Source organism: Haliotis cracherodii, unplaced genomic scaffold, assembly GCF_022045235.1.
Source record: "Haliotis cracherodii isolate W230 unplaced genomic scaffold, xgHalCrac1.p SCAF_18, whole genome shotgun sequence".
NCBI classification, from domain to species: Eukaryota; Metazoa; Mollusca; class Gastropoda; order Lepetellida; family Haliotidae; genus Haliotis; species Haliotis cracherodii.
In genome coordinates, this window is record NW_027266273.1 from 8,404,645 (window position 1) to 8,466,114 (window position 61,470).

At 40.2% G+C, this 61,470-nt stretch overlaps 2 protein-coding genes across 2 annotated transcripts in view; both read left to right on the forward strand.

Moving 5' to 3' along the window:
* The first annotated feature begins 479 nt into the window (after nucleotides 1-479).
* On the forward strand, nucleotides 480-41,227 carry LOC139465743 (ADAM 17-like protease). The gene is made up of 22 exons (XM_071247581.1): nucleotides 480-589; nucleotides 2,210-2,336; nucleotides 5,451-5,584; nucleotides 7,005-7,090; nucleotides 10,303-10,415; nucleotides 10,712-10,797; nucleotides 11,398-11,525; nucleotides 12,698-12,790; nucleotides 15,472-15,567; nucleotides 16,799-16,937; nucleotides 17,823-17,933; nucleotides 22,122-22,240; nucleotides 22,919-22,988; nucleotides 24,874-25,000; nucleotides 25,608-25,709; nucleotides 27,428-27,490; nucleotides 28,667-28,740; nucleotides 31,163-31,278; nucleotides 33,973-34,054; nucleotides 34,881-34,969; nucleotides 36,182-36,229; nucleotides 36,955-41,227. Exons 1-22 carry the CDS (start codon nucleotides 538-540, stop codon nucleotides 37,102-37,104), a joined length of 2,205 nt encoding a protein of 734 aa, XP_071103682.1. The 5' UTR covers nucleotides 480-537; the 3' UTR covers nucleotides 37,105-41,227.
* Nucleotides 41,228-60,551: 19,324 nt separating this feature from the next.
* LOC139466026 (innexin unc-9-like) overlaps nucleotides 60,552-61,470 on the forward strand; it is a 2,147-nt gene continuing 1,228 nt past the window's right edge. Inside the window, exon 1 of the mRNA XM_071248041.1 lies at nucleotides 60,552-60,556. Coding sequence (XP_071104142.1) covers nucleotides 60,552-60,556 — 5 coding nt within the window. The remainder of the gene's footprint in view (nucleotides 60,557-61,470) is intronic.

The following is a 61,470-nucleotide window of genomic DNA, read 5'->3' on the forward strand; positions in this document are numbered from 1 at the left end:
CTTTGGTGGTAATTTATACAAATATAAAGTTTTTATAGAAAAAAAGGGGGGGGGGGGGGGGGGGCGCACCGCACCCCCCTCTGTATCCGCCCATGACATACATCAGCAATGTCGGCGAGCCTTACCACACCATCCCGTTAGTCGTCACGGAAGCTGTGCCTAACTGTGAAGTAATTAAATCAGATGGAAATAATGGACAGTCATTAATAATCTGCATTTGCATTACACTTTTGAAATCGACAATCATGCAAGGATCACCAAAATCCGAGAGTTCAACAAATATATATCATCGATGGGACGTCTCCGCGGGACTGAGGTTTCCCCGCTAGAGGACACTGCAATGCGGTGATTTCCAAAGCTAAAGCTCCTCGCAGCGACTTTCCCCTCCCGTCAACTTGATACCTCCAATGCAGAATTTGATAGCACGCGCTGATAGCGAGCTTATTATAACCCTAATCACTTCCGCATTTAGTAACACGGCCAAACGAAATGTGATTTCAAGTTTCAAGAAGGTTTTTACGATCTCATTCCAGCATTATGAAGTGCATACCCATGGTCGTAGTGTATTTGTGTATAAAATTAGTGCAAGGTAAGATAATTAATGCTTTTTATCTTTGGAATTAGCAACGAATATGTATATTTGTGTTTAACATAAGATTCTCAGAAATTTGACAGGCGTCTTTTATTTAGTATCTAAAAATAACCATGACACTCACAAAAGTAATACAAAAATGATTTTCTGTCTAAACAGCTAGGATATTAAATTCATTCAGAACACAATTTGACAGTAATGTCACGCCTTTTCAGCTATCCAACACTGCTCAATGGCAACAAAAATGGAAAATATATGAAGGATCATGTTATTCCTTACAAGAGACACCGGTAGTCTACACCATCATAAGTTAAATGTTTAATGTGACATCCCATCAAAGACATAGCAACTTAAATACCAAATCTTATGTATGAGTTCAGGTTAGAAAATGACAGGCATTACATCTATGTAATTGCTGTACTTGGACACCCCTGTTATGCCAGCTCTATGTATAGCCTAATCAATAACAGCTCCCTTAGGTGGGAAGTTGAAAGTAACGCATCAGCAGGGCAGTATTGACATTCAAATATTCAGGAGTCATGTTAAAAGATTTTCTCTTTCAACACAGTGAGTGCATTATTTGCACCATCTAGGATATACCAGTGTTTCCGAAACGATACTGCAGACTTCAGGCTATTATTTCCAATTGACAAGGCTGCACTGTTGCAGGTTCAAATCAGCTTCGGCTGATTCAGTTTATAAACTGACTGCACTGAGTGCAGTTGGTATCATGCTCCACAAACAGGTGATTAAATATCACTTGCTTCAAATTTATGCCATGTATACAAGATCTGAACAAATAGAAATAAAATTGCTTTGTAATTAATGTTGACAAATGTCAAAGCATGATAGAATCAGCTGATCATGCTGATAAGGGTAGCAAACAGATAATCATTATAACCCAGAAAATCTGCTGCATACTGGGACAGCAGACATCTTTGGATTTTAAACATACAAGCAACAAGAAATACATTTTTTTATCTGCATGGAGTGAGGGGCGCATTGGCTAAATTATAACAAGGAAAGAATGTTGATTTATTACTCTTTCTTCCCAACAAATGTTCAAATGTAACATGATAATTCTTATGAGGTGATTATGATCATGTATGATGTTATATACTGTTAATAAAGAAGTTGACATCCATAAAATGGCGACTAACAGGATCGTTTGGTCAGGCTCGCTGACTTGGTTGAAGCATGTCATCAATCCCAATTGCGTGGATCAATGCTCATGATATCAATCACTTGATTGTCTGGTCTAGACTCAATTATTTACAGATCGCTGTCATATAGCTGGAATATTACTGAGTGCGGCGTAAAACAACAAACAAACAAACCAAATCAAAGACTTGTAACTATACTTGTACCAGCGCACAGTCGCTTAAAAATTAAACAAGTGTGTCGTAACATGAGTAAACTAACATTGTCTGAGTGCAGGTCTTTATGTTTTAATTTTCCATCAGTGTATCTGTTGTGCAATCAGTTGTTAGCTGCAGCCTATACCAGAAAACAAAATTGCACTCTGAATATTGATTAATCGTTAACTTATTATTTTGCGAAGAATGTGTAGCCAACATGTAAGCTGGTGTTATTTATAGTGACTGTTTTTGTTTACAGGTAATATAGACAGTAAATTACGTTATTTTGAAACCTTGAAATCAGTGGAGGTGCGGAGTCGTGTCAAGAGAAGTGCCGATGGACAGGGTGCAGCTTATAAGGAAGTCTGGTTCAGTGCCTTAGGAAGGTAGGACTTTTATATACAATTGCCTCATATTTCATACAGGGATCCAGTCATTTTTTAAGCCATTGAGTATTTACTTGCTTGTTACAGGTGAGGTGAAATTGGGTTTAACGTCTCGTCCAAGATTATTGCACTTATATAGTAATGTGTGTGTGTGTGTGTTTGTGTGGCTGCTTTTACTAGTCCAGACTTATGCCGATGTATAGCGCTAGCTCACTGAGATACCATGCCGCAGTTTTACATGAATACCCCACTGAGACACAGTATACTGACTCCGAGCAGACCAGGCCTTGTTTTAACCCCTTAATGCCGAGCGCCAGACAGGGTAACAACAAGTACCATCTTTTAATGTCTTTAGGTATGAGGCGGCTGGGGATCAAACCCCAGACCTTCCGCTCTCCACGGAGGTGGTCTGCTTGTTACAATTCACTTTGGTTTTCTTTTGGGTATTCAATGTGTTTTTACTCCCTTGGTCCCATCTATTGGTATTTGTGAACCAATGAGTGAAAGGTTTTAAAACTTAAGTCCGCTAAAAGTAAAAGTCTGCTCCCTTTCAGTTGACTTCTAATGTGCATTTGTTCAAGAGTGTCTAATATCGCATTAGCTCATAGCAGTGATAAATATCTAAGTGAGTGAGTATGGTTTTACACCGCTTTTAGCAATATTCCAGCAATATAACAGCAGGGGACACCAAAAATGGGCTTCACACATTTTACCCATGTCAGGAAACAAACCCAGGTCTTCGGCATGACGAGCGAATGCTTTAACCACTAGGCTACCCTACCGCCCTTATGTAATAGTAATAGTAAACCAAATGTAGGTTTTCTTTTCGCTTTTATCACTGCAGTAGAGTTCACATGGTTCATGCATAGTGATGTCTTAGTTCAGTCAGTAAATAGAGATCTGTAAAGACATACAGGTATGTAAGTTAAAAAGGCTACATGGGGTAATCACACACAGTGTTGTTATACTATTATTTATTAATAACATTCATGCATATTTTGATGCAAGTAATTCAGTATTAATTGGGCTGTGGACATTTATTGTTTATATTTTACACTAATATGCAGTCTATCTAGTAGATCTGGGATGAGTCCAAATCTATGATCCGGGTATCCGACCCCCCATTACCCGGGTATCCGACCCCCCATTACCCGACCCTACCCGGGTACCTGACCCCCCATCACCCGACCCTACCCGGGTATCCGACCCCCCATTACCCGACCCTACCCGGGTATCTGACCCCCCATTACCCGACCCTACCCGGGTACCTGACCCCCTATTACCCGACCCTACCCGGGTATCCGACCCCCCATTACCCGACCCTACCCGGGTATCCGACCCCCCATTACCCGACCCTACCCGGGTACCTGACCCCCTATTACCCGACCCTACCCGGGTATCCGACCCCCTATTACCCGACCCTACCCGGGTACCCACTGTAGGTCTCAAGAATTGGGAACAAGATGTCTGATTGGGAATTGTTTCACCGCAGCCCAGGCAGTAATTATTTAGATACATGTATCAAATGATCTGATCATGCAAACACTGAAGTTGACTGAAGCGTTATCTTTACTCAAACATATGCAGGTCAAAAGGAATGGATGTATCGACATGTACTGTATCCACTGAGCTATAGTGAATTTTTGTCATTAAACAATATATCACGTTACTAACAACTGGTCTGGATAGTCCTGCGGGTACCCGGGTCCTACTCATGACCCACCCGACCCAAGTACCCGAGTTACCCGTCCCAGCCCTACTATCTAGAGCTATGTGTGTAGTACGGCATGAGTCCGCGTGAACCTTCCAGTGTGTCGCTGAGTCCTCCATCCCTCATTATCAAGTGTATTTTATCACCGTACCACTACAATACAGACATACTTTCTTGTACATTGACTGATTGTCATTTAAAATGTCCTAAAGATTTGTTATATCTGGTTATGTTATAGAAGAATGTCCAATCAAACGTTGCTAGTATCATAAAAATGTTCTAATACCATTTTTCTCTAGAAAAATCAATTGCTATAGATATAGAGCTGTCCAGTCAAAGTACTCTCCCGAAAGAGAGGAATTCTGTATGAATTCTGCGCCAGAGTGAGTGAGTTGTGTTTAACGCCGCTTTTAACAGTATTACAGTTACATCGTGGCGTGTCAGCTTAATGTGGGAGGAAAGCCCGAAGTGATGCAGGTCTCAAACGTTTACCACTTCAGTGAAACCCACGAGCACGGGTATGGTGCTGACAAACCTAGAAACATAATCGGGGCGAACCAGGATTCGAACCCACAATCATAGGTTTCTTGCATGCCCAAGGGACGCAACTCTGCACAGCGAATCGTGGCGACTTAGACGACTGGGCCACCTGTGCCCCCTAGTGATAAGAGAAGTCAGGCCAAATGGGGTTGAACATCATGTTCAAAATTATTATAAAGCTAGGTGTGTGTGAAGTGTGGCTGCATGTACTTGTCTGGATTAAAGCCGTTGTTGTAGTGCTAGCCCACTCACATACCATGACACCCATGAAGATCCGGAGTAGAATAGGTCTTCAGCAACCCATGCTTGTCGTAAGAGGCGACTATGCTTGTCGTAAGAGGCGACTAACGGGATTGGGTGGTCAGGCTCGCTGTCTTGGTTAATGGTCATCGATCCCAATAGCGGATTGATGCTCATGATGTCAATCACTGGATTGTCTGGTCCAGACTCGATTATTTACAGACCGCCATCATATAGCTGGAATATTGGTGATTTCGGCGTTAAACAACAAACGAGCAATGCCGCAGTTTAACATGATACCCCACTCAGACATAGCATACTGACTCAGATCTGACCAGTCCGTGTTTTATCCCTTAATGCCATGCACCAGGCAGGGTAACAACAAGTACCATCCTTTGGTATGACGCAGCCAAGAATCAAATCCCCTGACCTTCCGCTTTCTATGGGCGGATGCTTTACCACTAGACCACGGAGGCAGTTTTGAATCCAGAGACCACCTAAATATTTAACCTTTAACATTAGGCTTATTAGACCTCTAGCCGTTCATGCCTTATGTTTGACACTGTTTGGTATATATTCATTGGGAAAGATTTCTATCGTATTTATTTTGCCATGTGTTTCAGAAACTTCTATATGGTGATGAAACCTGACACCAGAGTTTTGTCCAACTCTTTCAAATCTTTCACTGTCAACGAAGATGGACATACAGAGCCATTTCATATCAACAGGAATGAATTCTATACTGGACATTTAACAGGTTTGTTTGCAGTTTGTTAACATTGAACTGTGAATGAGTGAGTGAGTATGGTTATATGCCACTTTTAGCAATATTCCAGCAATATCACACATTGTACCCATGTTAGGAATCGAATCTGGGTCTTCGGCGTGACTAGCGAACACTTTATCCACTAGGCTACCCGACCGCCCTAACATTGAACAGGACCAGGGCGCCAGATAACTGAGCCATGGCATGTTTACTCGCATGTTATCATTCACACTGGATATTGATAGCTGTCTTTGGGTATTCAGTATACTTCTACTCCCAGACCCTAATTGATGCAGGTGACTTCCAATTTGTATAAAGTTACAATAAACGAGATGTTGCACTGTTTCTTGTGTTATTCACTGCAGTAGAGTTCCAGTATGCGTAATACCTGCAGTCAGTCAGTAAATATAGATCTGTAAGACATACTAGTACACACTCTGAAAAGGCTACATTGCGTAATTACACACAGTGTCATCATACTATTGTTTTTTTATCCCTCGCTACACAGTGTCTGGGGATAAAGGAATGGGTTCCGTCCGTCCGTCCGTCTGTTCGTTTCCGGAGCAGAACTCAAAAACCATGAGAAATAGCTTAACCAAACTTGGCACATAGATAGGTCTTGTGGTGAACTGGTGCCTTTTGACAGTTTGGGAATTTTTTTAAATTTCATTTTTCCTGTTTCCATGGCAACAACTTTGACTTAGACAGAAAATGATGGTAGTGCTCATTATTGGAGCAGATCTTGAAAACCGTACAATATTTCTTTCCTTGCACACAACTGGACATGTCATATTGCTGTTGGATATGAGTATTTCATGCTTGTTTTAAATGAATTGGGTTATGGTGTCTTACTGTTTGCATTTTACACAAATATACCGCTTTTCTGGAGCTCTGCATTACTGAGTTTTGCCAGAGCAAGCACCTGAACCACTCTCTTCCGCTTCGAATTCCTGAATCCAAGATGCATCTCTGCTGTCTTTTGGGTTCAGATCTTTAGTCCTGTTGACAAAGTGCTCATCTCATTACACAATGGTTCATGGTTTGAATCTGTGTGTTCGGTGTGATACTAATATCATTCCAAATAATATTTTCCTTAAGTATCATGTCCACCTTAAATATGATAGTCAACATTTGATAGGGATATTCTGAGTTTGGGACCTGAATGTGTGTAATTGGCTGCTTGAAGATCTTGTAATACAAATTATATCCAATACTTCCATGCAACTGAAGCGTTATTTAAAGTTAAAAAAAAGTAAGTACACAATTCAAGTACACCAGTCCAGTCCTCTAATTACATATCAGTATTATAGTCCTGTATCCTTCTCAAATGTTGAGTAGTATCCTGTATCCTTCTCAAATGTTGAGTAGTATACATATGTTTTATTGAAATCTTTAACTTTGTTATTTTCAGATGGAGAGGGTGTCGTTGATGCTCATTTAGAAGACTCACAGTGGAATATTCAAGTGGCAATGAAAGATGATGTTTACTCTGTTGAGGTAATCAGATCCCCTGTAGAACAAGTTTTATGTTCCTGTACCCCAACAGTGGCAATTCCTAGGTGAAATGGGTCACCAGCTACCCATGCTGTAAGAGGTGACTTTGCTTGTCGTAAGAGACGACTAACAGGATCAGGTGGTCAGGCTTGATAACTAGGTTGTTGCATGTCATTGTATCCCAATTGCATAGATCGATGCTCATGAGGTCCATCACTGGATTGTATGATCCAGACTCGATTATTAACAGACCGCCGTCATATCATATAGCTGGAATATTGCTGAGTGTGGCGTCAAATAAACAAACAAACAAACAAACAAACAAACAGTGTCAAGAGAGATGACCAAAATAAGAAAGTGACCTCGCAGATTGTGTGTCATTGAACCCTGAGGATGAGGATTGTTGCTCATGTGATCGACCACTGGTTTGCTTTGCCCAGTGTGTTATTGTCATCCCTCTAGGGCTGAAACATGGCTAACTGCACCCTAAAACAACATACTTTCACTCTTTCATTCTTTTAAACTCACGTGTGTCTAGAATGTTTATGATGTAATTCTTATGCTGTTTGGGTTTTGAAATATGTCATGAATATTTGTATGCAATTAAAGCATAATGAGATAGTTTCTCTAATCATGTTAATTCTGATTTATTTTGTGCACCTGGACTGTTACACAAATACAAAGCTTATCTGGAGGCCTGTAACCCAAGGTTATCACTTGTCCATTATCAATAACAATTTTGATTTTCACATGGAACCAGTTTGACCAGTCACCGTCGAGGCTCCCGCGCACATGATCGCGAGAACTACGTGTTGACATAGAATCGTCAAACTATAACAAACATGACTTTTAACGAGTCAAAATATGGCATTTGTGACATATGTATTCATTCTCTGTCAACTGAAGTTCGTTTCAAGGCGTCAATCGCGGTAATCTGACCGCGGTTGCTGTTAATAACAGTGAGTTGTGCAATCTTCCAATCACTTCATACATGATTTCGCTGAAATTAATTAAAACATATTAAAAGGAATTTTAAATATAATTTATGAAATATGTTACAAACTTAAGTCCAGATATACAAAGAACACTTTTTATGGCCAGACAGTGTAATTCAATGATTAATTTGCGTACTTGTTGACATGGTATTTCTGGTGTTACATGCTCACGGTAATATCTTTCCGTTGGGGAAAAAAACATCAAAACTCATTATGGCGTGTATAATGCGCACCTGCTTCTACACAGCTCTGTTTTTTTGGAAAAAAAGTGTGCACTATACTCAAGAAAATATGGTAGGTGCATTATCTGTCATTTCCAGCTCTGTCTATATATTAAGCTTAAGACAAATTCTTAATTTTAAAAGTTATTACCACTAGACGTGGTACGAAAAAGCCAGTGTGTTACGTAAGGTGAAAAAATACATAAATTGAAATGAAATATGCAGACAAATTAAATCCCTAGTGTATCAAATACATAACAAAAACTATAAAAATGCTTTTGAAATAAAACTAATGTGTATATCATTTTTTTATATTACTACTGTTAGATACAACAATTGTGTATCAGCCGATCACAAAATTCATTTACTGACAGTTACATTCGGAAAACGTACTATTCATTGGATTTATGGGGATTGTTATGGAATGGGTTTTCAAGTTAAAATATCCAAATGAAAAGAAACGTGGGTGAAAAAATGTTTACACACTAAAAATTGTGGATGCCCTATAAAAATCCAATCCATGGGTAATATACCAAAAAAAACAAAGGCTTATCTAGAGCTCTGCTAGCTGATATTTACAGCATTAAGCATTAGAAAAATAGGACAAAATGTGACGATTCATACCCCGATAATTGTTTTGTTACTCAGAATGGCTGATATTAATAAGGTAAAACACAATCATAATCACATATTCTTTCTTGCGGAACTGGTCCAGACATTGTCAATCAGAGGCTTTCACTTTGTCCTGAAGTCTGTGAACACACCAGAGTAAACAGCAGGTTAGCCTGTGTGTAAACATTTACTTATTACTATTCAGGGTATCTATTCAAAACGATGTTGACGACATTTTACGCATGGCTAAGCTTGAAGAATGAAGTTAATACAACAGAGGGTTCATGGTTCGAGAGGATATGTTTGTGTCGTGTTAGGCCAGTTGATCGTAGCGAACAAGTACTATGGGGCTTTGTCCTCTAATATACCGTGGTACAAATAGGCTTGAACTTGTTTAAGATCCAAAGCAGGAGCTTAGGTATGTGGAGAAGTCCATTCTTAGATTTAACAGAGATTGTATGAGGGTGGTGGTGGTTTGTTGTTTAACACCGCACTAAGCAATATTCCAGCTATATGACGGCGGTCTGTAAATAATCGAGTCTGGACCAGACAATCCAGTGATTGATATCATGAGCATCGATCCACGCAATTGGGATCGATGACATGCATCAACCATGTCAGCGAGCCTGACCATCCGATCCCGTTAGTCGCCTTTTACGGCAAGCATGGGTTGCTGAAGACCTATTCTACCCCGAAATCTTCACGGGTCTTGGCTTCACATGTGTTTGCGCAGTGCACAGGTCACAAATCAGGTTTAGCAATGTTGGTGAGGGAGAGAAGTTGCTTCGGTCCTACCTCACACTGAAGCACATGTTATGTCACCTAAGGCAGGAAACTCTGTTCAATGTTGTTTGTTCAATATGCCTCTGTTCGTCCAGCAGTGGGTGGGTACCAGGTAGGATGAGATGGTAATGTGACTGTTCCTTCGCCTGAAGTAATAATTCTCTGTTCTTTTTTAACATGATAACCAGCATGAAAATGAGCCATGCAAATTGATGATGATGATGATGATGATGATGATGATGATATGAGATGGTAATGTGACTGTTAACCTTCTAGCACCTCACAGGCAATCTTGGTTGTATTCTCCCAAGGGAGCTGAGAATGACAATGGAATGAACACACTGATCCTTCACCTGAAGTAATAATTCTCTGTTCTTTTTGAACATGCGAACCAGCATGGAAAAGAGCCATGCAAATTGATGATGATGATGATGATTGTTATTGTTTGTTGTTTTAAAAAAAAAATTTTTTATTATTATTATTATTATCATCATCATCATCATCATCATCATCATCATCATCATCATCATCATTATTATTATTATTATTATTATTATTTCATAAACCAGAATCAATTCCCCTAAATTATTTGATGATCCTTCAGCCATCATGGAGACACCTGCCTCCCTCAGACAACCACACCCTGATTGCATACCGCCACTCTGACATCAAGTGGGACCACGCCTACCCTCACCTGTCCAACCACAGCAACAAGAGGTGGGTGTCGGATGATGTACAAGACTGTGACATTATAGCTATGAGGAACTACAGATTATCTGTCTTGAGTGAATTAGGAAATAAAACAACTGCATTTTCAATTGAGAGGTTTCAAATGTAGATTTGGTACCTGTAACTTCATCCAAAACCGAACATCTTTGCATGAGGTTATAAATTGTAAAGATACAGGTTTCACATCAGAGTTTGTAACCTGAATTGAAAACACAGAAGGTTTATCTTGGAAATATTTAGTAAGGAAACTACTGTAACCATGGTAACATATTTCTTTTTTTCAGACAAAGTATGTGTGAGAGTATTCATCCTGATATTGGAGATGGAGAAATTGATGAGGAATCAGAAGAAAACCAGACAGATTCAGAAGGTGTGCGCTTTCATTTAGTCTAAGTTTAAAATACAGCAAAGCATTGAAAATTGAATTCCATAAACACAATATATTACATGAGACAATTTAGCATTATGGGTGAAGTGAGGTGAAATTCAGTTTAACGTTCTCTTCAAGATTATTCAAATTACAAGCCATGTGTGTGTGTGTGGCTGCTTGTTCTATTCTAAACTAATGCCAGTGTTATAGTGCTAGCCCACTGAGATACCACTCAACAGTTTTCACATGAATACCCACTCAGACACAGTGTGCTGACTTTGCACTGACCTGCACCAGGCAGGGCAACAACATGTAACTTCTTTTAAAGTCTTTGGGTATTACGTGCTTGATAATCGATCTTCCACTGCCCGGGCAGACACTCTATGTCTATGAGGTGTCTAACGTAATGTCCCCTGCGAGAACTCCTTTATGTGCATCAAATGACTATAGTAGCTGGAAAAAATAGAAGACTCTTGGGAACATACCCACTGGGCCTCTGATATGATTGTCACAGATGCATCACTGTGTTCTCTGTTGACTTCCTCAACAACAAGCAAACAAACAAACAATTAATAAGCAATATATTTGTTTGTCTTACAGATCATGGACGTCAGAAGAGGCAAGCATGGCTGCTAAATAAAAACACTTGCAACCTTATCTTGGTCGCAGACTACTTGTTTTATGATGGTGTTGGCGGAGGTTTCAAACATCGAACTGCAAACTATCTGGTAAGAAATCCACTCAAAACAGTCGTACCAAATGAGGTCATATTATCTCAAAGATCGTGACATTTGTCATTGATGTGGGATAACTGATGATCGGACACAAAAAATGTGAATTCAAACCCATGGGTTCCCGTTTTTTCAAACAAATAGAACTGGCCTCTCAAACTGGAACATTGTTTGAAGATTGCCAGAGAATCAGTTAATCAATTTTTCCTCGTCTGTTATGCTGATATCTGTTAGGTTTGTTCAAAAGAATCCTACTGTATTTGAATGCTATAAAATACTAAATGATCTGCTAATGTATTGCTTCAAGATCTGCATGAGCTGAGACTATGCAGGACAACTGAGCAAGGCAGTTCTTAGGCAGTGTTTGAAATTAAGCATAAGAGTCAAGTGGTCCTTGGCATAAGTCTAATGTTGCATGTTATTATTTGGTTTGGTTTGGTTTGTTTGTTGTTTTACGCCGCACTCAGCAATATTCCAGCTATATGATGGTGGTCTGTAAATAATCAAGTCTGGACCAGACAATCCAGTGATTGATATCATGAGCATCGATCCACGCAATTGGGATCGATGACATGCATCAACCAAGTCAGCGAGCCTGACCACCCGATCCCGTTAGTCGCCTTTTACGACAAACATAGTCGCCTTTTACGGCATGCATGGGTTGCTGAAGACCTATTCTACCCCGTATCTTCACGGGTCGTTTTAAATTGAGTAGGTTCCTTGACTCAAATACAATAACAGCAAACATGAAAGATCACAGGACAATAGTTGTTCGAAAAGGACCTTCTGATCTGAGGTCGTACACCTTGTCCACATGACCAAAGATGTTAACCCCGTCAGCAAGCTGACAAGGTAAGGATGTCACCTGTGGGATGACTCCACGCCCTGCTACATACTCCTCCGTCAACAGAAGGCACGTCCCAGGTCGCATTGTAGGGTATTAAGACTTACTTTGGCAACTATGAAATGAACTTGCTCATTCCCACATTGGGAGGCAATGTAGCGACCATTGAATGCCCAAGTACCGTGATGGGTTTCGAACAATGGACCTTCTTATGCAAGGTTGGACGCCTTGTCAACATGACCAAAAAGCTTAAGCCGTTAGCAAGCTGACAAGGTAATGATGTCATCTGTGGGATGACTCACGCCCTGATACATTGTGTTTTCAGATTGGGTTGATCCAGAGGATAGACAACATTTACCGGGAGACGCTATGGAATAAGGAAAAAGGACAGATAGGATTTGGATTTCAGATCAAAGAGGTGAGATTGTGTATAACCATGACTACGAGCAATTTTCCTATCACACTTTAGTTGCTGTGGGGTACAGGCTTGAAGTGTTCACTTGTCTGTCCGAAGATGTGTGTCAGATTCCAACACAGGCAGAGTCAACTTTTTCTGGGTTTGGCTATCAGACAATGCTATCAGAGTATGCACTCTCTCTGCTGCAGCTGAAATATGCTGGTATTATACTGACTAGTTATGGAAACCCACATCAGGTTAGGACTGGAATTGCCAACACTTAGATGAGGAACTCAGGGATGTATCTGATCTTGCTCAGGGGCCGATATTTGGCCACAAGCCTGCAGCAAATAACAGTAAAAATTCACATTTTTAATTACGAATTTCCCAATTCCTTTGATTTTTTTAGAAAAATGAAAATAAATAAAACAATTTTCAACAAAGTTTCACTGTTTGCCTGCCAAACGTCCTTATTTAGGAATCCTATCAAAACCCTGGAAACTAGATGCCTTTCCTTAACACAACAGGATGACTCGGTTAATGGCAGGATGACTCGGTTAATGGCAGGATGACTCGGTTAATAGCAGGATGACTCGGTTAATGGCAGGATGACTCGGTTAATGGCAGGATGACTCGGTTAATGGCAGGATGACTCGGTTGATGGCAGTATGACTCGATTAATGGCAGGATGACTCGGTTAATGGCAGGATGACTCGGTTAATGGCAGGATGACTCGGTTAATGGCAGGGTGACTCGGTTAATGGCAGGATGACTCGGTTAATGGCAGGATGACTCGGTTAATGGCAGGGTGACTCGGTTAATGGCAGGATGACTCGGTTAATGGCAGGATGACTCGGTTAATGGCAGGATGACTCGGTTAATGGCAGGATGACTCGGTTAATTGCAGGATGACTCGGTTAATTGCAGGATGACTCGGTTAATGGCAGGATGACTCGGTTAATGGCAGGATGACTCGGTTAATGGCAGGGTGACTCGGTTAATTGCAGGATGACTCGGTTAATGGCAGGATGACTCTGTTAATGGCAGGATGACTCGGTTAATAATAGCAATTTTATTAATTGTATCCAGTATTTTGTTCTAATGAAACACATTTGTTTTGGTTAAAAAAGATACATAGTCATATTAATATACAGAAACCAAAATTGATTGTGTACAGCTAAAGAAATAATAGTCTTGGTTCTCAGGCACCGTCTGCATCATGATTAAGTCTGCCACATGTTTCGTTTTTATTTCCATTTTCAAAAAAAATATATAAAATCATAATACTTAAAAACAATTTAGCACACAGTTACCTCCCTTTACATGCGCACTGCTTCACTGCGCATCTTGTATTGTCATGGTGGCAATAGGAGTTTGTATGCTTGCTTATGCAGTGAGGCCCTTTCCCAGATTCATGGTACACAAGTTTTATTTGGTTGCATACCAGTTTGAACAAGCAAAAGAAAAAACAACAACCGCCAATCCGTACTATGTTTTCAAAAGTCATTTCCTGAGAACCAATTTTTATTTTTTTAAGCCTAATGACATGTTTGGTAACTATTCCATGATAGCTAAATTACTCTCCAGTCAATTCTTAGCTGCTTCATTGCATCTTAAGTACGACCCAGTCCATGCGACTAGGCAGATGCAGGGTTCTTATACCAAAACTTTCATTAGGTATCGGCGGCACGGGTGGCCCAGTCGTCTAAGGCGCCGCGATTCGCTGTGCAGAGTTGCCTCCCTTGGGCACGCCAGAAACCTATGATTGTGGGTTCGAATCCCGGTTCGCCCCAATTATGTTTCTAGGTTTGTCAGCACCATACCCATGCTCGTGGGTTTCACCGAAGTGGTAAACGTCAGAGACCTGCATCACTTCCGGCTTTCCTCCCACATTAAGCTGACACGCCATGATATAACTGGAATACTGTTAAAAGCGGCGTTAAACACAACTCACTCACTCACTCACTCACTCATTAGGTATCAGTGGTATCTGAGACATTTGTCAAATTGAGGTCAATATCACATGATGATATTTGCAATTATTTTTCCTCTGTTAAGAATCTCGCAATTCCATTGGTTAATCTGTACCATGTGACGAAACAATACATTTCAGGGTAGCCCCTGAAATCATGTGACTGACACTGACCTTGAACATTGATCACATGATCAGTATTGACCCGTCTCGTGATGAATATTGACTCGTCTGCTAGAAAACAAGATGGCGTCTTGTACGAATATTTCATGGTTCGCAGCTAAGTTACTTTAATGAAACAGAGGATAGTTTTGAAGACTTCATAAACGTTAAAGTGAATTGTGGTTTAACAGAACGAATGATTACTCTTGATGAGGTAAATATGAAAAAACGAGGACCTTCAGACCTGACCCCTATGGCGGTCTCACCGGACTTTGGCTGCAGCCTTGGTCCAGTCACTTAACCTCAGGGATCGGGTCATGGGTCCTCGTTTTCGCGTATTGACCTCTTCAAGAGTAATTATTTATAAAGAATGAGGATAAATGGATGTCTGGAATATAGTCTGGTCCATGTGTTTTTTCCAGGTGTGTGCATGTAGTACACAGAAGTAGATGTTATCACTGGGTTGTGGCCAGTAAGATTTTCAAATGTACAGTGAGACTTCTAGTTTTATGTAACAGATATCTTCAATGTGACAAGTTTCTCGACTGATTCCACGTTTTGATTACAGATGCGTATCCACAACAAGCCTACAACTGTAGCTAAGGGAGAAAAACACTACAACATGAAGAACCCCAACCAGTGGGACACACGCCAGCTGCTGAATGTAAGGCGGCCATGTTGGCAGTATTGACGTTCATCCAGTTTAATATGTTAACATTATTCATACTCTAAATGTCGACATTAGGCAAAGGCATGCAACTGTGATTTAGGATCTCAGATCAACAAAGACTGGTTGCAGTTTTGTTGAGTTTGGTTGTTTGTTTTCCCAACCGGTACCGTATTTGCTGTATTGAGCACCCTACTCATGGACAACTTCTGAACAATTCTGTAGGTAATCTTTATAAGTGCCAACAAGTAAGAATGAAAATTTACATGACAGTCCATTTTTTACAGGAAACAGCAGTGCAGAAGGGATGTTTAATTGCCTTGCAACTGTTACTGTAAAGGTTTCACTGACATTGTTTGAACCAAGTTTGTTCACTACGACACGATCTATGAAAATAATTTTAATTCATTGTGAAGCGTTCCCGTTTACCAGTAATTACCAGTTTTTTCCTGGTTAAATTAGGCTAGGACCGGTAATTCATGTGACTGCCAGTCCCTGTTGACCGGCAAATAAAGTACCTTATAAATCCTTCTTTGTTGAAGAAAACATAGGTGATATTCATATAAGTACATTTTTCGAACAAAGTCAGCTTGTCTGTTACCATCAGGGTTTCCCCTGGTCTATTTCTAGGTTGAATATCTATTTGTTGCGACCTCGCCTCAAAATATTTAAAATGAAAGAGAGAAAATTATGACTGAAGTTTGTGTGAATGACATAAAGATATAACTAAGTTCCTTCAGAGATGAAATCTTTGCGCTGAACATTAAGATGAAAAAATTAAAACCAAATAACTTTCATACATTTTTCGATTTGTTAAAAGTTGGGACTGGCAAATTTAGGGGGGACTGGTAATTTTTAGAGTTGCAGTTTCAAAAGCCAGCGGGAACATTGATTGTGTATGGTTTTAATAAGCACCCCTTTAGTTTAAATATCTAAATTTATGTCTTTACGGACAAAATGGTGTAATTCTTTTGTACCCAGAGTAGATGAAGAAAAATGCATGCAATTTACAAAACATTTATGCTTTATGTGAATCACTTTTGGTGACGGTTAATGTCTACAGTTGGCTTGAACAGTTTGTTTAAACAAAATATAATTAAGAAAGAATGATACTTCCTGCCTCAATTATTTTGGAAACTTTTGATGAAAATTAACAATTTGTTTTCATCATAAGGTTGAGTGTCACATTTCATGTAGTAATTTAATTATTCTTTCATTATTCAAACAGGAGTTCAGCAGCCATGTGTATTTTGGTCGCTTCTGCCTGGCACATCTCTTCACGCACCAGAGTTTTAGTGGTGGCGTCTTGGGTCTGGCGTACATCGGGTCACCGAGACTAGGCACTGTCGGCGGCATATGTTCTCCCTGTAAGTATTGTCTCCTGTTGGTGTATGAGGTGTCCCCAACACTGGGCACCATTTGAGGAAGTGTTGGCCATAAAAAGGTCTTAAAGATTTCGACCGCCTCCTTGGTCTAGTGGTAGAGCGTCCGCCCAGGGAGAGCGGAAGGTCCGGGGTTCGATCCCCGACCGCGTCATACCAAAAGACGTTAAAAGATGGTACTTGTTGTTACCCTGTCTGGCACTCGGCATTAAGGGGCTAAAACAAGGACTGGTCGGCTCGGAGTCAGTATACTGTGTCTGAGGGGGGTATTCATGTTAAACTGCGGCGTGGTATCTCAGTGAGCTAGCACTATAAATTGGCATCAGTCCGGACTAGTACAAGCAGCCACACAAACACACGCATGTACATGCACGTCGCTGTATAAGTGCAATAATTTTGGATGCGACGTTCAACCCCATTTCACCTCACCTCACCTTAAAGATTTCATTCTATAGCATATTTTGTTGTGTACAGCGTGCACTTGAGTACATAATGCACACACACCATTTTCTAATATAAGTTTCTAGAAAAATTGATGTTTCGTATATTGTGTACAGTTAAAAGCTACAGCGTATTGCTTCAGGGTAACATAATTGGTGAAAAATGAAAATGTGAATTTTGCAATAAGACATTGATAATTTCGGTTTTATTTCCTGTTATGCTAGGCATTGGTTTATACATGTTATATGCAGAGGTTAAGATTATCATGTGTAAGTGTCTTGTAAAATATCCTGGAAATGGCAATAACCTGTACACACAAATTTAGTGATTTATTTATCTATACAATGTTGTAATTATCTGTGTTGTAATGTCATGAGGCATGTATGGTGAACTATTTGATAATGGTTGGCATGTGTGTCGTTTATCTAGCCTATACGAGGCGGGGCAAGAGGCACTACCTCAACACAGGGTGGAGCAGCTCCCTCAACACAGCAGGCATCAGGCAGCTCACACAGGAGTCCACACTGGTTACAGCTCATGGTAGGTGTCTGTGTACAGCTCATGGTAGGTGTCTGTGTACAGCTCATGGTAGGTGTCTGTGTATAGCTCATGGTAGGTGTCTGTGTACAGCTCATGGTAGGTGTCTGTGTATAGCTCATGGTAGGTGTCTGTGTATAGCTCATGGTAGGTGTCTGTGTATAGCTCATGGTAGGTGTCTGTGTATAGCTCATGGTAGGTGTCTGTGTATAGCTCATGGTAGGTGTCTGTGTATAGCCCATGGTAGGTGTCTGTGTATAGCTCATGGTAGGTGTCTGTGTACAGCTCATGGTAGGTGTCTGTGTATAGCTCATGGTAGGTGTCTGTGTATAGCCCATGGTAGGTGTCTGTGTATAGCTCATGGTAGGTGTCTGTGTACAGCTCATGGTAGGTGTCTGTGTATAGCTCATGGTAGGTGTCTGTGTATAGCTCATGGTAGGTGTCTGTGTACAGCTCATGGTAGGTGTCTGTGTATAGCTCATGGTAGGTGTCTGTGTATAGCTCATGGTAGGTGTCTGTGTACAGCTCATGGTAGGTGTCTGTGGTAGGTGTCTGTGTACAGCTCATGGTAGGTGTCTGTGTACAGCTCATGGTAGGTGTCTGTGTATAGCTCATGGTAGGTGTCTGTGTATAGCTCATGGTAGGTGTCTGTGTACAGCTCATGGTAGGTGTCTGTGTATAGCTCATGGTAGGTGTCTGTGTACAGCTCATGGTAGGTGTCTGTGTACAGCTCATGGTAGGTGTCTGTGTATGTATAAGTGTAGGTACCTATGTGGGTAACTGTCTACAGCTCATGTATAAGTGTAGGTACCTATGTGGGTAACTGTCTACAGCTCATGTATAAGTGTAGGTAACTATGTGGGTAACTGTCTACAGCTCATGTATAAGTGTAGGTACCTATGTGGGTAACTGTCTACAGCTCATGTATAAGTGTAGGTACCTATGTGGGTAACTGTCCTCAGCTCATGTATAAGTGTAGGTAACTATGTGGGTAACTGTCTACAGCTCATGTATAAGTGTAGGTACCTATGTGGGTAACTGTCTGCAGCACACTCAGGAGTTCACAACTAAGGATAGCCGCTACGAACAGGTGTCTAGAGCTAGCTTTTCCTTTGAACCTGCACTGAAATATTTATAGCCAAGAAGGTTCAACGCGATTTGACGAAAATATGTGTATCGCACTTCATATCTTATCGTGACCTATATATCATGATACATATCGTATCATGACCTTCCTGTATAGTTTCACCCCTATTAGATAGCTGTCTAGAGCACACCCAAGGGTCTACAGCTCAATGTATGTATCCACATCCCTTTGGTGGGATATACCGTATTCGACGTAGTAAGTGCCCAGGGTGCTCTCAAAATTAGAAATAGAGGGCTCTTATTAGGATAAAATTTTGATGAAAAAAAAAAAGAGTTGAAAGTTCATGAATTTCGTGATTTAGGCTAACAGCCTGAAATGATACAAAAGAAAAGTCTGTGCGTATAATACACAACAGATATATTTTTCCAGAATTTAATTGCCCATAATTTAGGGTGTATACAACACATATGATACACAAATAAATAAATCTTGTGTACATTGATCAATCGAAAGGGGTGCTAATTGGGATTGTTCATAATATATTAGCAAATATTGCTGTGGGTGCTTATTAGAGTGGGGCGCTTATTACGTCGAATATGGTACTATCAACCACAAGAATCATTAGGAAATAACACTTTGGTGATTACAGGTTGATCACTGGTTACTTTCATTCTCTTTTATGCTTTTCCCTTCAACTGTATCTGTGAGGTAAAGTTGAAGACATGACAGATTCCAACTTCAGTTATTTTCCCAATGATATGCTCACTACAGATACTACTATCTGTTACAAGCAAACAGTTCATATGTCATTCCTGTCTCTGATTACACACAGGTTCTAAATGCCACTTATAGATATACAATAATATCCTGTATTCATTCTTATGAAGGGGCGGTCGGGTAGCCTGGTAGTTAAAGCGTTCGCTTGTCACGCCGTACACCCGGGTTCGATTCCCGACATGGGTACATTGTGTGAAGCCCATTTCTGGTGTCCCCTGCCGTGATATTGCTGGAATATTGCTAAAAGCGGCGTAAATCGAAACTCACTCACTCACTCACTCACTTTCTTATGAAACTTTTGTAGATATATAATAATATTTTATTTTGTTTTGTCTTTTCATTATTGCTGATCCTCAATAGAATTAGGTGAGTGTATTCTTCTTAACAGAAAAAAAAGAAAAAGTCTTGACCTACAAATATGATTTTCTGAAAATAGAAATGAAAGAATGTATTAAAAAGGTTACCCTGTCTTGTGTTTGACATTAAGGAGCTAAAACAAGGACTGGTCGGCTCAGAGTCAGTATACTGTGTCTGAGTGGGGTATTATTCATGCTACACTGGCATGGTATCTTAGTGTGCTAGCACTATAAATCGGCATCAGTCGGGACTAGTACAAGCAGCCACACACACACACGTGCATGCACGTCGCTATATAAGTGCAATAATCTTGGACGCGACGTTAAGCCCCATTTCACCTCACCTCCTCACCAGTCACAGCCTTTATGGACACATAGAACTAGTCGTTGATTCAGATGCTGAGAAGCTGTGATGCTGATTATGTAAGGGTGATATAGTGTAGCTTTATGGATGAAGTGTTCAAGTCACACACCACAGACTTAGAGTTCCATTCTCCATGTGTGAAGCCAAGTCTTTGTGGCCTTGTCATGATGGTTCTGGGACACAACTCACTGTCATACGACTCTACTCACCCACTCTCTAAGATGGTTGAGGGGCGGTCGGGTAGCCTAGTGGTTAAAGCGTTCGCTTGTCACGCCGAAAACCCGGCTTCGAATCCCGACATGGGTACAATGTGTGAAGCCCATTTCTGGTGTCCCCCGCCGTGATATTGCTGGAATATTGCTAAAAGCGGCGTAAAACCAAACTCACTCACTCACTCACTCTAAGATGGTTGGCTTCAAGTCCTTTACTTAGTCATTACCGTTTGATATTTTGATAAAATGTCCCAGAAAAGTTTGTGAAAAATATAATTATTCTTCAGACTGTTGAAAAAAGAACAGAAATTGTCTGCTACCAAAATTACATTGTTTTTAAAAAAAAGTATTTAAAAAAATATCTGGTTTTGCAGCTGTAGCTGAAAAAATATCTATTTCCCCCCCCCCCCCCAAAAAAAAATGCCCAGGCTCCCCCCAGAATATCAAATGGCCTCTCCCTTAGTCAATGATTTATCCCGACCTGCTCGGCCGACATTTGTCTTTGAGTCTAAACAGATGTCAGTAAAAATTCCCATATTGGAATTAAAATTTTCTCAATTCCTGTTTGTATAGTTGTGGCCCATGGAATAGCTTCTAAGAGGTGACTTGTATAACACTGATACAGGGAGCAATATAGAGGGAGAGGCTTGAACATATAGTTTTATGTTTTTGTATTGTGTGCAGTGGTAAAAGCTATGTTAAATACTTCTGAATTTAAGAAAAAAAAGACCCAACAAATAATCCCAAGTTCGAACAAAGTAACAATTTTTTCTCCTATTTGCCTAACATTGGCACTTAGTTTGGAATCCTGATAAATCCCTGTTATTGTACAACCTATGGGAATGTAATACCATTGACAAAAATGCAGTATATATATCAGTAACTCTTTTTTATCACCCCCCTGACATTATATTTTCTGTTGCACACATTCCTACATTGATATCTGATGCTTTTCAAGTGATGAGAGACAATGCTCAACAGTCAGTAGCCCAATTTGAGAAAAGATTTTTGTATTTGTGACTTGAGTTAAACTTTTTAAGATTGTCTGTAGTTAAAGTATCATTAACTGCTTGATCAGTATACACGATAAAATTAGTGCTTACGGACTCTGAACATAGTTCTGAATAACTTGAATCATACATGCTTCATGTTTTAGTATACTATATATGGTAATGATGTTTGTGTAAGCATATACAGCAATGATGTTTTTGTAAATACAGACAAACACCATTGTGTTTAAATACATCGAGCTATCCAAGGTTCGACACCTAAAAAAAATGAATACAAAAGGAAAAGGCAGGGACCAAGATTTTACTCGAGACAACCGAAGTTCGACACAACAGTGTTCGACTGTACATGTATTTTGTTGTTGTCTGCAGCTTCATGTTTTTTCAGGCCACAACTGGGGCAGTGAGCACGACGTAGACACGTCTGAGTGTGCCCCCGACTCCTTCAACAAGGGCCGCTACATCATGTACCCCTACGCCGTCAGCGGATGGGAGGAAAACAACCATGTACGATGAGCACCATTTCTCTTGTCAATATCAGAATTATCAAATAATGATAATAAATGCATATTTATGTTGAACCGGATTCATGAACTAAAGCATTCTCGCAACACTAGACAAATATTACGGGGATCAGTGTGTCAGTGCACAGTATTTTCAGCTGGAGTTCTTGAATATCTTTTAAAATACGGTTCTCAAAACAATGTTGTTTTAACATTTGAGGTGCTAGGATTCTTTGAATGTTGGCCATGGTTTAAATAGCTTAGAGCACTTGGACCATCCGGCACCCAGACTCCTTCATCTTCCTGAGGCAAGAGAGTTAACTGACTTTAAAAGTCCAGTTTCCACCCTTGCCGAACTAGGCTGGAATTACTGGGCTTTGCAAATCCTGCAATCAACCGAAATCTGAACGACAGTTTACGAACCGTATTTCAATTTTGATGCGCGATTTTGATTGGACTATGCCTAGACTCGTTAGTCCAGCCAAAATGTAACTCCATAATACCAGCCTAGTTCGGCAAGGGTGGAAACTGGACTTTTATAGTCAGTTAACTCTCTTGCCTCGGGAAGATGGACTCCTTGTGCTCAGACTTATTCATAGCTAGTAATGAAAGGTTAGTTGATAAGAAAAATATGTTAGCTCTATCCCAACTAATGGAGTGATTTGTGTTCATATCTGCCCAGATATTCTCCCCCTGCAGCAGGCGTTATGTGTCCGATGTGCTGAGAGCCAAAGCTTTCAAGTGTTTTGTAGGTAAGTCCATATATCTGTCCCTTCACTTCATCTTGCCCTGGCACTGTGCACTGTTACGTTTTTACTGGCGTATACATTTAGTTTCCAAATAACTAACCCAAATCAATGGCGGGTGAAAAACCATGGGGTTTGTTACATAAAGATCTCATATCCAAGAGAGCAAACAAGGGAGGTAATTCGAATGCAAGTATTGGCACTGATAAAGTAGAGAGTCTGTGGATCGATACTGGTCATGGTATTACATCTTTTATACAATTCACAACATGCACCCTATGGGATATAGGAGCAGTGGGGTGGCCTGGAATTGGCTCGTCACATGTGTGAAAAGCCCATTTCTGTCTCCAAAACCTGATATGCAAAGAATATTGCTAAAAGCAGTGTAAAACCCCACTCACTCTCAAATATTTGTGAAATTGTTGAGTCAACCTACACATAAAGGATGTTTGCTGGCATTATTTTTGTGTTCACTGCGCAACTCGAACTCTCATATTTCGGAGTCTGTAACAACATATTTTAGGAAAGACTATTGCCAGTATAGGAGAAAATCGTAGACTTCAGTCAGATTGTCATACAGAGTAAGACACCATACAAAACTTGAAATCATTCTCTTTTTATGATAGGTCGCATATTGCTTTCAGCAAAAGCCAATGAGAGTAACACTGTTGAGTTCTTTGAAGTATGACATCACTGCATTGTTACCTTGTTGCATAACAATACTGTATTATGATAGTGCTGCACATTTCAGATAGTGGGGAGTACTAAATGTGCATATATTTGTCCATTTGCTCAAAAATATTCACACTAAAATATGTAACTTATTTTGTTTGCTTGTAGATCAACATTTTATCCATATGTGCTTAAAGTATTTTAGATTATCAAATACTATTAATTATACATTTATACCCAACTGTTATGACTGAGTGATTTCCCAATGTTTAATAGGAGAGTCCAGACAGACACACTAACTCCGTTTGTTTTTCAATCTGGAAGTTGAATAAAATCATCTTCATTTAAAATTGCCTATGTTAGAAATAGTTAAATACTCTGAATATAGACAGGCAGACATCGTTAATGATTAAAGAACCCTTGAAGATCCAGATTAGAATTGGTCTACAGCAGCCCATGCTTGTAAGAGGCGACTAATGGAATCGGTTGGTCAGGCTCGCTGGCTTGGTAGATGCATGTTATTGTATCCCAATTGCACGGATCAATGCTCATGATATCAATCACTGGATTATCTGGTCCAGACACGATTATGACAGATCACTGTCATATAGCTGGAATATATTGCTCACTGCAGCGTTAATCAACAAAAACAAACAAACATACAAACAAATAATGATGAAAGCCTTTGAGTCTGCTACTTGAACAGACAGGAGTCCTGTGCAGACTGACATCATGTGGCTATAGTGATACAAGAGTCTTGAAATTTTGCATTGGATGGAAATATGACAAACTGTTGAGACAATCTTAGTTGGTTTCGGATGTTTCCAAAAGACATTCAGTTCGGTAGGAAACACATAAAAATATGAAAAGATTCTGACATGACAAGACAAGGTCATTGTGGAAGCAAAGTCGTGAGTTTTGATGACAAAGTAATCTCGTTACTGCTTTGCAGGATTCTAGAAATACTTTTTTTATTCTACTACAAGACTTTAGGGGGTTGGCACTAATAAAAATATTGGTTAAAAATTATAATGTTTATTCAATTGTTTTTTCCATTTTCTTTGTATTTTGAGTCGGAGGATTCGTAACCAGTTCATACTATCAGCCAATGGAAATTTTGTAACAAGCTTGATATCGGATGAGGGCCACTGTGATAGGACTGATGCTGATGTTGGCATATGAACTCATTCCCTCACTCACTTGGTCTTGGTGTTGACAGAGAGGAAGGACAATGTGCCATACTGTGGGAACGGCATCGTGGACAACCTGGAGAATTGTGACGCCGGACCTGATGGTGACGACTGCTGCACCAGCCAGTGTCGGTTCAAGTCAGGAGCCAGTTGCAGGTAGATATATAGTCCAGGTAGTGCAGGTAGATATATAGTCCAGGTAGTGCAGGTAGGTATATTGTACAGGTAGATATATAGTCCAGGTAGTGCAGGTAGATACATTGTACAGGTAGATATATAGTACGGTTAGATATATAGTCCAGATAGATGTATAGTGCAGGTAGATATATAGTACAGGTAGATATATAGTGCAGGTAAATATATAGTGCAGATAGATTATGTAGTGCAGGTAGATATATCCCGTATATCGCTGACTATAAGCGCCCCCCCACCTATAAGGCAACCACCCTGTAAAAGCCTTCAAAATCAATGCTAATTTATAGACCCCATCTATAAAGCACATTGGAATGAAGCATATCACCAGCGCATACACAATTCCTACATTTGCAGTATAAATGTGTTTGTTTTCCACAGAAAATATTACATTGTCAAGTGAGAGAGTTATGAGCTAACCCTGGTCTGTGCTTCAGTCTAGTCTCTGAGATAGCTATGAACTAATCCTTGCTTGTGTTTCAGTTCAGTGAGAGAGATGTGAACTAATCCTGGTCTGTACTTCAGTCTAGTCTGGGAGAGAGTTATGAACTAACACTGGTCTATATTTCAGCCCCATGAATTCGGAGTGCTGTGAGAACTGCCAGATGGCCACTGAGGACTACCAGTGTAGAATCACGTCCCCCAACAGCTGTCTACAGTCCACCAAGTGCAAGTATCCTTCGCAACCATCTCCCCACAAACTGACATTATTATGCAGAGATAATATATATCTCAGAGATTAATGCCTTATAAATGTAATTTACCATTTCCTGACACCTTTAACTTATTCCTAATTATAGCACTTAGGATTATGAGCTCTTGAAACAATACCAGAAACACGTTAGGAAACTGCTTCAAGAAACTGCATGTTCACGGAAATGATCGTGTAGGAAAGCAAGAGTTATTTATTTTGTAAATTCTTACAAAAGTTGTCAGGTTGAAAGTAGACAAATGTATATTGGTGGTAAAAGATGAAAATTATTATAAGACATCTGGATGGTGAACTGAATACTAGCAGTCCTCACATTTTCACTATCTCATGTAGGGGCAGTCGGGTAGCCTAGTGGTTAAAGCGTTAGCTTGTCACGCCGAAGATTCGATTCCCGACATGGGTACAATGTGTGAAGCCCATATCTGGTGTCCCCCGCCGTGATATTGCTGGAATATTGCTAAAAGCGGCATAAAACCATACTCACTCACTCACTATCTCATGTAACTGGTCAGTTGTCAGCCACACTAATATTGTGCTGACACAGACGACTTCTCCAGTAAAATATCAAAATTCTACAGCTAAAATTACAAATCCTGGGTTCTTTACAATATTTAATCCCTTGCAATTGGAAATTTCAAGACATAAAATTATGCAAATACAAATGCATATCATCTTATATTTATTTATGGTTAGATGTTGTGTCATGGTTATATCATGATATAACATGATATAACATTTATACTAAGTTCTCATATAATAATTAGATCCACAGCATGTGCTTTTATGAGTTATCATTGTGTGATATTTATACAACATTTCATATAATTATAGTTTAGCAAGTAATACATATCATCAGGTAAAATGCATATACGAAATATCAGTAATTTCAGTCATAGCTTTTTAGATAGATGCTAGTCTAAGGTAACGAGAACATATCTCCTAGACATACTATTCAATAAGACAAAAATTATGTCTACATAGTTTAATAGATTTAAAGCTTTCAGATAAATACTAGCCTAAGGTATCAAGATCCCATCTCCCAGACATAATATCCAATAAGACAAAAGATATGTCTACATAGTCTTATAGATTGCCTTGAACTATTTTATTTAAAGTAAATCTGTCATCACCTATATTAGAATAACATTCAGCAATTACTTCAATTTAGACTCATTAAGGATTAGCCTTAATAGTTAGTTTATTTAGTTGTTATACCACAAGAACATTTAAGAGTGAGTGATATATTTCAAATTTCATTTTATTGTAGGATTCATATTTTGCATGTTTGAATCGCATTTTAAATGAATGGGCATCTTTCGAGTGCAAAATTCGTTAAAATTAGTCTATTGATTGATAACAAAAGACAACTTCCGTGATGTTTCAGCTATTCTGCAGGAAGTTACATTTTTTGCCAATCATTCCACGATCACGGAAACGCAGAATTTGTCTGGGACTTATAGTGCCATTTATCATGAAGAAACCGGGCATAAACAAAGTATGATACAAATCTCACCAGCTACCCCCACTATGACCAATGACCAGTCCCTTACATAGACTTGTTGTAACAGTCCATCATTATGAGGGGGTTGGGCTGTGTAGGTCCAACTGTTCCTTGGAAAAAAATAACTGTACGAACAACAATTGACCTCCCATTAATGTTTTCCTTAGCACTATTCCAGCGGTTCTAGTTATGACTGTCCAATGGCTGAGCCGAAGTCGAATGGAACAGATTGTATAGTTGGGTATGTACAATTTACTGTAATACTTCAAGATTAATACCCAAATTGTGAACAAACATTAATCACTGTTTGGTGTTGCTACCAACAAAATAATTTGGGTTTGAAGGAATTCACAATCTGTGTAAGTTTATTAACTACAAAATCATATGATAATAAATGGTTAACAAAAATCAAAAACAAAAATAAGCATGACTTAATCAGTTACACATGTGTGTTTTTAAGGACCTGATTGTATCAAACCTTCATTAACTAATGGCTACATTAAACCCAAATGATACATTAATTTCTTAATGCATCGTTAGTTAAATGCATCATTAAAGGGGACACAGGTGGCCCAGTCATCTAAGGTGCTGCAAATCCCTGTGCAGAGTCGCGTCTGTTGTGCATGACAGAAACCTATGATTTTGGATTGATTCCCAATTCGTCCATTTATGTTTTTTGGTTTGTCAGCAGTTTCCCCATACTCATGGGTTTCACTGAAATGTTAAGAGTCTGAGACCTGCATCACTTCAGCCTTTCCTCCCACAAAAACCCGACTCACTGTGATATAACTGGAATACTGTTCAAAGTGGCATTAAGCACTCACTCACTCACTCACTCACTCACTCACTCACTCACTCACTCACTCTTTAAAATAGGTTGTATCAAACGTTTATTAGCATATCACAATGCTTCTAGTTCCGACTTCGTAATTATCAAACATTCAACTGTAGCTCAAAACTTGCGAATATATCTTGAAGATTTGGGCTGTAATTCATCTCTCACAACATCACAGATGTATCAGATGCTTGCCCTTCCCAAAAGGTAGTCTGCCCGAACTTCTTCATCACTTATGTATTCGAAATGCTGAGTTCGGTTTCTGAAAACACACTCTTTCCTTATGCATGCAAAGCATTCAACATTATTTTCCCAGCCAAGTTTGTTTTAATGACTGTAAATGATGCCCAAGAACTTTCCTTTTGACTCATGACTCATGAAAATACAGCATCTTTAAAACATTACAGGTGGATTTAATGATACATTAGTTACTGAAGGTTTGACACATAAATCCATCTTTTGAGTTGGATACAATCGGTCCTGGTATTTAGAAACTCTTTTGCAGTGTAATGATTGTCTGTCATTTAGGACTGGATGGTTTAGGATTCCTTGTTCATAGCTATAACAATATATGTTTTACAGTGGGAAATGCTACGATGGTATATGCAAGTCTTTCTGTGAAGTTATGGACATGGAGCCGTGCATCTGCTCGGACAGTAAGATGTTCATCTACCTACTTGTATACATAACCCACTGTATCCTCAGTAAACCATGCTTGCCGTAAAAGGCAACCATGCTTGTCAGGAGAGGTGAAAAACGGGATCAGGTGGTCAGGTTTGCTGACTTGGTTGATGCATGTCATTGTATCCAAATTGAGTAGGTCAATGCTCATGATGTCTATCACTGGATTGTCGGGTCCAGTCATATAGCTGGAATATTGCTGAGTGCAGCATTAGACAACAAACAAACAAACAAGCATAACCCACCGCCCCATTAAGACCTCACACCCCATGCTTGTCATAAGAGGATCGGGTGGTAGGGCTCGGTGACTTGGTTAATTGCATGTCATCTTACCCCAACGTCATGGCTTGTTGTTCATAAGATCTATCACAGGATTGTCTGGTTCCGCAGCCATAGGGCTTGAATATTGCTGTGTGCCATGTTAAACAACATCAATCCAAACTTGATTAGTTTCAGCCTGTCGTGATTAGCTGGAATATTGCTGAGTGAGGTGTCCTGTAAACAAAAACCAACAAACAAAGGGGGCCAGTGGAGTAGCCTAGTGGTTAAAGCGTTTGCTTGTCACGCCAAAGGCCCAGGTTTGGATTCCCCACATGGGTACAATGTGTGAAGCGCATTTCTAGGGTCTTCCACCATGACATTGCTGGAATATTGCGAAAAGGGATGTAAAACTCAACTCACTCACGACAAGCAATGGTCAGGTTTCATCAGGTCATGTATCTGATTATCATCCAGGTAGAATAGCTCTTCAGCAACCCATGCTTGCCGTAAAAGGCGACTAAGCTTGTCGTAAAAGGCGACTTACGGAACTTGGTTGTCAGGCTCGCTGACTTGGTTGATACATGTCATTGATCCCAATTGCATGGCTCGATACTCATGATATTAATCACTGGATTGTCTGGTCCAGACTCGATTATTTACAGACCGCTGCAAATAGCTGGAATATTGTGGCATTAAACAACAAACCATCATCATCGACTTTATGTTCATGGTTACACCTAAGTGGTGATGTGGACAATTGGCTCCACCTTTGAACTTCCTCTCACAGTAAGCTGACACAGAGTGATACAGATGTTCAATTATAGGTTAAAACAGAGGTCCAGATAAGCTTTTGGTGTTGTGGGTATTTTACATATGCATTTTAAAATCATTGGGTATCAGTAACTCTATCTGGGTATTCAAATTTCTGTTACCCTCTAGTTTTTACACATGTGGGTATTTAAGTTAAATATTTAAAAGCACTATTCATCTAGTCCCTGCAAACTGGTGTTGTGTGGGTTCGAGAGCTTTATAGAACTTAAAAATACCACGATACTTCCGCAAGAAAGTGTGATGGCAAATGATGGTGATGTAACTGTCATCGTGGAGTTTGGCCAGGTTGACCGAATGCCGGTTTATAATTTCAAAATAAGTTACTGATTTGCTGATCGAATACGCAGGGTTACTTCACAATATTTTGATGATACGCACAAGTTTTATTTTTGTAGCTTATCTGTAATATTCGTTGCGTGTTTGATACGCTTGGATTTTATTTTACTGCATAATCCTGTATTTCTGATGCATATTTTACGCAGATACACAGCTTATCTGGGGCTCTGTTAAAAGCATATCACTGTGGTTTTGTTAGCTTTACCTCCCCTTGAAAGTTACCTACCCCTGAGTTGTCGTTGGATCCGGTGGTCAGTCTTAGTGACATGAATGATGATCGTCATGGTTCCCAATTGCGTGGATCGATGCTCATGATGTCAATCTCTGGATTCGCTGGTCCACACATGACTATTTACAGGCCGATGTCATATAGCTGAAGTGCAGCGTTAAACTACAAACAAACAAACAAACAAGAACTTCCCCCACATTATACATGTTTTATGGCCATTGTTTATTGATCTAATAAACCAAGGCCAAATACTGCCAATTTGGAAATGAAAATGACATTCAAAATATGTTTTACCCCTGACCAATCCTGCGTCTGTCATTATGTATAAGCTTATATGTACCGGTACAAGTGCCATCTTTTAACATGTTCTGGTTTAAAAAAAGATAAAAATATAAACTGGTATAAATTGAAAATAAAATAAACACTAAATACTCTGATCAACTGTATAAATCCAAGTCATCCATCTTCTTTAAAGTCAATACAAATGTCTAGCAATTTTCAAAAGTTAAAATGGCAGCAAAGGATATTTCAACCAACTCACGACTGAGGAGGGTTGATAAGAAAATATTAGAGGAAACATGTTTATCTTTTATTTTATATATGACTGGCCTAAAACTTGTTTTATAAAAACATCTGTGAACCTAGAATGATACAATTCATGGCTATATAAATAAGGTTATGATCATATTGTGGTTGTGGTTGTTTGAGGATTAAATGATGATTTTGATGTCTCCCTATAGCACAGAGTGCCTGCGCCAGATGTTGTAAACACACAGACAGTGGCCCAGAGGGGTGTAAAGCCCAGGGGGGAAATCTAGAGGAAGGAAGGCCTTGTTACCAGGGTTACTGCTCAAAGGTAGGTTGACTCATTTTCAGGGTTTTGGAATGGAGGATGATGTGGGATGGTTGATGGTGTGGGGTGCAGGATAGTGCGGGATGGAGGTTGGTGTGGGGTGCAGGATGGTGTTAGATGGAGGATGGTGTGGGAATGGAGGATGATGTGGGATGGAGGATTGTGTGGGATGGAGGATGGTGTGGGATGGAGGATAAAAGATGGTGTGGGATGCAGGATAGTGTGGGATGGAGGATAAAAGATGGTGTGGGGATGGTTGATGGTGTGGGGATGGAGGATGGTGTGGGATGGAGGATGGTGTGGGATGGAGCATGATGTGGGATGGAGGATGGTGTGGGGATGGAGGATGATGTGGGGATGGAGGATGATGTGGGGATGAAGGATGGTGTGGGATGCAGGATGATGTGGGATGGAGGATGGTGTGGGATGGAGGATGGTGTGGGATGGAGGATGATGTGGGAATGGAGGATGATGTGGGGATGGAGGATGATGTGGGGATGGAGGATGATGTGGGGATGGAGGATGATGTGGGGATGGAGGATGGTGTGGGATGGAGGATGATGTGGTGATGGAGGATGATGTGGGGATGGAGGATGATGTGGGGTGCAGGATAGTGTGGGATGGAGGTTGGTGTGGGATGGAGGATGGTGTGGGATGGAGGATAAAAGATGGTGTGGGATGCAGGATAGTGTGGGATGGAGGATAAAAGATGGTGTGGGGATGGTTGATGGTGTGGGTATGGAGGATGGAGTGGGGATGGAGGATGGTGTGGGATGGAGGATGGTGTGGGATGGAGCATGATGTGGGATGGGGGATGATGTGGGAATGGAGGATGATGTGGGGATGGAGGATGGTGTGGGGATGAAGGATGGTGTGGGATGCAGGATGGTGTGGGATGGAGGATGGTGTGGGGTGGAAGATGGTGTGGGATGGAGGATGGTGTGGGATGGAGGATGGTGTGGGATGGAGCATGATGTGGGATGGAGGATGATGTGGGGATGGAGGATGATGTGGGGATGGAGGATGATGTGGGGATGGAGGATGATGTGGGGATGAAGGATGGTGTGGGATGGAGGATGGTGTGGGGTGGAGGATGGTGTGGGATGGAGGATGGTGTGGGATGAGGATGGTGTGGGATGGAGGATGGTGTGGGGATGGAGGATGGTGTTAGATGCAGGATGGTGTGGGATGGAGGATGATGTGGGGTGGAGGATGGTGTGGGATGGAGGATGGTGTGGGATGGAGGATGGTGTGGGATGAGGATGGTGTGGGATGGAGGATGGTGTGGGATGGAGGATGGTGTGGGATGCAGGATGGTGTGGGATGAGGATGGTGTGGGATGCAGGATGGTGTGGGATGGAGGATGGTGTGGGATGCAGGATGGTGTGGGATGGAGGATGATGTGGGGATGGAGGATGATGTGGGATGGAGGATGGTGTGGGATGGAGGATGGTGTTGGATGGAGGATGGTGTGGGATGGAGGATGGTGTTAGATGCAGGATGGTGTGGGATGGAGGATGATGTGGGGATGGAGGATGATGTGGGATGGAGGATGGTGTGGGATGGAGGATGGTGTGGGATGGAGGATGGTGTGGGATGCAGGATGATGTGGGATGGAGGATGGTGTGGGATGGAGGATGGTGTTAGATGCAGGATGGTGTGGGATGGAGGAGGATGTGGGATGAGGATGGTGTGGGATGGAGGATGGTGTGGGATGGAGGATGGTGTGGGATGAGGATGGTGTGGGATGCAGGATGGTGTGGGATGGAGGATGGTGTGGGATGCAGGATGGTGTGGGATGCAGGATGATGTGGGATGGAGGATGGTGTTGGATGGAGGATGATGTGGGGATGGAGGATGATGTGGGGATGGAGGATGATGTGGGGATGAAGGATGGTGTGGGATGGAGGATGGTGTGGGGTGGAGGATGATGTGGGATGGAGGATGATGTGGGGATGGAGGATGATGTGGGGATGAAGGATGGTGTGGGATGGAGGATGGTGTGGGGTGGAGGATGGTGTGGGATGGAGGATGGTGTGGGATGAGGATGGTGTGGGATGGAGGATGGTGTGGGGATGGAGGATGGTGTTAGATGCAGGATGGTGTGGGATGGAGGATGATGTGGGGTGGAGGATGATGTGGGATGGAGGATGGTGTGGGATGAGGATGGTGTGGGATGAGGATGGTGTGGGATGAGGATGGTGTGGGATGGAGGATGGTGTGGGGTGGAGGATGTTGTGGGGATGGAGGATGATCTGGGGTGGAGGATGGAGTGGGGATGGAGGATGGTGTGGAATGCAGGATGGTGTGGGATGGAGGATGGTGTGGGATGGAGGATGGTGTGGGATGGAGGATGATGTGGGGATGGAGGATGATGTGGGATGGAGGATGGTGTGGGATGGAGGATGATGTGGGGATGGAGGATGGTGTGGGATGCAGGATGGTGTGGGATGGAGGATGGTGTGGGGTGGGGATGGAGGATGATGTGGGATGGAGGATGATGTGGGATGGAGGATGGTGTGGGATGGAGGATGGTGTGGGATGCAGGATGGAGTGGGGATGAAGGATGGTGTGGGATGGAGGATGGTGTGGGATGGAGGATGGTGTGGGATGGAGGATTGCTTGCGTGTGGGATTGGTTGATGGGCTAGGGTTAGAGTGAGAACATATGCAACCACAAAGTGCCATCTGTTTTCAGGAAGGAACCTGCACCAAGTCCACAACGGATCTTGTCTACAGGTTCTTTGACTTCATAGAGAAACTCACACCCAGTAAATTTGGTAAGTTGAATATGAATGAGGAAAGTTTTGTGAGCAGGAAACTTCTGTGAAGATTGGGAGCAAGACACACTCGCAATAGTTCTATTTTTGCAGACCAACAAAAAAATTTGTAAGGAGACATATTTCTTTCATTTAGTTGCCCACATTGTCGAAAAAGCCTGAATATGATTAAATAAATAATCCCTCACATCCTGACCTGCCAAATCTTGTCAATTTGCCTACATAACTTGGTGTAAAACCCATTTCACCTTACCTGGGAGTCCCGGATTGACAACTGTGACGTGTGATGTACTTGACATCCAAACTTCAATGGCACAACCTCCAGAAGGTCTATGTTAATATTACATGTTAATTTCCTTGTTCGAAAGTAAACTTGATCATGAGAGATCAGAATAGTAATATCTGTTCAGTTTGAATGTGCAGGTTGTTTCAATACATCAAACTACAATATCTAGGCCATCCAGACTCGCAGATCATATAATTGTGTGGACCTATGAAGATCCAGGGTAGAAAAGGTCTTCAGCAACCCATGCTTGCCGAAACAGGGGACTATGCTTGTCTTAAAATAGGAGACGGGTGGTCAGGCTCACTGACTTGGTTGATGCTTGTCATCGATCCCAATTGTGTGGATTGATGCTCACTGTGTCAGTCACTGGATTGTCTGGTCCAGACTTGATTATTTACAGACCGCCATCATATTGCTGGAATATTGCTGAGTGCGGCGTGTAGCAAGAAAGAAGGAAACAAACAAACAAGCAAACAAACAAACATCAACGCGTGTCCAGCAGAAGCCTGATGATCAGTATGTATTTTGTTCCTGTTACAGTGGAAATCATGAGAAGCAACATTGTGGGGACGGTCATCGTGTTGTCCTTGATCATCTGGGTGCCTGCCAGCTGGGTGTTCAGCTGTATAGTAAGTCCACCATCAAGCAGATCCCACTACACACAATGTGGGCAGTATTCCTGCATATTAGCTCTCTTCATTCAAACCCAACTGACTCACTCACTCTTCTTTCAGGTACCTTTTTACTGATTTCTTAATGATGCAAACCTCAGTATCAAGGGATAAAATAAGTACTGACCAGCTTGGAGTCAGTGTAATGTTTCTGAGTGGGGTGTCCAAGTTAAGATAATTGTTAGAAATACAGAGCCTCTATTATAACAGTGTCAGAAGTCAACAGAGGTCCTCTTCACTGTCAACTGTCCAAAACTAGTTGAGATACTAATAGTATCTCCAATAAAATTGAGTTGTCAAAGCACGAAAGTGGTTTGTTTCACACTGTAATAAAGTTTAGAATTGGTTTCTAAGTTGGCTACCGCCTCCATGGTCTAGTGGTTGAGCATCCAACCGGAGAGCCGAAGGTGTCATACCAAAAGACGTTAAAAGATGGTACTTGTTGTTACCCTGTCTGGCGCTCGACATTAAGTGGCTAAAGCAAGGACTGGTCAGCTCAGAGTCAGTATACTGGGTCCTAATGGGGTATTCATGTTAAACTGCAGCATGGTATCTCAGTGAGCTAGCACTATAAATTGGCATCAGTCCAGACCAGTACAAGCAGCCACTGAAACACACACACATACATGCAATAATCTTTGACGCGACGTTAAACCCCATTTCACCTCACCTCTAATTTGGCTGGCACTAGGTCTGGACAAGTACAAGCAGCCACACACACATGCATGCTGATTGCTATATGAGTGAAACTATCTTGAATGTGATTTCCCCATTTCACCTCACCACCTCCAATATAAACCGAATGAAACTATATAGTTTATTTTAGGCTTACGCTTTGAATGGTTTGTGGAGATGGCACCCGGTTGACTATGCGTCACATGAAGTAGATAGGTGCTCATGTTATCAACCACTTGTTTCTCAAGTCCTAATTTGACTGTGATTCTGCTGTGACATTGGTGTAAGACAATCACTCACTCACCTGGACCCTGTTTTACGATCTTAGTGTTATGACTGCCGCAAGTCTATGTTAATGTTTAGTAGTTACGGCATTCGTAATATGATGAACACTTTATGAAACGGGCCATTGGTATATTTCATTTTTTTTTACCTCATATGTGTTGATTCAATCAGTACTCCTCAAGATGTTATAAATTATAATTTTGATTTCAGGACAAGAGACAGGAAAAAGAAAGTAAAGACGTCCGAGATTGGAAAGTGGTAAGTGGCTGATGCCGTTGTTGCCGTTAGTAGATTTTGTTTGTTTGTTTGTTTGTTTATCGCCACACTCAGGAATATTCTAGCCATATGACGGCGGTCTGTAAATAATTGGTCTGGACCAGACAATAAGTCATGAATACCATGTAGAGATATGTCATGAATACCACATAGAGAGATATGTCATGAAGACCACATAGAGATATGTCATGAATACCACATAGAGAGATATATCATGAATACCACATAGAGATATGTCATAATTACCACACAGAGATGTGTAGAGATATGTCATGAATACCACATAGAGATATGTAGAGATATGTCATAATTACCACATAGAGATATGTCATGAATACCACATAGAGATATGTAGAGATATATCATAATAACCACATAGAGATATGTCATGAATACCACATAGAGATATGTCATGAATACCACATAGAGATATGTCATGAATGCCACACAGAGATGTGTAGAGATATGTCATGAATACCACATAGAGAAATACCACATAGAGATATGTCATGAATACCACACAGAGATGTGTGGAGATATGTCATGAATACCACATAGAGATATGTCATGAATACAACACACAGAGATATGTAGAGATATGTCAATATACCACACAGAGATATGTAGAGATATGTCATGAATATATACATTGACCGTGTAGTCTAGCTAACACCAGGTGAAAATAAGAGTTAATGTTTTCTCTGCAGAGTCCCTACCTTATCACCAGTGATGAAGTCATGGAGAGAAAAATTCAGGTGTCAGGAATCCGGCGCCTAGGCCGACCAGCGCCACCCAGGAGGGCCTTGTCCCAGTCCACAGGTTCAGTGCAGTCCATGGAAAAAGAGTCCACAGTTTGACCACTCAAGGCTACATAGCTTACTTTCATGAAAGACAAGAAGTGGGTATTTGTTGTCACCATGTCGTTTGTGCAATGATTGGTTTTGCAAACGTAAAACATTGAAGTACTGTTAGCTCCATGTCAGACAAGCACAAACTACAGGGGGCCAGATTGCATGTAGATTTATTGCACCTCTGCTGGAGGAGTGTTCATGTTGGGCAAAATGGCCACATTTCTGTGGAGTCATCACAAATCTTGAGCAAGCATGGCCCACTGGTCTAAGGAGTTGAAATTTGCTTGACGGAGTTGTGTCCCTTTACCTTGCCAAATCTGCTGATGATGGGGTAAAATCCTATATTCATCTTCATTATCCTTCATCCATCAGCTGTTTTCCAGGTTTGTGGTTTTCTACAGGGTGGTAGACATCAGTGACCTGCAGCACTCCAGGCTTTCTTCCACCAGTAAGCTGACATGCTGGGATATTACTGAAGTAATGTTCAGACATTAATCACAAATCACTCACTCATCACAAGTGTTTGTCTGTATGATAATAGACTGAAATTTAGTCCCTAAAATAAAGGTATCTTATCTAAAAAATGTATATCAATATAAAGAATAAAATCCAAATGAAGCCCAGAACAATCCTCAGCAGAGGCAATCTAGACTTGCCAAAGTATTCTAGACTTAAGTTAGACTCCTTTTTAAATTGTTTCTTTAGGTACTGGAAGACAGACTAGTACAATAACTGTAATTATCTATTACCCATTCTCAATTACCAATGGTACAGATGCTGATTTTTGTCAAGACAAAAAACAAAGTATTATAATCAAAACCTGTTGAAAAATGTATTTTATGGAAATGTTTTTTGAGGAAATCAAAAAAAATATATTTGAAATTGGAATTGTTATTTTTTCTACTTTTTCAACCCACCGACCTGAAATTTTTAAGCACCCCCACCCTCCAAAATAAATAAAACTGACATTACAATATTCGCTGCAATAATTTCCCAAATTTACACAACGAGTTAAATTTGATGTCCGAGATCAAACAGGAGAGAAGAAAAATTTAGTTCAAACATTGATGCAAATAAAACTTGTGTGACAATCATGAGAGAAGTCTACAGAGTACTAGCCTGTAAGTGTAACAGTCTGTTGTCGTTATGTAGTCATTTATCTATGCAGTATGATGTCAAAATGAAATGAATAGTGATTGAAGGATAGCGGTAGTTACAGTATGGATTGAGCATAAATGTAGTATTGATATTACATAGGTGCAGTATGTGATATAGCATAGGTGCAGTATTTGATATAGCATAGGTGCAGTATTTGATAAAGCATAGGTGCAGAACTTAAAACACTAATGATGCAGCTTGGATCTGGAATGAGTGAGGAGTGGTGAGGTGAAATGGGGTTCAATGTCGCATCCAAGTTTATTGCACTTATACAGCGACATGTGTGTTTGTGACTGCTTGTACTAATCTGGACTAATGCCGATTTCAATTGTGCTATCGCACTGAGATACGTTGCTGCAGTTTAACATGATTACCCTACTCAGACACAATATACTGACTCTGAGCCGACCAGTCCTTGTTTTAGCCCTTTAATGCTGAGCGCCAGACAGGGTAACAACAAGTAACATCTTTTGGTATGACAGGGCCAGGGATCGAACCCTGGACCTTCCGCTCTCTGGGCGGATGCTCTACCACTAGACCATGAAGGCAGTCTCATCTGGAATGGATAGAGCAAGGATGCATTATACATGTAGTAATGACATAGATGCAGTGTTTGATATAACATAGATGCAGGATATATAACAGCATAGGTACAGTATTCGATACGGCATAGATCTAGTATTGATATACCGTATTCGACGTAATTAGTGCCCTGCTCTACTAAGTGCCCACTATGGTATTTGCTAAGCATGCACATTGTATTATTTGTAAGAGACATATATCTCTAAGGGGTAAAATACGGACACAGATCCTTTTCTGCATTCACCATACCACAAAATTTACGATCCTTTAATTCTGTTTTTTAACGAAGATTGCATTCTAATAAGCGCCCCCTTTTCTGATTTTGAGAGCGCCCTGGGCACTTATTACATCGAATACGGTAGCATTGATGTAAAATTGATGAAGCATTTTTGCAGTGTTCATTCGAAATAAAGTATTCGATATAACATTGATGCAGTATTGTTATAGCATAGAAGCTGTATTGATGTAGAATTATTGCAGTATTCAATCAAGATGCAGTATTCAAAATAGCATAGACGTAACATATAGATCTATTATTGATACACAGCATGGCCCTAGTTTTGATATAGCATAGATGCAGTTTTAGCACAGCATATATATGTCTAGCATGAATATTGTTTAGATATACATAAGCTGTACAAAATATATTTGAAAATGTTTCAGAATATTTAAGTACCAGTGCATTGAGGGTTCAGCGTACAGCAGGGTATTTGTGTATACTAGGGATGCATCAATGAGGCAAAGAGTCTTGTACTGCAAGGCAAGGCTCCTCATTCAATACTGGGGGCACGGGTGGCCCAGTCCAGTCGTCTAAGGCGCTGCGATATCGCTGTGCAGAGTTGCGTCTCTTTGGCACGCCAGAAACCTGTGATTGTGGGTTTGAATCCTGGTTCGCCCGACTATGTTTCTAGGTTTGTCAGCACCATACCCCTGCTCGTTGGTTTCACCGAAGTGGTAAATTTCTGAGACCTGCATCACTTCGGGCTTTCCTCCCACATTAACCTGACACGCCGTGATATGACTGGAATACTGTTAAAAGCGGCGTTAAACCCAACTCATTCACTCACTCACTCACTCATTCAATACTTTGTGATGCAAGGGTTGTATTGGGTACAAATTTCTAACTATTGTACAGTAAAAACCTAAATGTGAATACCAGTCTAAATATCCAGAACAGAAATCGATGCAGCCTTGATATTGTGTCAGATGTATCCTTATGTACAACAAGTGAATACCCTCTACCACAGTAAGTTGTTATTATGCTATAGATCTATTGCCTATTCAGTGTCGAATAAAGATTGAATACAGCACATATAAAACGGACACCAGATTGAACAAAATTGTTTATTGTAAAACTATACTGTGTTCAATCAGTGGCTTTGATATAACAGCGTTCCACAAATTACCTACAAAGCATGTACTGAAATCGATGTTGAATTTTGCATCCAACCCAGACCCGAATACTCCTCTATAAACATCAATTTAGTCATTTTGTTTGAGATGTAAATGAGTGATTCTCATGTGAAAGAAATTCAATTCAATCGCAAGTGACTTGACATATGACAAGGAATATCATGGATAACATCTTTATTGTAGATGCACTTTTCATGACTTCGTGCTTTTCCATCATTGACTGGATGAAGGGGCATGAAGTGACCCTGAAACGTCGAGTACATAAAGTAAAGTTTTGTTTGTTTGTTTGTTTGTTTGTTTGTTTGTTGTTTAAAGCCGCACTCAGCAATATTCCAGCTATATGACGGCGGTCTGTAAAATAATCGAATCTGGACCAGACAATCCAGTGATTGACATCATGAGCATTGATCCACGCAATTAGGATCGATGACATGTATCAACCAAGTCGGCAAGCCTGCCCACCCAATCCTGTTAGTCGCCTATTACGACAAGCATAGTCGCCTTTTACGGCAAGTATGGGTTGCTGAAGACCTATTCTACCCCGGAATCTTCACGGGTCACATAAAGTAAAGAGGTGAGGTGAAATGGGGTTTCACATCATGTCCTAAATTATTGCGCTAATATAGCGACATGCATGCACATGTGTATGTGTGTGGTCGCTTGTACTAGTCCGGACTAATGCCGATTTATAGTGCCGATTTATAGTGCCGATTTATAGTGCCATCCCACTGAGATACCATGCTGCAGTTGAAAATGAATACCCCACCCACAGTATACTGACTCAGCTAACCAGTCATTGTTTAAACCCCTTAAAGGGCAAGTTCACACGGAAATGAACCTTTTTTTCTTGTACTTTTTCCACATTAAAAGTGTTAACATAGAAGTGTCATAGACAAAAATATAAAAACATCATATTTAATTAACATATTTTTTGCACTAAAACGATTTATATTTTTCACATTTACCAAGTGTTCTATTTCCATAACAAAAACACCATGGCTTATGTCCCTTGCAATATGACGTCATTGGTGCCAATTGATAAACATTATGACGTCATCATGCTTTGTTAGAGCCGCTTCACGTGGTGTAGGTACAGTTTTGTGATTCTAGCATCTCAGATGCCAGCCAGAATTGTGTTATGCTGAGTCACCACTGCGCCGGAGTGTGTCGTAGACCATGTTGTTTTACCGCAAACTGGTCCTTGATATCTTTTGCGTTGAGAATAGACAGGGACCCAGTTGAATTGGCACCAATTACGTCATAATCTAAGGGGGATAACTCAGGCCTATTTCGCTCATAAAACGAAGGCCTCATAACGGCATATCACTTTCACACTATTGTGAGCTTCCTACTTTCACTGTGAAAAAAAATGAGTGAATATTTTCAAACACAGATACTAACTAATTCTAAAATTGCGTTTTGTTTAGAAAAAGAAAGAAAGTGATTTTTGCGTGTACACTTCCCCTTTAATGCCAAGCACCAGACAGAGTAACAGCAAGTACAATCTTTAAACGTCTTTTGGTATGAACCCTGGACATTCCGCTCCACCACTAGATCGCTGAGGGGGTCTATAAAGTAAAGAGGTTGTTATCCCTGATACTACCTGTCATATGTACATCCAACATCTCTTTGCCTATACAGACACTCAGTTGACCTGAGTTTGAAATAAATTTGAACATGTGTCAATGTCTGTATATGTTGTATTGAGACAAATTTTGTGTCATTAATTTGTCTCCTCAAAGCGATCTTAGCGCTACGATGATCGTAAACCTATGTTCAAGTATGGGACTTACGATCACCTTAGTGCTAAGATCACTTTGTGGAACAGGGCCCAGATAATTAAGTATTTGACCTATACTTGTCCCCTTAACTTCATTAAACATCCTCCCAATATACACTAATACATCACTATCCTGACTTAAGTGTTTATTCGACAGGTTTTGTATTAGTTTGTAAGTTGGTTATCTATATATATTTTCTGCTACATATAAATGGCTTGCTTGAAATGGCTTGAAGCTTTTGCTTATTTAACTCAGCTCAGGGTTTGCGTTGTGTTTTCAGTCAAACTGTTGAGAGATGTTCGTAGCAAGAGGCAATAGACTTGCCTTATCACTGCATATTTTGGTGCAGCCATATACTATTTTCTCAGAATATTCGTGTCATTGGGTGAAATGAGGTTCAATGTTGGGTTCAAAATTATTTCAAAATTATTTTACTTTCCCATATATTTTCGAAGTGCATGCACTTTTAAAAGGGTGGGTGCACAATTAAGATCTATTTATTGTCTTTGGTGGTAATTTATACAGAAATAAAGATTTTTTTCGAAATAAAAAGGGGGGGTGTGCGCACACACACACACACACACACACACACACACACACACACACACACACACACACACACCTCTGTATCCGCCCATGACTTGTGTGTTGCTGCTTACTTACTTATATTGGAGATTTAACGTGCGCTTTCCGACTTCAAGCGTATGTCACACACAGTGTTGCTGCTGATACTGTGCCGGTTTTATAGTGCTGACCTTCTGAGATACATACCGCATGTTTGGTGAGACACTGCCGCTGGATCAAACCAATGACCTAGCAATCTCTGGACAAACACTCTAACCACTACCGTGGTAGGCTATACAGAAAATGTTTGCCGTTTTTTGTCAAATAACATGTTAATCTCATTGAGTGGCATGACAAAATTATCCTTTTTACTCCTGGCAAATGCCAACTTTGTCATGTTGCGAGAAGTTTCTGCATTACTGAGATATTATTTATTTTTCTTAATTTTCCTTTTAAAATGAAAATGGCTACTATATCTAGAAAAAAACTTGAAATTTATGATTATGGATTATGTGCCTCTCAGGGGGAATTGTTTAGGAGCAACTATTCATGCTCACTCTAGCCTGTCTTATTTTATTTGGCTGGCTTACATCTTTAAAAACTAAGACCTTTAGCCAATAGTCCAAAATACCCGTGCTTGGTTTTGCCAAAGTGGTAAACATCTGAGACATGCATCACTTAGGCTTTCTTCCCACATTAAGCCGGCATGCCGTGATATATGACTGTTTGACAGAATCACTATAGTCATATGAAAAAATCGGGTATTGTTTAACTTCTATTGAGTAGTATATTTGTTGATGTGTCCTTGGTCATACAGTGAAACCTTGTCAATCTGCACTAATCTAGTTAATCAGTCAGTGGTTATTTCATCAGGATTAACAAATTTCAAGATCAACATGTCATTTTAATGGAGTAGTCTCCCTTGTTTGCTATGCAGACATAGGCCAGCAGGGTTCAGATTAACAGATGATTGTAATAGAGTAGTCTCCCTTGTGTGGTATGTAGACATAAGTAAACAGGGCAAGATTAACAGGATTTCACTGGTTGTACAGCACAGACATATTATTGAGTGAGTGAGGTAAAATTTAACGTCGCATCAGCATTATTTCAGCCATATAGCGACGAGACCAAGTTAATTTATTCACAATTGAGTGGACATATTATTGACTTCTGTTGCTGTCTATAGAGTTCAGTGACAGAAAATAGTTCACATAAGTTTATTGTTCATCAGACTATAGATAGACCTGTTTATATGCATTGTTATTTACTACTATACTACTCAAAACAAGTTAAAGAACACCCCCAATTGGAAGGCTGTGTATTGCAATACCAGCCAGCCATGGCAGATAACTATAGTCATATGAAAAGAAATCGGGTGCTTCTTAACTTCTTTTGAGTAGCATATATATATATATATATATATATATATATATATATATATATGTATGTATGTATATGGAGAGATGTGTTTTGTATTTTACACCTTTCGATAACTGTAAGTTCCTGATGCCCCACGCATATTTATAAACCTGTTGACAATTTTAGCATGGAATCCAAGGTATTATAAGATATGCCTTTGTGGAAATATTTTTTCTTGTCCTATTTAATCGTTCTTTGTTAAAAAGGAAACAGTAGATGTTTTAGGTTAAAATTTTTTATTTTGCTTTGTGCTCAAAACAGTGTTTTTTGTATGATGGTTTAAGGAATGACTTTAAAAAGGTCCTTTGCAGAATCAAAATATGAAGAAGGACCTATGAGAAGGATAATAGTACCCAGGAATGTTTTTGAGAAGAATTTTGGGTTTGATATTATTTTTTTTATATCTTACCACGATAGTTTTTACTTGGTGCCTTGTTTTTAATATTATCAAAATACCTCACCAATAATTAATTGTGAGGACTTTGTATATAAGAAATGTTCCAGTGATTTCTCAGGAATGTCACACATTGGGTGCAGATGAGGTGAATGTGCTTGGCCTCCTGTTCAGCCGATCAAACATGCATGTTAAAGTCTGGGAATTAAGTATTCAGGTAAAGGCTGTACTGTAAGTTTATAATTTGAAACTACCCGTGAAGATACGGGGTAGAATAGGTCTTCAGCAACCCATGCTTGCCGTAAAAGGCGACTATGCTTGTCGTAAGAGGCATCTAACGGGTTCAGGTAATCAGGCTGGCTGACATGGTTGATGCATGTCATCGTATCCCAAATCCGTAGATTGATGCTCATGATATCAATCACTGGATTGTCTGGTCCAGACTCAATTATTTACAGACCGTCTTCGTATAGCTGGAATATTGCTGAGTGCGGCCTTAAATAACAACGAACAAAACAAACATCATCATAGGAAACAAATTTGGTGATCAGTATTGTCTGCTGATTTTGTACCCAGCAGGTGAGGCCACACTCTATTTTTGCTAACTTTACAGGTTTTTTAAAATAAATTGAACTGGTTTAATGTGGGGGGAGGGCCAACAACACAGCTGTTGCTTTAAGCGATGCAAGCCTGATGAATCAACCAGGAATACTGTCGTGCATCTATGCATCCTATCAATTTCAGGAACAACAATATATGTTATGTTGACTCCCATGTTTAATATATGTCAACTTCGGTGAGTCCTTGTTTAGAAAATAATTGTTTGGTGCAAAATGCTATCAGCTTTTTAAGCAGGATTAAAAAAGGAGCAAATTCTATAAAAAAAATATCCCCATTTCAACAGTATTATAAGTTGGCAGATTGATTAAGCGTGTGGCCTGAACTGCATCCTGAACACTGCTTCATTGCTGAACTCTCAACTGTAACATTTTACCTCCTTATGGATCTATGCTCACACTATTGACCACTGGTTTGTTTATCTGCTCAGGACGGAACCTGCACCATGGATGTTCCAGACTGTGTTAAGAAGGGTTATGTGCAAGGAATGTTTTAACCTGTGTTCTTTTATGTGAAAAAGTGTTTGAAAAAGGTTTTTTTTGCAAACATTGTTTAATTCTGTATTTAGAATGTGTATATTTCAAATTTGCTGCCAGCTTTGTGCTCAGTGTTGTTTTGTAGGCAAGACCAGACCAGTTATTTGGACTGTTAGAGGTTTATTTTTTAATTGAAAATTTGATAATTTCATGCCTTTTCATTCTGGCATATTGATTTTAAGAGCTTTTGCAAGGCATGCTTTATAAGCGGTTTGTTTTTATTACATTTTTTACATTGTAACTCGTTCAAAGTGTCAATTTTAATGATAAATCTTGCTTGATCTTAGTTGTTTTATTGATACATTTTAATTGTCTATAGGGACACTGAACAACTGTTTTTTTCTTTTTGATAATGCATGCAGTTCCTCAGGGGTTGGAACTGGTTTTTTTGACTGAAAGGGATCTATGCCATTTCTCACAATCATGCTCATACTTTGACAGCAGATCTCCTGAAGGGTGTAACCCTTCACACTATCTCAAACATTTGTCGGGGCAGGGTGGCCCAGTCGTCTAGGTGCCAGAATTCATTGTGCAGAGTTGCTTCCCTTAGGTGTGCCAGGAAACTGTGATAGTGGGATCGAATCCCATTCCACCCTAGTTATGTTTTTAGGTTTGTCAGCACATGCCAGAGTTTCAGCAAAGTAGTAAACGTCTAAGAACTGCACCATTTAAGATCTTCCTCCGAGATAAAGCTGACATGCCGTGACGTGCCCAAGATTTAAATAGGATAGGACCAAACCTCTAGGACCTAAGGATCCCCTTAATTTTGAACATTGTACAAATGAAGTGTTGTTCAAAGCAGCGTTACGCTCACTCAAACATGTCATCTCATGAGCACATACATGTTTTTCGTAAGATGCGACTAACGGGATCAGATGGTTTGGCTCACTGACTTGGTTGATGCATGTCATCATATCCCATTCTCATGATGTCAATCACTGGATTCTCTGATTATTTACAGACCGCTGTCATAAAGCTGGAATATTGCTGAGTGTGGCGTTAAACAACAAACAAATTCTGTACATCTTGAAAGTAACGCAAGCTTGATCGTTCTTTAACATAACTTTGGAGGAACAGGAAAAAATAATTAAATTCTGTGTCTTTTTGTCTATGTTAATGAAAAGGCATCATACTCTTCCTATGCTGGGAGATCCAAGAACTTTTAGGGGTTCTCATTTTCGGGTTTGGGGAGGGGTTTTATTTATTTATTGTAGACTTTGTTCAAATTATGTACCTTCCGTGGGTTAGTGGATGTGGGGTTCCATTCTCAGTTTTTTCCTACAGCTAAGTAGATCAGATAAGGATAGAGACAATGGTTTCATTAATGCAAAGGTGTTTAGGGGGCGTAATGTCTCAGGAGGCCCCCTCCTTGGAACCGCCACTGGGAGTGGTCAGCATACATGTGCTGTCTCAACACAGCATGAGGTTTAAATAGGAAAGGAATGAAGTACAAGGGTAACCATATATTGGGGTGGAGTGGGGAGACCAACCATTTAATAATTGGAGGGGATGTTCAATAGAGACAGTAGATCTTTTCAGTCAGTTCTTCAAAAACATTTCTTTCTGTGAAAGGCGAAGCTCATCAATATTAATTTTTTTAATTTTTAAGGACTTCAGACATGTACTGCAAACAATAATATTTTTTCAATTTTTTTCTGGAGACAATTTTTTTTTCACAAAGCCCCATCCCCTTAATTCACTTGCAAAATAGTCCTTCAGTTAGGATATAGTGTACCAGTTAGTTTGATGAGGAAGCAAGCAGCCTTGTGGTGCAATGTCACTGTTTCATGTGTCTGTCTTAGGAACAACAAAAGTTGTGCTGATGGCTTGTCAATTGTGATACAGAATCACATAAATTAAACTCCTTGACTGAATCCTGTCCTTATTTTCCATAAGAATACCTGCATATTATTCCTTGTATTTGATGCCCTGGTTGCGGACATTGCACAAATCTGTTCTGAACATCCATCAGTTGATGGTGTGGAATTAATGATGTCGACTGCTATGATCTCATGTACATACGTGTGTATTAACTGTATATCATTAACACCTCACACTGTATATCAGTTTCATATATCGGTGTATATCAGATAGAATGATGGAATTTACATATTAACAATAACTGGCATGCCTTTGGAGGACTGACTTCTTTGTATGGTACTTGTTCTATAATTGTACATGGAAGATTTTCTCTATGCAGACTCAACTGTGTAAGAAGCATTACATTTTCAATGTAATGTCAATAAATGGTTATTTTTGTAGAAAGTGCTTTGTTGTTATTGATTTGGTATGACTGGATCAGAGGGGTTCAACAATCTTTACATTTTCACATTCATTCTAAAAACGTCCTGTCCTGGTGGCTTTCACAATAGTGATATCACTTTCCTCCCACATCAAGCTGACATGTGGTGATGTGTCTGTGATACTGTTCAAGGCTGCATGAAGACCCGTGAAGGTCCGGGGAAGAATAGGTCTTCAGCAACCCATGCTTGTTGTAAAAGGCGACTAACGGGATTGGGTGGTCAGGCTCGCTGACTTGGTTGATGCATGTCATCGATTCCAATTGCGTGAATTGATGCTCATGATGTCAATCACTGGATTGTCTGGTCCACACTCGATTATTTACAGACTGCCGTCATATAGCTGGATTATTGCTGAGTGCGGCGTCAAACAACAAACAAACAAGGCTGAATGAAACAAGCTCCCTGAACAAACCTGCTGAATTAATGAGCGCAGTTGTTGTGCAAAAACATGGCTATTTGAATCATTAAATTGATAAAATTTGTAGATTGCATGTTACATGTACCTGATGTTGGTAAAACTTCCACCCACTATCCCTGCCTCAACTTTTTTAAAAAGTCATAATCCCTATCAAGAAGTATGGAAGTAATAAAAAAGCATTTATGAAGGGTTAGGGATATGTTACCCTAATTCTGGCAAAGTGTGAGTCAGGGCTACGGTTGGACATCTTTCCCTGACGTTGTGTTGTGGTAAGAATACGAGGGCTGGTCAAAAAGTTCTTAGCTTGATTAACTTTTAACTAGGGACCATAAAAAAGTGAACTAGTCAATGTAGTTCATTGTTTGGGTAGTTTATTACAAGTGTATTTGGTCTGTTGAGGCTGTTTCTATATTAGTGACAGCCAATTTAACATGATCGGGGTCAAAAATGAAAAAGAACAAGTACCGAGCAGTCAACAAGGTTTTAACTGAGAGAAAAGTACTCAATCCACAGAATGGCACCATTCCACTTCAAGATCAGTGAATAAAAAGTATTGCCACTGTATTCTTGGTGCAAAGGGTGTGATCATTGAGAAAGTCAAATGGTAATTTGCTTCATTGCCTGTGAGATTATATGAAAGAAAAGCGGTGAGGAATGCTGACTGCTGGAGTTCTACTATTTCATGACAATGCCCCTTGTCACACCTCTCGACTTGCAAAGGCTCTGCCACAACGTGGGTTCCATACTCGCCATACCTGGCACCAAGTTATTTCAACCTGTTTCCTAAACTGAAAGAATACCTACGTGGAAAGCGCTATGATGTCAAGGATGGTCTCGAAGCTGCAGTGAATGTGTTTTTCAAGGTGTCTTCAGGAAACGTCTTCCTGAATGGAATTGAAAAGCTTCACTATCGATATGAGAAGTGTATTGAAAAGCAGGGAGATTATTTTGAAAACTAAAATTAAAAAACACTTTCACAATTGTTGGTTTTGTTTGTTTGGCTTAGAACGTTTTGACCAGCTCTCGTGCACTCAAACTCAGGCTGTCAATGGTTTATTTACGCCAATCCAACACTGAAATCCCCATCTATAAAGACGTAAGGCAATCAACCAAATCACCGAACCTGACCACCTGATCCATTTAGTCGTCTCTTTCGACAGGCATAGCTTGCTGAGGACATATATCGTCTTACCGAAACCGGTTTCGTTATTAAAGTACTCACGGAAATGAAAAAAAACTGTATTTTCGACCTCAGATCTTAAAAAAATGCAGTTGATATACAAAATATGTAAATATTCAAACAACTAACATAACCAGGTGTAAGTAGATCAAGGTGACCTATGACACCTTGACGACAGGGGAGAACAGGTGCATAATGCCTATAGTCTGTTTCTGCTATGTCAATTTGGACTTAGTTTTATTTTTGAATGTTGAAAGTGCCGACAAATTACCTCCTGTAAAGTACTGTATATTTTGTATTGTTCACTGAGATCAAACTAGCAAATCCAGACTAGTACTTTTCCAGTTGTTTCGTTATTTCGTATTTACAGCTACGTAACACTTTGTGTCGATTTTTAAATTGAGAAAAACAGTTTTTGTTCATTTCCGTGAGTACTTTAACTGTTACATTCTCTACATTTCCTCTGAAACTACACATCCTCTGGAGCTGAAACTTTGTATGAATGGTCCCTCCTATGACGTCTCTAAAAAACTGTTCAATCTGATTATAAATATCACAAGTGGGTGAGATTTACGTGGCTTTTAGCAATATTCCAACAATATCACGACAGGGGACACTAGACCCGTGATGATTCCGGGGTAGAATAGGTCTTCAGCAACCCATACTTGCCTTAAAAGGCGACCAGGTTTGTCGTAAAAGGCGACTAACTGGATCGGGTGGTCAGGCCCGCTGACTTGGTTGATACATGTCATCGATCCCAATTGCGTGGATCGATGCGCATGATGTCAATCACTGGAGTGTCTGGTCCAGACTCGATTATTTTACAGAGCGCCGTCATATAGCTGGAATATTGCTGAGTTCGGCGTTAAACAACAAACAAACAAAGAAACTGATTTCACACTTTGCACCCATTGAAGAATCTAAACAAGGCCTTCGGCATGAGGAGCGAACTCTCGCCACAAGGCTACCCTACCGACCCCCAGCTTCCGTTCATACTTTCTCCGTGAGATAAATATCATGTGGTAGACAACAAAACACAAAAGTAAACACCAGTTCAGTGGTCGATGCTACACATGTGGACATAACCAGTGTAGAGATCCCTCAACACCTCGTCAGAACGCGCAGCCCGGAGTCCAACCATTGTTTGGGATCTATCCAATCCGCGTCTGTCATCTGGCCGGGGCGGCCGACCTTACCTTGTCAGTGTGTCTGCAATGGCCATGTAACTGATATTCTATACTAACAAATGAGTTGTATGGTCATGTGTTGCAATACACGTACACGAGACTACACCGTAGACGACCCGTTAAGATCCGGGGTAGAATAGGTCTTCAGCAACCCATGCTTGCCGTAAAAGGCGACTATGGTTAAATTGTCGTAAGAGGCGACTTACGGGAACGAGTGGTCAGGCTCGCTGACATGATTGATGCACCCCATCATCCCAATTGCGTGGATCGATGCTCATGATATTAATCACTGGGTTGTCTGGTCCAGTCTCGATTATTTACGGACCGCCGTCATACAGTTGGAATATTGCTGAGTGCGGCGTTAAACAACAAACCAACCAACAACCAACCATAACGTCGAACTTTAAGCACACCAAATGAAACTCGGACAGAAGATGACGACCAGCTTCTTGACTGTCTCACACTCCCGGAATCATATCAATTTCACTTCCGCCTCGCCATTACTGTAATGCTTAGCACTGAATGAAGCAACCTTAGATTTTCTACTGGTTCAGGAATCTCCCATCTCAAAGGGGCTCTTGTTCAGTTTAAATGGAGTTGTTTGTTTCTATCAAAATAGAGACCAAGCGTTAGTCTAACCAACCTCGCGATAACCCGAAATGTGAGCCCTGGGGATGCCTGGCGTGCAACAATGCAAAAAATATCGAAGGGGAATCGCAAATGAGAATGATATCAAACAATTTTTAGGGAAGTACCCATTACAGTTGTACAGAAATATCTGCACCATCTCTACGAGCTAAAGCAGATGATAAGGGATCGGAGCATAGCGAGAGCTGAGGAGCAGCACCTTCCACGATTATCAGTAGGGTGAACTACTGACTTCAGAAAAAGTAGAAAGAGTTTTAGTGTCACACTTATAAATCACAATATAACAAAAGAAAACGAAGGAAAAAAATATTAAGAAGAATTTGGCATATTGAAACAGGCCACTTGTTGAGCACCTATCAGCTCAAGGGAGAGATTACTTGAAAGTCTAGTTTGATGATTTTGATGAAACAGAACCATCTGGCTGCGATTCACTGCTGATGATGAGGATGTTGATGTGACAATGAGCTATGACACGAATGAAAATGAGTGATATGGTGATATTGTAAAAAACACGATGTGCAAGCCGTTATGTTCTCACACAAAGTTTAGTATAGACAGATGTGTTACAGTTTGCTGAGTACGAAATTGCCGACAGCACGTTTTTTCCGCAGTTAAATTTAATGAGTGCAGTACCCTATTCAGGCCGCGCTGACTTGTGGTGAACTGGCACGTGCGCACCACCTTCCTTAATGCGGTAAACATTTAACAAGTGTCATGCATTTCAGGGTTTTAAATCAAACTAAAACTGAATTAACAACTAACAACATACCGGGAAGATAAAATAATATAAACCAAATATGATATGAATACCCCACTCAGACACAGTATACTGACTCCGAGCAGATCAGTCCTTGTTTTAGCCCCTAATGCCGAGCGCCAGGCAGGTTAACAACAAGCTTTAAACAACGAACCCTGAACCTTCCGCTCTCCGGGCGGACGCTCTACCACTAGCCCATAAAGATCGGGGTAGAATGATATAGGTGAGTGAGTGAGTGAGTGAGTTGGGTTTAACGCCGCTTTTAACAGTATTCCAGTTATATCACGGCGTGTCAGCTTAATGTGGGAGGAAAGCCCGAAGGGATGCAGGTGTCGGACATTTACCACTTCGGTGAAACCCACGAGCACGGGTATGGTGCTGACAAACCTAGATAAATAGTCGGGGCGAACCGGGATTCAAACCCACAATCATAGGTTACTGGCGTGTCCAAGGGACTGCACAGCGAATTGTGGCGCCTTAGACGACTGGGCCACCCGTGCCCCCGAATGGTATAGGTCTTGTCGTAAGAGGCGACTAACGGGATCAGGGGGTCAGGCTCGCTGAAATGGTTGATGCATGTCATCATATCCCAGTTGCGTAGATCGAAACTCATGATGTCAATCACGGCATTGTCTGGTCCATACTTGATTATTTACACCCCGCTGTCATGTAGCAGGAATATTGTCGAGTGCGGCGTTAATCAACAAACAAACAAATGCTCAACCACTAGACCACGGAGGCGGTCGTTGAGGCTGTAGCATGGTTTATGTCTTGCATGACTTATTAGAATGACGATATTACCTATGTTTGTCAGTTTGTTTTTAACGCTGCATTCAGCGGTATTCCAGCTACCGTATTTCCTCCATTGGGTGCCCGAGCGTCTTAATTTCGCGCAAGCCGTCGACCTCGGAAGCCATTCTGTTTAATGCAGGCAACTCACTACCTTACCGATCCAAATTCTGAAGTCACGCAAAGGGTACATTTGCAGGAAGCTGTCATTATCACATCATACGAAGACACGCAAGTCACAGAGCCTGACCATCCGATACATGTGGCTGTCTTTCACGACCACCATAAATTGCTGGGGACATGTTCTAACCCGGATAACTTTATATATTCATAGTTTGCGTTCAAGGTGGGACAAGCTGTTCAGGTGTTCTGAGGCGCCGCCATTCTTTGTGCATACACTCTGACCTGGATATATTAACCTGTATTTGATTTATTCCACAAATTTATTCTCGAAAACACCGCTCTCGCACAAACGGAACATGTGTGCCCAGCGGTCTAATTGCGAAGCGCATCAATTCGCAGTAGATATTACCCCCCTTAGCCGTGCCAGAATCTGATAGTTTGTTCATTACGCAAATTCCAGGCATTTACTCAATTCCTGTCTATTGACGGTCGGCACTATAAGCTAACTCGTGGGCTACTCGAACGTTGTAAATGTCTACGACCTGTGTCATTTGGCTTTCCACCTTCACGAAGCATACGTCAGACACCCCATGGCATACACGCACGTTAAACCCGATGTTCTTACAGTTTGTTTGTTGATAATTGAATAACCCCCCAAAAAAACAATAATCAAGCAATATGATAGCGGTCTGTAAAGAATCGAATCTGGACCAAACAATCAAGGTCAACGCAATTGGGATACAATGATATGCATCAACCAAGTCAGAGAGCCTGACCATCCGATCTCGTTAGTCGCCTCTTGCGATAAGCACGGGTTGCTGAAGACCAATTATGAACTGGATTTTCACGGTACACACATTTTCACACTTCTTTAACAGAACAATTTTCAATTATATTTGGTTTTGTTCATGTGATGCTAAATAACGTACACGTGTTGCATCGTACGGGATAACGTTTCTATTTATCAAACGCTTCAAAAATAATTCTTCAAAAACCAATTACATTTTTCCATACTAATGTATTTATATTTCATAAACATATGGCCGATTATCTTCTATTTGAACTGAAAAAGCATGAGGAAAATGCCATCCCATAAACCAGAATTACAATTACACGATCCAGTGGTTAGAGGTGATGTCCCATGAATGAATATGCACTGGGCGAGGTGTTTTGTGGAAGCAAATATGTTCATGACTTTATTGGTGTAAATGGCAAATTTTCAAAGCATAAAAATACAACACTGACACAAGTCAAATGGACCAGCTATGCACCAGTTTCATCTAGATTTGCCTTATCTGCTTACAATAAGTGACACCACAGATTCCATTTGCGTAAGTATTATATCCTGCTTTTTATATTCGACAATAAATGAAGTGTTTAGGACAGGGAAAAGACGGTATCCTTCCGGGAACCAGAGCGTTTAATGACAAAACTAACACATTTTGGAATAACTTTAATCTAATATACAGTAAACTATGTTTATAACGAACACGCTTATAACGAACTGACGGATACGACGAACTTCCTTTTTTGTCCCGACTATTTGCTGTAGCTACGCTGTATATATGCATAACGAACTACGGCTAAAACGAACTAAAAATAGTTATCCCTTTGAGTTCGTTATAACCGTAGTTTACTATATGTTGATCTCAAATGGCACTTACAAAAGCAAACTAGTTAATATGCAGCATATTTTCAAAATGACAAAAGTGACGTGTACTGCCAAAAAGGACGCTTCTTGTATCGCTGACACCATATACATTCCAAGTTTATACGTTAGACCATATGAATAAGCAGGGATATGATTTTGTTGTTGTTTATTGTCTCTATAGATGTTTTATTTTTACTATGAAATATGTATATGGGCCTGAAATGTTTGGGTGTTGCAATGATGTTACAATTACAGCGTACGTTATTCACATAAATGTTAACAATGTTTATGATATTGTTTAGTTAAATATTATTTATATAGATCGAGGCCAATATAGTTATCAGTATACATATGGTACGTATTAAAATTATACACTTTTTATAATTTGATTTATTCATTGTTTTGTAGCATAACGAGAACAAAAACCATGTCATGTGCACCTAATAACAGTTCATATTTGTTACTTCACTGGTCTCATCAATCAGTGCTTCGTGTAGCTTTCAGACAACGCTTTCATTTTGTCATCACGTCGACCTGAACAGTCTGTGACCGGACGTGACGTCATAGCCCTGGAAGGTCAAGGCTGTTGGTATAAAGTTTGTGAATGGCGGTAAGAAGTTTATGAAAGTTGCTATCCCGGGGGTTTTGTCAGAGAAAGGTTTCGGGTAAGTGAAATTTGAAACAGTCTCTTTTCAATTCATACCAAGATATCTTCCGGACAAGTGTTTGTTTATATTATTGGATGGGGTCCATGGATGTACGAACTTGCAGCAGTCAACAAAATCCGTTTCCAAGCTCTGCATTTAGCATCCGTTTCGTTCGTACTGCTGCAAGTGCTGTAAGTGAACGATACATCGAAACGGATTTTTGACCGCTCTCACTGTTTGCCGACAATGTAAACACATTTCCTCTTAAGTGTAGAGAAACTTTTTTGTTAAATCGGTCAACAACACTTTGCGTATTTAGATGTGCACGGAAATACATCAGGTCTATTTTCATGGATACATATGCACGTGGATAGAAATTAGAAAATACATTATTTTCACATGATGTATATGGATGTCTGTGTTTTGCCCATGGCCAAAACGGATAGTCTCAAATCTTGGGCCAACTTGTCCTCCTCTTTGCCACTCGACTTCCATATTGAAAATTTACGCGTCTCTGTTTCCACGCTTCAGCGTTCCGTTAGGATTTGTCATATCTTGTCTTAATGCAAGACCATATTGCCTACAAACTACATACACACATTAAATAGGTATTTCCAAATGATCATCAAGTGATTGTTAATATGTACGTTTCTGTTGGCATGAATGCACTTAACAAATCTCAGGTCACCAGCTGGTCACGGTTATTGTGCGGTAAATGTTGATCTAAGGGAGACTACTCTTGTTTTCATGGACTTTGTGTCATGTAGTTGTTTTCACAATGGTTTACTGGTTTTAACTTAAAATTCGGGCCATCAATAAATACTAACTGTTACAGAAAAGTGCGGTATAATGTTTGTGATTTTAAAGGACGGTGATTACTGATTATAGAAAAAGCGTATAATTTATAAATTTCAAATCATTCAAACAACCTGGTGGTTTTAATTTTTTAATTGGTTCCAATATATTGCAAATAAGATGCACAAATTCTTATGAAGAATATTAACAATGTAATCAGAGTGAAATAATTTCCTTTAGTTTTGTCAACTGTTACCTACCATTTTTTCTAATCAGGATATATATAATAATTCATAAATTTTGAATGTTGTGGACATCCTGGTGTTGTTATGCATAGTAATGTGGTCACACCCTCACATCAAACAGATTAAGTGGAAGCGCAAAGGGTGTGGCTTTTCATGATAACCAGGGCCTATAATTTGTTTTGAAAAATAGGGGTAGTGAGTTATGAATAAGATATAGTTTTATACCTTAATAGTGGTACTGCTTCACTAGCCCTCTTGCAAAGTTTGGGCACCTTATTAACATTATTTCATTAACTATTACACCTTCAATAGTTTCATATGCATTGACACTCTCATAAAATTAACGATCTAAAAAATGTTGTATTGATTGAGTTAAATTATCTACCGCACCTAATAATGTCTATAAAAACTTACACATAATAATACAGTTTATTCATTCCTCAAAAGATATCAGTCGAAACAGCAGGTTGCACACTGGTATGACTGCATGCTATCTCTTACTGTGCATAACAGATATGGTTGCATGGAACTTTGCATCAGCTGGCAATGGTGAAGGGCCCAACATAAATCCTCGCTTATGTTTGTTTGTTTGTTGTTTAAAGCAGCCCTCAGCAATATTCTAGCTATTGCACCGGGTCTGTAAATAATCAAATCTGGACCAGACAGTCCAGTGACTGACATCACTATCTTCGATTCAAGCAAAATGGGATGAGGACATGCATCAACCAAGTCAGCTAGCCTGACCACCCGATCCTGTTAGTCGCCTCTTACAGCAAGCATGGGTTGCTGAAGATCTATTCTACACAGAATCTTCCTGGGTCAAATCCTAGCTTAAAACAAAGTTACATGAACATTAGTCATTTTAGGAGGTCTCCAGGAGTGGGCAACATCCTCCATTACTGAGATAATTTACAGAAAACCTCCAAAAGTTCAACCTCCAAAAGTTGAATAATTTACTGTACATAAGTAGCACGAGCTCTGCGTTTTCAATCAACAGGGTCAGCTCTTGCAAGGGTATGTTTTGGTACTGACAAACCGCAACTGACAATGTCAATGAATTATAAAACAAAGACAACAAAACAAATGATTACACAAAAAATATGCAGAACATAAATTCAAAATTTCAGTGAAAATGTTGTGCCGTCACCTAGTTTCATTCTAAAATCGCGTCTGTCACTTGTATAGGGTGCCTGCTCACATCTTGGTGGGCCTGGCGTTGGTGTTATCGATGGTTGAATGCCTGGCGGGTCAAAGGTTGCAGCGTCAATAACAGGGGTCCAGTTACAGAAGCACTGGGTCGTCTTGATATTCTCTGAACCATCGAGTCTACTCCATCCGCCATTTCCTTGGACGTCCTCTGATAAAAGAAAAGACTATTTTGCTTGATTCTATTATATGAACATTTAATTTTCCATCATATCAAAATGCAACCTTCATTTCCATGTCAGCTTTGTTTTATTTGTAGAATAGGCATCAGCCTGCTTGCAGAAAACCTATCTTCACTGAATATATAGAAATAGTTTTGGGATTCGAACCCCGGGACTTTTGATCTAAAGTTAGCCGATCGCCAAAATGCGTTATCGCGCCCTCTAATATCCAAGGTAATGTTGCAACTACAAGCAGGTAACACCATGAACCAGAATTAAAGAACTGTTGGAAATACACAAACGTGTAGTTAACGTTTATACTTTGTAACTTGCAACCGATTCATGCCCCTTGCTGCTTGTACTAGTCCGGACTGATGCCGATTTATAGTGCTAGCTCACTGAGATACCATGCCGCAGTTTAACATGAATACCCCACTCAGCAGACACAGTATGCTGACTCCGAGCCCACCAGTCCTTGTTTTAGCCCCTTAATGCCAAGCGCCAGACAGGGTAACAACAAGTACCATCTTTTAACATCTTTTGGTATAACACGGCTGGGGATCGAACCTTCCACTCTCCGGACGGACGCTCTACCATTAGACCACGGAGGCGGTCTGTACTGGTCGGAAAACAAAGTGAATTGTCCCCAGTGCATGCAGCTGACGGAACAAAGAACGTAGTGCATTAGACCATAAGAACGTATATTGGTAAATTTATCCAAAATATTATTAAGTGCACATTACGTTACACAGACAGGTAGAGCCACTATGATAGGTTTCATTAATGAAACGTCGCAGAGGAACTACCTGTTCATGTTCATAATATTAGTTGTGAACTCGTGAGAGAATTATATTTACCCTAATGACATGTACTTGTCGTACAGTCTGACGAGGCATCTTTCAGGGTGTTCCTTATTACTAGAGATGGTCACGTGTTTTCTTTCAACCTTCCTGTGCTTCATTCCCCTCTGTTTGTTTTGAAAATGTCCCCAGTTTATTTCAATTGCTTGACGTAAAAAAACTGTAACTGTGAACTTCAACCACTGCGTAGGTACCTGTGTTCATAATCCTCCCCTAAGGGCAAAGTTCAACATAAATTACGTCAATGGTGGAAGAGTTTTCGCGAACGTACCCTCGTGCAAGAATGGACACCGTGAGACGAGGGTGTCCAAGAGCTTCTGTGGTGCATCTTCTCCGAGTACACCTGTCTCCCAAAGTACTTCTTCCTGCTGTTCAGTGATGACATCCGGATGTCGTTTTCAACTCCCTTTCCGAGCTAATAATTTCATCTTTGCACAAAGAACGGATCGCATACCGGTGTGACAAGATATCGTATCCACAGAATACGCTGAATCGCACAAAGGTACCGTACGTCTGTACGTCTGTACGTCCCACCTGTTTGTTTCCGCGATATCTCAAGAACTAAACACTGGATTGTCTTCATATTTGGAACTATGGTGTATATACAGACTCCGCAGACAGCAGTTGGTTTTGGTGACCTTGACCTCATTTTCAAGGTCACAGCAGGCAAATCTGCCTTTGGAGTTGGAAAACGACATCATTGAAAGAGGTTGTACATTATGCTGCGCCCCTTATGGTTTATTCTGCCTGCAGTGTTTTATTGTATGATAAACAACCCCCAGACGTCGGTGGTGGAAGAGTTTTCGGGAACGTACCCTCGTGCAAGAATGGACGCCATGCGTTTTTTACGAATTTTTCAGTTTGATTTAGAGACTTTAGAAAACGCTCTGATACGTTTGCTTCGAGATTTGTCCATATATATGTTAATATGTGATTCAATCAGTCAAATGTAACTCATAAACATCGTGTGAAGATCCGGAGAAGAATAGGTCTTCAACAACCCATTCTTGCGGTAAAAGGCGACTATGCTTGTCGCAAGAGGCGACTTACAGGATTGGGTGGTCAGGCTCGCTGACTTGGTTGATGCATGTCATCGATCCCAATAGCGTGGATTGATGCTCATGATGTCAATCACTGGACTGCCTGGACCAGACTCAATTATTTACAGACAACCGTCATATAGCTGGAATATTGCTGAGTGAGGCAAGCATTGGTTGCTGAAGGCCTATTCTACTCCGGATCTTCATCAGGGAATGGTTTGTTCTCTTCACACTCAGCCCTCCCACTTCACAAAGTTTCTTCACAGTGCTCTTCAAGGTATTAAGGCCAATAGCCGAACTTATATACCAGCAGATACCTCGATAATTGCATATCGTTTTCTCCCGCATGCCAAAGAAATGAACAGCTGATCGTGGTAAACACGTCTGCATAACGAACTATGATTGTAATCGCGAATAATTCCTCCAAAAGTCGACAATGAACAGAAATACAGAAATATTAATGTAATTAGTATGTTATAATTTCTCCTAAAGTTGACAATGAATATAAATGCAGAAATATTAAATGTAATTGGTATTTTATGATTCCTCCTAAATTCGACAATGAATAGAAATACATAAATAATAATGTAAGTAGTATTTTATTTCAGCTCACAATGCTCATTGTCCAATAGTTTATACATTTTTTATATTTGCAGTGGAATAATTAAGTGTTTGAAAATAGGATACTCCAGGAAATATCTATATAATATTGTAACATAAACTGCATCATAATTCAGGTCACAACTAACCAAAATGAAATACAGTTTCCAATGTTTGAAGGTGAAATATATCTGATATGAGCAAAATCTCATCACACTCCCCAAATTCTCATTGCTTTTGACTACGGGTAATCTTTCTCTTACAGGTAACATGCCCAGGATAATCCCTGTTTAAGTGACCTGTACTTCATATTTTACAATTGTCCTCTTTCCAGGAATCACAGTCACAAACTACTGGTTGGTCTTGGTGGGAAAAGCCATGTCGTAAGTATTTTGGAGTTTCCACTTTCCACCAGTTAAACTGCTGACTGAACATTTAGACTGTTTCACGTATTTAAGATCTTTGTTATATTAACTATATTTTCTTAAACGGTTGGGTATGTTTAGCGCTCAAATGACCATTGGCAGGAAGCTGTTGCAGTTTGTTTTTTTCCACAGCTAATTGATAGTAAACTGTAGCAATAGGTTTTAAACGAATATCATCCATTTTTCCATCACCATATTGCACATACTAAGTCATTGTCTGTCCTGTCATTATTCTATGGCTAAATAAGATAAGGAGCCTCATATTTCATATTTTTCAATGACCCCTACGATTTTAACAACTTGTTTTGCTGTAAGTAATATCACTGGCACATGAGCATATGACTAGTGGGATCGTGATCAGTCTGGTCTCTTTACTTTGGATAAACCACATTCACAAGTTGCAGATACAGTCATTCTCGGTTGTATTTATTTACTGTCTGAAAAATGAAAAATGTAATAACCCAATTTAAATAGAAACCTTCGAATAAAAACTTAATTGCTCAAAAAGTTATCTGGAGCTCTGCCATTAAGGGTGTAGAAATGAACTTGTCATGTCCACAAGTCCCAACTGTGATACCAAAGCCGTGGATTAATTGAATACGTATTGTCCAGCAAGGGTTACTAGTTAATATGAAGAAATACTGGCCTTGGTGAGGCTGTTAAAGGCATTATCATGTTCAGTCTTTTTTTTGTCTAGGCTTTACATGCCTTTACAATACAAGTTTGACGAACAACAGATTTGTGAATACATGAGAGAAAATCTCCCAAGGGAAACACTGAAGCGAATACATGTACATGAATCATAGGACAACAACCAGTACTGCAATAAATGATGTTACCTTTAAGATATAGAAAATCCTTTACTATCTTCT

Bases quoted from the DNA above. Each gene is read 5' to 3' on its own strand.
- LOC139465743 (XM_071247581.1), top strand. From the start codon at position 538: ATGAAGTGCATACCCATGGTCGTAGTGTATTTGTGTATAAAATTAGTG. The intron at 590-2,209 runs GTAAGATAATTA...TTTTGTTTACAG, and splicing joins GTGTATAAAATTAGTGCAAG to GTAATATAGACAGTAAATTA. The intron at 17,934-22,121 runs GTAGGTGTCTGT...ATGTTTTTTCAG, and splicing joins CACACTGGTTACAGCTCATG to GCCACAACTGGGGCAGTGAG.